The 71,871-nt window shown below is 38.0% G+C and overlaps 5 protein-coding genes across 8 annotated transcripts; 2 read left to right on the forward strand and 3 right to left on the reverse strand.

The window, feature by feature from the left end:
* Positions 1–25,866: 25,866 nt before the first annotated feature.
* LOC110919499 lies at positions 25,867–26,481 on the reverse strand. Its single transcript, XM_022163767.1, has one exon. It carries the CDS (start codon positions 26,479–26,481, stop codon positions 25,867–25,869), a length of 615 nt encoding a protein of 204 aa, XP_022019459.1.
* Positions 26,482–46,781: 20,300 nt separating this feature from the next.
* LOC110916987 (F-actin-capping protein subunit alpha) lies at positions 46,782–50,924 on the forward strand. 3 transcript variants are annotated; one of them, XM_022161618.2, is made up of 10 exons: positions 46,782–46,997; positions 47,093–47,208; positions 48,168–48,257; positions 48,496–48,569; positions 48,822–48,983; positions 49,182–49,260; positions 49,341–49,418; positions 49,783–49,857; positions 49,937–49,972; positions 50,653–50,924. In XM_022161618.2, the coding sequence occupies exons 1-10, from the start codon at positions 46,883–46,885 to the stop codon at positions 50,758–50,760; spliced, it is 933 nt and encodes a 310-aa protein (XP_022017310.1). In that variant the 5' UTR covers positions 46,782–46,882; the 3' UTR covers positions 50,761–50,924. The 3 variants fall into 3 exon arrangements, with proteins under 3 accessions (XP_022017310.1, XP_022017311.1, XP_022017312.1); XM_022161619.2 differs by having other exon boundaries at positions 46,784–46,997; positions 48,505–48,569; XM_022161620.2 differs by having other exon boundaries at positions 46,808–46,997; positions 47,082–47,208.
* Positions 50,925–52,236: 1,312 nt separating this feature from the next.
* On the reverse strand, positions 52,237–56,812 carry LOC110918239 (DEAD-box ATP-dependent RNA helicase 3, chloroplastic). Its single transcript, XM_022162581.2, has 10 exons — positions 56,325–56,812; positions 55,912–56,048; positions 55,389–55,803; positions 55,210–55,308; positions 54,891–55,115; positions 53,641–54,018; positions 53,428–53,571; positions 53,257–53,352; positions 52,901–53,193; positions 52,237–52,677 (listed from the first exon to the last, which is right to left on the reverse strand). The coding sequence occupies exons 1-10, from the start codon at positions 56,718–56,720 to the stop codon at positions 52,599–52,601; spliced, it is 2,262 nt and encodes a 753-aa protein (XP_022018273.1). The 5' UTR covers positions 56,721–56,812; the 3' UTR covers positions 52,237–52,598.
* A 5,194-nt stretch (positions 56,813–62,006) lies between these two features.
* On the forward strand, positions 62,007–66,921 carry LOC110918476 (glycine-rich domain-containing protein 1). Of its 2 annotated transcripts, none has more exons than XM_022162782.2 (6): positions 62,007–62,241; positions 62,302–62,419; positions 64,117–64,509; positions 64,593–65,377; positions 65,466–65,590; positions 66,129–66,869. In XM_022162782.2, the coding sequence occupies exons 1-6, from the start codon at positions 62,081–62,083 to the stop codon at positions 66,734–66,736; spliced, it is 2,190 nt and encodes a 729-aa protein (XP_022018474.1). In that variant the 5' UTR covers positions 62,007–62,080; the 3' UTR covers positions 66,737–66,869. The 2 variants fall into 2 exon arrangements, with proteins under 2 accessions (XP_022018474.1, XP_022018475.1); XM_022162783.2 differs by having other exon boundaries at positions 62,072–62,237; positions 66,129–66,921.
* A 3,152-nt stretch (positions 66,922–70,073) lies between these two features.
* On the reverse strand, positions 70,074–71,563 carry LOC110919498 (bidirectional sugar transporter SWEET16). The gene is made up of 4 exons (XM_035985598.1): positions 71,186–71,563; positions 70,776–70,934; positions 70,555–70,674; positions 70,074–70,450 (listed from the first exon to the last, which is right to left on the reverse strand). The coding sequence occupies exons 1-4, from the start codon at positions 71,237–71,239 to the stop codon at positions 70,148–70,150; spliced, it is 636 nt and encodes a 211-aa protein (XP_035841491.1). The 5' UTR covers positions 71,240–71,563; the 3' UTR covers positions 70,074–70,147.
* Positions 71,564–71,871: the final 308 nt, after the last annotated feature.

A 71,871-nucleotide genomic window follows, 5' to 3' on the forward strand; every position in this document is an offset into this window, starting at 1 on the left:
AGTACCTTATGAATATCCTACTACGAATCCCTCATATGAAGATATGAAAGGTTCTACGAGGATTTGGATATCGAATATCCAGAGTATAAAAACACAAAATATGCATAAAAGAAAATGCAAAATGCATAAACACATAGTCACATAACCACAAAATTGCTTATCTTGATGTTAAATTTGTCATGATTTAATTTGTTCTGTTAACTGAGCACATGCCTTTAAAGCACACCAGGTATCCAATCAGTGGATTTTGATTGATGCTTTAAACATTATCAAGAATCCAACTATGAAGATAGAAAGATCTTAAATAGGAAATTCGATTTCGATTGTAAAGAACCGAAATGTTCAAATTAAGGTACACAAAGAATCCAATTAAGGACTCTGATTTGAATGATAATTATGCACAAGGATCTAATTGTAATGATAAGAAGATCCCATATGGATTTTAGAAGTTAAAGATGTTTTGAAACCTTGCACTGGATGTGCTTAAGTCAAAACATGAAGTAAAAATGCTTATGAAGTTGAGATGCTAGATATGCCAAGGCGACACATGAAGCAGAATATTGAAGGTTAAGTCAATGTATGAGGAAAATATTTTGAAAACTATGCATGGGGTTCTAAAATGTGTTTAATGTTTTTGGAAACCTTATATATAATACTTTTTGAAATCATAAAGTATGTGTATTAGGTAGGTATATTTATAAAAATGTTTTAAAATCATGCAAGATGAATTTTAAAATTATGTATAAGGTTTTTGAAAACATGAATGGTGCTTTTGAAATCATGCACTTGATATAAGTAATTATACTGTATTAATAACATTTTGAAATCATGAAGGTTGTTTTGAAAACTTATGTTATGCATGTTGAAAAAAAATCAGAACGTAATGGGTATGAAATTTGAAAATACCCTTAGTTATCTAACCAAGGATTCAAAGGCACAGATGTGCAAAAAGCACGATTACTCAAAATTTTGCTTTATTTCTTGTACTTCGTCTCCTAGAATGAAACGAGTACTTAAAATTTTCGAGGAAATCATGAGCGATCACTTGAAAGGGAGAATCACAAGAGTAGTTTGTAAAGAACATAGTTCCTTAATGTAGGTACCATAGGGAAATGCCATACACACATGTAACTACACTTGTACATCAGAATTGCTAACAACGACTTTTATTTATGAACAAAACAGATTGTTTCACAATATAAGAAAACAGAAGAAACAAAAGCACAAGACAGCAACATCTTTTGCTCGGCCATAAGCTTATCCAAGGGTTGGATTTGCATCGACAACCTTCGGGCAATTCCTTCAGAAATGGCCCATCTCGCCACAGTTATAGCAAGAACGAGCTTGTGTAGGATTGTTGCCAGCTTGATTTGGTGCTGCTGCAGCTGAGCAAACTCTTGTTGTATGGCCAATAAGTCCACAAATTAGGCATTTGCGACACTTTACACTGGCATGATGATGAAGGGTACATCGGTTGCACAAGGGTGCAGTTCCGTTGTAGGGCTTCTTAGCTAGTGGCGTTGCCACTTGGCTAGGTCCTGCTTGATTTGATGTGACAGCAGCGGGTTTCCTTGAAGCTTTACGCTTCTTTGATTTTGGTGCAAGCTCGACTTCTGCTTTCCGCGGTGACTCTTGAGTGGCTCTATTTTTGAGACGAGACATGGCAATGCCTAGATCCACAGACTTCAAAATAACTTCGCCTATTTACTGGGCAAATTTAGCTGTTTGCTCGGACATCTGACCGTTGCTGAGATAAAGAGACATTCTAGAAGAAAATGAAAGACATAGGAAGAAACAAGTGAAAGGTTATCGGGTGATCAAAACAAAATGACAACGCATAGAAATTGCGATCATTTGTTTGTTACCTAAGGCAAACAAATGAGATGGTGAAGAATCAAAGTAAGCGGGTCATAATAATGCATTGCTGAAGACATGCTCGCCTATAAGTGAACACTCACCCCAAGAGTTCCCAGGTAAGAGTGACTGGTCCGATACTGCGGATTTATACGAACACTCTAGCCTTAGACAGAAAACTCAGAGTACAGGCATTCACTCTTCCAGTTTGCATGTGTTCACATTATTTAGACCCAAACTTTGACGAGTTTTGAAAACTTAGAGGGTTGAAAACCTGGTAATCAATCATCCTAGAACAGATGATTAGTTTTCAAAGCGGATCAAATTTATGTTCTTGTTGTGGTTGTCACCTAAGGATAAGTGACGGTATTGTTTTATGACTAAACGCAAGTAAACTCGCGTTAGGGTCCTAGGAAGGTTATAGACTAGGTCAAAGCATCACTAATAACCTAATTCCATATAACCATGGCTCTGATACCAACTTTTCTGTCACACCCCGACCACGTAAAACAACAAAACGTGGCGGAATCGTCGGGGAGTGTTGTAACAGAATCATTGTTTCATAACACATGGAAAAATTGAAATGTTGTTTTATTGATATAAAGAGTTACAATGTCTTAACAAACAAGAAATAAAACAAAATTTAACTAGTCTTGCATCTTTTATGGTCACTAAGGCCTTGTCCAATCCTATGTGAGCATTTGTCAATATCATCATCAAATTTCTTCAACTATTGTACCTGAAACACATGTGAAAATACATCAGCATAAAAATGCCGGCGAGTACATAGGTTTTGTGAAAATAGGATTCATGACTTAGGTTTAAGAAAATGTTTAATGAAAACTTGTCATGAATCTAGTTTAGGTGTTTTGCTTATAAAATGTTTGAAAAGTGATAACAAATCAGTTAATATGTACGTATAAAAGAATGATGTATGGTTAAAAGAATAACCAAGTAAAAATAAGTTGTATGAAATAAATTGTTTTGTAAAACAAAGTCTTATGAAAATTATGTCATTTGCAAAAATGTATAAGTCCAAATTGAATGATTTAAATAACGGTATGTCATGTAATACAATACAAGCACTTATATATAGGAAGTACCAGCGGCGTATCCACCATGCTTGTAGCATACTACACACATATCGTTACTTAAGTCACTTAAACAAATCACCAAAGCATATAGTTCATGTTCAAACCAATCATCAAATGTTCTTGTCTAAACCATTGTCAATGTTTAAAACCCAAAATGTAGTCATGTAGTTAAAACAAAAGTTATGTATGGTAAGTAACAAAATGAGAATACTTAACCATAAAAAAAGGAACAAAACAAAGTATTTTGAATAAATCAAAAAGTTATGTTTTGCCAAGTAAAAGCTTGTTTTATTGATACAAACATTTATGTGGTAAGTTAACGCATTACATTCAAGCCTTGAGACAGCAGGATAACCTTAGAGTAAAGGTTATCAAAGTAAAATGTTTTCGGATTCAGTCATTCCTTTCATCCAAACCAACCCAGGATGTCAGGAACGGGATTTGTCAAGTCCTATGGTACCATTACTTACTACCGAGCGGCGTAGCTAATGTTAATGAATGTAGTAAAGAACCGTTTATGCAAACCAAATGTTATACCAAATGTAAACAAGTTATGTGAAAACAATGTACTAAGTATGCCAAGTAAACATACAAAGCAGAAAAGTCATGAAAAACAATGTGCTAATATGCCATGTAAACATATATCGCAAAGTAATGTAATGTAAATCAATGTGCTAGCATGTTAAGTAAACATACATAGCAAAACATAATGAAATCATGTACTAATGGTGTACTAATGAACATAGCAAGTATAAGTTGTGAAAACATGGAAAGCATGAAAGTAACAAGTAGGCACATGTGTTTCACCCCAAAACGTTTGAAAAACAGTAAAAGAGGGGTCTATGTACTCACTTGAGGGTGCTTAGAAGTCTTGAACAACAACCAAGCAAAGCTAGAGGGATCACGGAATCAAACGGCACCCTATATAGATAACTACATAAATAACCGGACCTAAATCGGGGGATTGGATAGTATGAGGTTTCGTAAACCAAATGAGTATTGGAACTCATATGATATGGTTAAACAAAGCCCACATACTAAAATGAAACCTAACCTAAGTGCTTACGACGCATTACGACCCGTTTAGGTAGCTTATGCTATTTTAACGCGTCGTTTGCGTAAAACGCGTTCGGAATGCCTAACTAGTCCTATGACAAGCAAGATATGCCTTAACATGTTTAATATTGTTGCCAAAACAGTTTATATGTCAAAAGTTATGTTACATAGGCTTAAAATGAATTTTAACGCAAAAAGGGCATTTTGGTAATTTACCTAAGGCATAAGAACTACTTATCATAAAACTACTTAAATGACGTGACCGTAAGGTATAACCTCGGAAGGTTATTCCCTATACAACTATGGTCACCTAAAGTGTTTGGTCGGATCCTAAAGATCGACCAAATGGGTCGGGTTCGTAAGCATAAGCGATTGATTAGATCGCTTACCTTTACGACCCTAAACAAGCACAAATCTAAAAGCGACGAGCTAAACATGCTAGAACATGTTTAGAAATGTTTAGAAAATAGGTTTGGTATTAAAACAAACGGTTTTAATACCCTAGAGTAGTTTGGTTACAAAATACGCGAGAAAACGCATTTTGGCCGAAACTACGACTCATCACTGAGCCTAGATAACGTGGTAATCAGTAGGTATAGTCACTAGGGACTATAACCATCGTGATTACGCTCACGTGATGAAGTTCAAACGAACTTCGCGTTGACCATAAACTGGTCAATGCAGAAAGTCAAACACAGTTTGACTTTAACGCTAAAACGAACGAAAAACGCGAAAGAATACTTACAGAAGGTCCCCGCAAGATTGATTTCCGAGTATTTCTCAGGTATGAAGTGTTTATAACTCCAACTTAGAGAAAATCTCAGAATCAAGTGGGTTTGAATGAAGTTGGGGTTGGGTATTTATAGGAAACATGGAACCGTTAAGATCGTTTCTTGTTCCCCAAGCGTTAAATCTGAGCCGTACAACACATACCCACTGAATTACAAACCCATGGGAGCCCCTAGGATTGATAAAAACCATTTGCAAGTGGTTTTGAAGTGCTAAACAGCTGCAAACAGCTGTTTGCAACATTTTTGCATATCTGGGGAGGCGATGCGGCCCGCATCAGGATCCACACAAACTCAGGCGGGCCGCCTGAGGTTGTCTGATCAGCATAACTTTTCAAAAATGACAGTTTTAGCCCCTGCATGCTTTTAAGTCCATTTTCGACATGTTTAAGGCCCGTTAACCTCATTTCAAGCCTCTAAAATGAAGTTAAAGTATAGGGAACTCAAAACATGCTCAAAAATATCTCGGATGTCGGTTCGTTTGGTCGTACGATCGCGATGTTCGCTTAATTACGACGGAATGCGCATAAGCGCGAAAGACGATCCAAATTGCGCGACGAATGGATTTTTCTCAAGCCAAACATTAAAACATAATATTTTAATGCTTACATAAATTTTTGGATGTCCGGATGTATTCAGAACGTAAGTTATGCGCGAAAATGCAAACTTATGCACTTTTTGACGCTTTTAGTCCCTGAATGAGCATAAAGTTTATTTTAGCACACCGAACCCCTCAAAGCCTATTTTTAAGCTATGTAAAGGATATTTAAGGTGTGTTTAACTTATGATCACGTTCTGGAATGTTCGTTACAGTTCAGATTGGCATACTTTCGCAGTTTGTCATATTTAGTCCCTGTAAGCGAATAAACTTGATTTCGGCATACCAAACCTTCCAAAACTTATTTCTAAGTTATGTAAAGGTTATTTTAGGTATGTTAAGCCTATGTCACTATCCCGGGGTGTTTGTTGCATTAAACTGGTTATATTTACGCATCAGTGCGCGTATAACCCTCTAGAAAGCGATCTAAAGCCCGAAATCGAACAAGAGTTGATATGTGCAAATGATACATATGTTTATACAAATCCCAAGTATGAAATACAATATTTCATTGGTTTGGTATTTGTTTGATGGCTGAAGTGACACATGTGTCACACTATTTTTATATCCTTACCCAAAAATTATCCCCTAGTAGCCACTTTAAGCCTAAACCTTTCGTTTGACAACCCATTTAGCCCATAACCATAAACCTTTTCTTTTTTAAACCCGTGTGATGAAAATTCGATTATAGGAGTTTAAGTGGTATAGTTGTAATTTATAAAAAAAAAATCAGAAAATGTTGCGAAAAAGAATGAAAAACCATTGAGAAAAATCCAAAAATATGTGTTTCTAGTTATTGAATAAAAGGCGAAAATCATTGCCTTGGAGTTGATGTTTATAGTTTACTTGAGTTTAGGATAGTTGCGTTGTAATAAAGATCGAATTTTCATCACCTTAGCCACTTTAAAATATCTTATTCCCTACCCTTAGCCTAGCCCCGTTACAACCCTTACAAAGACGTTATGACTTGTGCTTAGTATTCGTGATCAATGGTGGAGAATGATTGAGTTGCAAGCCTATGCGGGTACGTGTTCTAACCGGTTTTGAGCGATTAATTGATTGAAGTGCTAATACATTATACACATTAGCCAAATTATAAACCGAGTGGAGAGAACATTGTGAGGGATATGCATGACTTGTTAGTTTTACGGGCGAGTTAATCTTGGATAACCATTATTATAGGTGATTATTCACTTTACCGATAAATATGTGGAAATTGTAAAGAATGTAAACTGTTGTATGACAATAGACCTTAACCTGTGTCTCGGGAATGGGATGTGTATTCGTTGTTCGACCCACGTGAAAGTGAAAAACAGATTTGCTTGAGGGCAAGCAAAAGACAAGTGCGGGGATGTGATACGTGGTTGAAAACCGGTGTTCGTTATTGCGTAACTTTATGTTTTTACATAAGTTTCAATCTTGAATGTCCTACTTTTAATAAGATTTGTGTTTATGCAGGTTTAACGAAGTTTAAGGAGCTTTTCGGGAGCTTTACGAGTCACCGGGTCACAAACCGGAGCATCGGGACGCGTTACGGATCAATCGGAAGTGCGAAACGAAGAAAATAGAGAAGGAGGCTGGAGAGCCCGTCGCCGACAGGTCCCAAGCCGTCGGCGACGGCCCTTAGAAACCCCATCGGCCGAAATCAACCGTAACCAGTTAAATAGGCCGTCGGCCACTTTCATTCTTTTGGCAGCCCGTCGGCGACGGAGTCATGCCCGTCGGCGACGGGTAACGGAATGCTGAAATGTGAATTGTGATGATTTGGGGGTTAAACTCGATTCTGATTGGTCTTTCAGCATGGAATTCGTAAGTTACACTTCTTTTTGGAGTTTGAAATCAGTTTTGGGAGCCATCTAACATCATCTATCACCTACCATTCCATCATCTACCATCACTACATCATCCGAATCAAGATCATCACCATCAAGCATCCTTAATCACCAATTCCTCCATAAACCCTAATTCTCCATACTTCACCATTACCAATCATTCCACAAACCCTAATCACCCACCATTCAGCCATCCATCAAGCTTCAAGATGCTTTCATTCACGTTCCAAACATCCGGTGATCAAGCTTCTTCAAGCATGAGTGGCTAATCATCTCGGTTTCACCCCGGTGTAGGTAGTTGTTAATTCTAGGGTTTCGAATTGTTCTTGTTTCAACTTAGTGACAATTTGTGTTTGATTTTTGAAACTTTTGACAATAGTGTTACATTTGTTGCGAATTCGTAAATTGTCGAACGATGTTAAAAGTTATGACTTTGCAAAATGGTGATATGTAATTGTGCATTGTCGTGGTTAGGATTTACTTGTGTTGATTAGAAAGTGTATTCTTGTCCGTTCTTCGAGACGTTGATAGTTATTAGCACCTAAGTCACGGTACACTAAATCCGTTAATCGAGTGCATTTGAGTTGAATCTAAAACTTGTAGAAATCCTAGGTTAGCAATTACCGAAACCGGGTGTGATTCCTTTTTATTATTATTGTTCTAGCAACCAATTTTCTCGCAAGCGTTAATCATTAGTTATTAACCAATTTAATCAATTCACTTAGTTTAACTTCACTTCTCTCAATTAAACAAAAACATAAAGATATTCTAGCAAGCTTCATAACACGTGACAATTGTTTTAATTCAATCGAATCCACACACAAACCACATACTCTTCGTGGTTCGACCCCTTGCTACCACTAACACATAGTTAAAGGTAAATTGGGCTTATAAATATTATCTTTGACCGGAGCGCGACACTCCGATTAGAGTCTAGACATGAACTAGGAATAATCTCATCCCTAATAGGTATACTTTGTTTTCGATATTTATGCATATCAGGAACATGTCACCGAGTAAAGCTGTCATTTGTGGAAGCTCTCCAAACCCGAAGCCTAAGAATGTTAAGCTTCGTACCACAGCTCGAATAAGCGTATGACCAGTATGGAGAAAGGACCTTTTTGGACCCATTCCCAAAACCAAACCAGTTGAAACCATTAACCATATTTCAGATTATGTACCTAAGACTTTTGAAACTTCAAATGAGAAGCCAACATCGGAGGAGTCCATACCAACAGTCCCTGAGGCTCCCACTCCGAAGATGATACCTATGGACCCAAATGATCCACATTTCTTACCTCCAAATCTTGGAGTTTCAAACTTGGACTATACCAGTCCTAACCCTATTCATGATCCATATTATTCATTAACCATAGAATCCTTGAATTCTACTTTTGCAAAGGTTCCTAATATAGAAGATTTCGATTACCCGCCAAAACCTTCAGTATCCATACCACACACGGTGAACCAAGGAGAAAAATTTCAGAAATAAAATAAGGAAGAAACTCCTTTTGTTGTATTTCATTTCTTTAGTAGTCCCTATAAGGACATATTTATCTTTTAAGTCCCTGCGTGGACGAACTTGTTTGTTTAAGACCCGTTTAGGGCAATTATTGTAATTCTTAGGATCATTTATGAGAAGTTCCTTTTTGCAATTACTTTTGGCATTAAACATATATATATATATATATATATACACACACACATACACACAATATCCCAAAATCAAAGTATCATTTTTATAATTGATCTGTCGATAGAATATTAAAAGGAAATCTTAAAGGTATAACCTAGCCTATATGTCGTTTTAGACATGGCCATGATGGTAAGACCTTTTTAAGAAAATAGATCCTTGTTAACACCTAAGAATGTGTTAGCACTCTTGACAAATGTGTTTCGAGAAAATCACAATAGTCATCCTTATATTGGATTCGTTCAAATTCCTTATCTAGCCTAATGATCTAGAAATCATGGCTTAAATCATCAAATGAGATGATCATATTATAAACATCCATTAGTGATGAAGTGCCTACGGACTATATACATTGTCCGATAAGACAAACAACAGTTGTAGTCTATGGCTCCCTGTCAAGAGAGGGGATGAACTATGTTCAAACCTTAATGCCTCGATCCTAGAAGATCATGGCTTATAAATTAAAACTGTCCTTGTGACTAGGCCTTTTGTGCCGCCTTAATATACTTAATGATTTATAACTGGGATAAATTATAAAAAAAAATAAAATAAATATGATTAACAAATTAACCAATATGGTCTATGGTTACCATGGTTAATGAATCATCGAAAATGATGATTCCATAATAAACCTCTGAACAAACCATTGTCAATTTGTTTTATAGCAATCAAGCTTCAGCATGTCTGAATCAGAGGAGGTTAACAGTCATCCAAAGGAGAGAAATGATACCACCATAATAAATGTAGCTGGTGCAGATCTTCAAGCATTGATAGACAATGTTGTTACTAGAGCTATTGACAGACAGTTCAAGGAACCAAGTAATACTCATACAAAGACTCAATCTGTGGCTCATAGTAAGCCCCCTTCAAAAACACATGAGTCAAATAAAGACAATTCTCGTCACTCATCGAATCAGAAGAGTTTCCCATCCAAGCAGATTATGCTTAATCAAGAGCCACGTGTCAAGACTTGCTCTTACAAATACTTTGTCTGTTGCAAGCCAAGGGACTTTACAAGAGAAAAAGGAGCCATTGATTGTATGACATGGCTCGACAAGATGGATACTGTAGTTAATATCAGTGGTTGTGCGGAACAGGATATTGTGAAGTTTGTTTCACAATCATTTAAAGGTGAAGCTTTGGCTTGGTGGAGGTCGTTAATCCAAGCCACAGGGAAGATGCCATTGTATAACTTGTCTTGGGATCAGTTTGTTGCATTGATCAAGGAAAACTTCTGTCCTCAGCATGAGGTAGAGAAAATCGAGACTGACTTCTTGACTCTGGTCATGAAGAATTTAGACTGTCAGGCATATGTTACAAGCTTCAATACCATGTCCCGATTGGTTCCTTATTTGGTCACACCGGAACCAAAGCGCATAACACGTTTAATTGGAGGTCTAGCTCTAGAAATCAAGGGAAATGTGAAAGCATCCAGACCTACCACATACAGGTCAGTGGTGGATCTGTCTCTATCACTCACACTTGATGCAGTCAGAAACAAGTCTATCAAAGCTTTTGATGATGGAAAGCGGAAGAGGGAGGATGAGAGTTCTCATCGCTCCGACAAGAAAAGGAAGGGCAACCCTGATCATAAGAAAGGTAGTTATTAGCATAAAAAGAATTCTGGGTTTAAAAAGGGCTCCCAGTAGTCAGATGAAAGGATCAGGTGCAAAACCTGTAAGAAATACCACCTCGGGAAACACAGATTTGATTCTCAGCCTCTACCTTGTGGGATCTGCAAATCTAACGATCATAAAACATTGGATTGCTAGAAAATGAAGGATGCAACCTGTTATGGTTGCAACGAGAAGGGGCACATAAAGACTAACTGCCTGAAAAATCCAAAGAAGCCTGAGGAGGCTAAAAAGACCAATGCCCGAGTCTTCCAGATGAATGCGCAAGAGGCAGTTCAGAATGACAATGTTATAACAGGTACATTCCTTATCAATGACGTCTATGCTAGAGTTTTGTTTGATTCGGGTGCAGACAAGTGTTTTGTAGACAATAAATTTTGTAAATTGTTAAATCTACCTGTTAAAACTCTAAACATAAAGTATGAAGTAGAATTGGCCGATGGTACGATAGAGACTGCTTCAACAATATTAGATGGATGTTCCATATCCATTAGGAATCACTCTTTTCCTCTGTCTTTGCTTCCGTTGAAATTGGCAGGATTCGATATAGTGATAGGCATGGATTGGTTATCTTTTAACCATGCCCAAATTGTTTGTCATAAGAAGCAAGTGGTTATCAAGACTCCTCATGGTGAACCACTTACAATTCTAGGAGATACACAATATGGATTGCCTAAGCAAGTATCTATGCTTAAGGTGTCGAAGTGCTTGAAGAAAGGATGTGTCATTTACATGGCACAGGTAACCATTGATGAACTAAAGCCCAAGATCGAAGACATCCCTATTATTTCTGAATATCCAGACGTTTTTCCTGGAGAACTACCTGGTTTACCTCCAGATAGGCAAGTGGAGTTCAGGATCGATATTATTCCCGGGGCAGCACCAGTTGCAAGAGCACCTTATCGGTTGGCACCGACAGAAATGAAGGAATTAAGAATGCAGCTGAATGATTTGTTAGAAAAGGGGTTTATTCGACCTAGCTCGTCCCCTTGGGGAGCGCCGATTCTATTCGTAAAGAAGAAGGATGGATCGATGCGTCTATGTATCGATTATCGCGAGCTGAACAAAGTTACAATCAAGAATAGATATCCATTGCCCAGGATCGACGATTTGTTTGATCAGCTTCAAGGAGCAAGTTACTTTTCAAAGATCGATTTAAGGTCAGGTTATCACCAGTTGAAGGTCAGAAACGAAGATGTGCACAAAACCGCTTTCAGAACACGCTATGGCCACTATGAGTTCTCAGTAATGCCTTTTGGGCTCACTAATGCACCTGCAGCATTCATGGATCTCATGAATCGCGTCTGCAAGCCGTATCTAGACAAGTTTGTCATTGTCTTTATCGATGACATACTCATTTATTCAAAGAATCACACTGATTATGAAAGACATCTCCGGTGTATCCTTAAACTTTTGCAGCAAGAGAAGCTCTACGCCAAGTTCTCCAAATGTGAGTTTTGGCTCCGTGAAGTCCAATTTCTTGGACATGTGGTAAGCGAGCGTGGTATCAGGTGGATCCGCTAAGATAGAAGCGATCATGAATTGGTAAGCGCCTAAGACACCTACCGAAATTCGCAGCTTTTTGGGTCTAGCAGGATACTACAGACGTTTCATTGAAAACTTTTCAAGGATTGCTGCACCTCTAACTTCGTTAACTCGAAAGAATGTCAAGTTTGACTGGGGTCCCAAGCAACAAGAATCCTTTGAGATTCTTAAACAGAAATTAAGCAATGCTCCTGTGTTGACGTTGCTAGAAGGAATTGAAGAGTTTGTAGTTTATTGCGACGCATCGCACACAAGTATGGGTTATGTGCTTATGCAGAGAGGCAAGGTTATTGCCTATGCTTCACGTCAACTAAAACTGCACGAGAAGAATTACACCACCCATGATTTGGAATTGGGTGCCGTTGTATTTGCACTAAAGTTTTGGAGGCACTATCTTTATGGAACTAAGAGCGTGATCTATTCTGATCATAAGAGCCTTCAGCATCTGTTTAATCAGGAGGATCTTAACATGAGGCAACGCCGATGGATGGAAACGTTAAACGATTATGATTGTGAAATTCGATATCATCCAGGTAAAGCGAATGTAGTCGCTGATGCCTTGAGCAGGAAAGAAAGGATCAAACCTATAAGGATCAATGCCAAAAGCATTGAATTAAAGAACAGCTTGAATGAATGGTTGTTAGCTACTCAAAAGGAAGCTGTATTAGAAACTAACTATCCGAATGAGAAGTTAGGCGTAACTGCGGATCAATTATCATATGGCAGGGATGGAATCCTTAGATTAAATGGACGAATCCGGGACCCTATCCATGGAGGACTAAGCGATGTGATTCTTCAAGAAGCTCATAGTTCAAAATATTCAGTCCATCCAGGCAGTGATAAGATGTATCAGGATCTGAAGGCAAGTTACTGGTGGATAGGTTTGAAGAAATCTATAGCCACTTATGTGGCAAAATGTTTGACGTGCGCACGGATTAAAGCCGAGCATCAAAAGCCGTCAGGTTTGCTGCAACAGCCTGAACTTCCCACATGGAAATGGGAAATGGTAACTATGGATTTTATTACTAAGTTACCAAGGACGAAACGTGGGAATGATACGATTTGGGTTATAATCGACAGGTTGACCAAGTCAGCTCACTTCTTGCCTATTAAAGAAACACACAGCTCCGATAAGCTAGCTCAGCTGTACGTGGATGAGATAGTATCTCTCCACGGAGTGCCAATATCTATTATCTCTGATAGGGATACAAGATACACATCTCATTTTTGGAAAAGCTTCCAGCAATCTTTAGGCACTCGTTTAAATTTCAGCACTGCTTATCATCCTCAGACAGATGGACAAAGCGAGCGTACGATTCAAACGCTTGAGGATATGCTCAGGGCTTGTGTTATAGACTTGGGTGGAAGTTGGGATGACCATCTTCCTTTGGTTGAGTTTTCATACAATAATAGTTATCATTCAAGTATCCAGGCCACACCTTTTGAGGTTTTGTATGGAAGAAAGTGCAGAACGCCAGTTTGTTGGGCGAAAGTTGGAGAAGCCCAACTGTCAGGACCTAATATGGTCCTGGAGACGACGGACAAGATTGTTCAAATCCGTGATCGTCTGAAAGCCGCCAAGGATAGACAGAAAAGCTATGCAGATATGAGGCGTAAACCTCTAAAATTTGAAGTGGTGATAAAGTGCTACTCAAGGTGTCACCCTAGAAATGGGTGATGCGTTTTGGCAAAAAGGGCAAGCTGAGCCCAAGATACATAGGACCGTTCGAGATCATCGAATGTGTCAGGTTGGTGGCCTACAAGCTAAATCTACCTGAAGAGCTTAGTGGAATATATAATGTAATCCACATCTGCAATCTAAAGAAATGTCTAGCCGATGAATCGCTAGCAATGTCACATAAGGACGTACAGATTGACGAAAGCTTGAAGTTCGTCGAAAAACCTTTGTCGATTGAGGATCGACAGGTTAAGAAGCTTCGAAGAAAGCATGTACCGATTGTGAAGGTAAAGTGGGATGCCCGTAGAGGCCCAGAGTACACGTGGGAGGTTGAATCCATGATGAAACAAAAATACCCTCATTTATTCCAATAAATCTCAAGGTCGAGATTTCTTTTAAGGGGGTGAGGATCTAACACTTCGCAAAAACATGTCCAATGTAGTAACGACACATGTCATGAACTTTAAACGTGTGATGAATTGATTTCGAGGGACTAAAGTTGAAAAACAAAGAAAGTATGTATGTGAAAGGATCCGAAGTGTCAACATTTGAAAATTTTGCCCTACACGATGTTTATACCCTTAAACGAATAAATTGTGAACGTATGAAGCCGTTTATGGAAGAGAGTGAAAGTTTACAAGACGCGAGGGTTAAATGTGTCAACATGTTAAATTAAAACCTCTGAGTGACCTTTTAACGAACCCGGAGCTTTGTAACAATTAATTATACTCTCAAGAACAAGTGACCAAAAATTCACGAGGTTTCGATATCGTTTGATATTAAAAACGTTCACTTTCGTAAATAAAGGGTTAAAAGTGTCAACGAGGCAAAACTTGTGTTTTTGGTTGTCATTTAACGAAACCGGACCTAACAATGTTTGGTTATATTCTAAGGATCATAAAAATATAAACTTTATGGGTTAATAGTGCTTAAAATTGAAATTATGGGGTTTTAAAGGTCCAGGGACTGAATCTGCCAGGTTTGAAACTTGAATGACTGGCCCCCATAGGTGTGGCACTGCGACACAGCTAAACACCTCTGCCGTCGCGCGACGCGACGGCTTAAAATTCACAGAATCTCTACACAGATGTAGGTTTCAGCATGTTTTCTTCTCCAAACCACTTCCACACTCACATAACTCGATACCTAGGCTGTTTGATGGTTTTAAAAACCACTTAGACACTTGTCAGCATCAAATTTCACCTAGGGACACTTGTGATGATCCAAAGAAAGCTCCATGCACTATATAAAGGCCCTTGATGCAGCCACAATCTTTGCTCATTCAAGGTTTCTTTCACTCATTCTCTCTTGCTCTAGCTTTGGAGCATCTTTAAAGCATCCTGGATATCTAGGAAGCTTTCTCTAGTTGAATTTTCGTGTTAAGGACTATTGTAAGTGTTCTTAGCCTCTATAGTCAAGTTTTCATTAGTGTAATGACCGTAAGTCAAAGATATCGTAATTACGCTTTGACTTTGTGATTAATCACTAACGGTCCAGCCATTATTCGAATTGAAAGTGGCTATGTGTTGGTAATTACGTAGGTGTTAAACGCTTAAAAGGGCACCTTCTAATTATCACGTTATCTCAGTCAATTGTCAGGTCAAACTACTTAACAGAAAAGTCAAACGAGTCGGTTTTTGCAAAATAAATCACAACTGATAATGTAGAAGCTATAAATTACATTTTGTCACTTAAATAACTTGGTAAATAATATAAGAACATGTTTAGGCATGTTCAACCCGACAGTTCTGAGCATTAGGCTCGGTTCGCAACCGAAAGTCGCAAACGTAGACTTTTGCTTTGACTTTCAGTTCTAACCTGATTTAGCTTAGTTTAGTTATGCCTTAGGGTTCCTTTGGGACCACATTATATGTTAGTATAACCCTCTGAGGTTATGCTACATGGTTCCTTAGAAATCTGAATCATTTGCATGTTTCCGTTAAATGCTTAAAAATGGACCGTTATGCCCTTTTGTAATTAAAACAAGATTTTTGAAAATGTGAGAGGACAAAATGTTTTATTACTGATAGATAAGTATGTCCTAAAAATTTGACATCAGTTTATGGTCCAAAATGAAAGTTATGCAAGATATCGTAAAACAAGAACTTTTATTAATTAAATAGCATTTTTGGCATAAATCATATTTAAGCCCAATTTTTGGCACCAAACTTTCTACCCACTATTATAATATAATATTTTGGGATTTTTGGAAATTTTTTTTCAAATTTTATACTGACCATAACATAGAGTCCTAGCATAAATTCGGTAATTGACGATAAAGCCCTTTTTGTTAATAAAATGAGTTTAACATATGACTTGCATACCAAACCCTTTCCTACTCATTTCATATGTTAAATAAGATATTTTAAACACTTGGAACTGATCAAAATCTCAGATTTCCTTAAACAACCCGAATATCGTCAAATACCGACTTTTATGCGAAATAGGCGCATAGTATGGTTTAAAACTATATTTAGCACCTAAGACTTGTTACCTACTGATTTTAAAAATAATTTTTTATACTTTAATAGTAAGTATAAGTCTTGAACACAGATTTCCAAATTTTACCTTGAAAGCATGTGTGATATGACCAAAATGCCCCTACGGTGCATAGTTTTGGCCATAAACGATTAAACACACATATGTATGATATCTTGCTGATATAACAACATAAAATAAATATTTTCACAGAAGATTTTGGACCAGAACCTCAGTTAATGTTTAAGCCTCTTTTATAAACTTTAAAATGACCAAAATACCCTTACGGGGCTTAAATTGGTTTTAAATTCGTTTTGGGCATAATAGAAGATATCCTACTGATATCATAATATATATAAAGCATATTAACTTGTGGAACTTGTACATGACTCATTTGGCTACCCTTATGCATATACGCGTTCGGTACGGTTTATGTAACTAGTTTGCATAAATTAACCGAAATGGGTCAAACCTTATCATTTTTACTTCAAAATCCAGAATGTGTTTAGTTTACCCACTTTAAACAAGTCTTCATACTTGTTGGGTTTAAATCACATTCTAATCCGGTCTTCTCTTAATCTTGCGTTTTGAACCGTAAACCTTTCATTAAAACTAACCGGTCTAAGTTAAAACTTAAATGAGATCCGTTAGGAATCTAATAGGTTATTAAAACCTTTGTTCCAGATTAGGAGCCCAGTGAAAGCTACTTGTACTTGCTTATTTGAAATACGGCTGAGAATAAAAATTACATTTTAGCTCAGTTTTTAACTTATTTTCCCTTATACGGGCTTGGGATACGGTAAATTATTACCGCTTGGTCGGGTATTGAATATTTAATCAATTAGTGGTTAAATCATTGAGGCAACCCGTTTTAATATGTTTTGTTTGATACAAAGCCTTTGGGGGTTAATATGACCATGTCCTGGATATCCTCGGCTCATTCATTTGAAATGGCCACGTCTTAAGCACGGGGTGTAGGCATATATCTGACTGTTGCGTATGAAAAACGGTATCTCACTCGTAAGGAAACTTCTTGTGGGCCTATACTTGTGGTGTGTCTATTAATCTTGTCTCGGTTTCTATATCGGGTCCTGAACGTACGACAAACTTATAAATCTTTATACGAGATTATTTTAATAATTGTCCATAGTTATAAAAAAATTTTATGCCTTGTGCATCCAAACCAATTTTACAAATACTTTTTAAAAAGTGTCAGTTAATTGTATTTACCAGTGTAAACTGACGTATTTTTTTAAAAAGACTAAGTGCAGGTACTATGCGTAATGGGCTGGAAACTCCTGAGTATTAAATAAAGAGTCTTGCAAGCTTTTGATACTTAAAGTCTGTTGAACAATATTTTCGTTTTGTTTTAAGATCCGCCTGTGGATCCATTTACAACCATTGTGTAATATTTTATTATACTTTCAAATTCGGTTTGTATTATTATTTTAGACTTCCACTGTGCATTAAACTGTGATAATTTGACTATGATGATATCAACTACGTCACGATACTCCCCACCGGGCCCACTGGTAATACGTGGAAATATCGGGGTGTGACAAGCTTGGAATTTCTCGATCGTCTAAAGGAACGTGGAATAGTTTCACAACCCACTCCACCAGGCACACCCCAACTTAATGGTGTGTGTGAAAGGAGAAATCGAACCCTACTAAATATGATTCGATCGATGATGTGTAGAACAAATTTTCCTCACTCCTTTTGGGGTTTTGCTCTTATGACTGCTGCTCGACTCGTAAATCTAGCGTCGACCAAAAAGGTAAATAAAACTCCATATGAGATATGGCATGGGCATAAGCCGAATTTGAGTTACCTAAGAGTATGGGGTTGTGATGCTTACATCACAAGTGATTCTGATGACAAACTCGACCTTCGAGGCGAAAAGGTTGTTTTCGTCGGATACTATTACCAATGCGGTTATTACTTCTACCATCCTGATGCAAATACGATCATCATTAAAATGAAGGCTAAAAGATTCCTTGAAGATGAACTTCTTAGTCGAGGAACTAGAATTAACTTAGTGGATCTTGAAGAAGTTCAAGGACTACAAACAACCGTTGGGGAGGTCGAAACGTCTGAACCACAACAGATTGTTGATACTGAATCAGACTTGAACACAAGCCTTCACAGAAGCATCAGGACTTGTAAAGAACCCGATAGATACCTTTGGCATGTTGAGGGTTCTGAAATCCTGACAGTAGCCGAGTCTGATGATGAGCCTACAAGTTACAAATCTGCTATTTCTAATCCAGATTATGTGAAATGGCTAGAGGCCATGGAAGCTGAGATGCAATCCATGCGTGACAATCAAGTCTGGGACTTGGTTGAGCTACCTCCCGAATCTCGGGCAGTAGGGAGCAAATGGGTTTTCAAGAGAAAAACCGACATGCATGGAAATATACAAACCTATAAAGCACGGCTAGTAGTGAAAGGTTTCACTCAAACTCAAGGTATTGACTATGATGAAACCTTCTCGCCCGTTGCTATGATTAAATCGATCAGGATATTACTTGCCATAGCTGCATACTATGATTACGAAATTTGGCAAATGGATGTTAAAACCGCCTTTCTTAATGGACATCTTTCCGAAGATGTTTATATGGTTCAACCTGACGGTTTTATCGATCCAAAATATCCTAATAGGGTATGTAAGCTAAACAAGTCCATTTATGGACTCAAGCAAGCGTCTTGGAGCTGGAATATTCGTTTTGACCAGAAAGTCAAAGAGTTTGGTTTTGTCAAGAACGAAGATCAACTTTGTGTTTACAGAAAGGCTAGTGGGAGTGCTATATCATTTTTCATCTTGTATGTAGATGATATATTGATAATTGGAAACAACATCCCCCTTCTTAAGGAAGTTAAACATTGGTTGGGATCTTGCTTCGCAATGAAGGATCTTGGAGAAGCCGCTTACATTCTAGGAATCAAGATCTATAGGAATAGATCTAAGCGACTTCTTGGGCTAACTCAGAGCACATACATAGATCAAGAAACGAGACGCTTCAAGATGGAAAACTCCAAGAAAGGAGGTGTTCCAATGACTAAAGGAACCGTCTTGGACAAATCACAAGATCCCTCTGAGGACCGTGAGATAAAGCAAATGGAAGCAGTTCCATATGCTTCAGCGATTAGTTCTATCATGTATGCTATGGTATGTACTCGACCAGACGTCTCGTATGCTTTGAGCATGACCAGCCGTTACCAGTAGAGCCCTGGGATTGCCCACTGGACTGCAGTTAAGAACATCCTTAAGTACTTAAGAAGGACAAAATATATGTTCTTGATATTTAGAGGAGTTAATGAGGAGCTCACTGTAAAATGTTACACTGATGCTAGTTTTCAAACTGATTGAGATACCTCTCGCTCACAAACGGGTTTCGTGTTCACTCTCAACGGAGGAGCTGTCTCATGGAAAAGCTCCAAGCAGAGTGTTGTGGTTGATTCCACCACGGAATCTGAGTACATTGCCACATCGGATGCCGCAAAGGAAGCTGCTTGGATGAAGAAGTTCATAACCGATCTCGATGTGGTTCCAAGTATCATGAAACACATCCAGATATTTTGTGATAACACAGGTGCTATTGCTCAAGCCAAGGAGCCTAGGTCACATTACAAAGCCAAGTACAATTTGAGAAAGTTTCACTACACACGTGAGATTGTGGACGTGGAGACATCGTTATAAGCAAAATTGACACAGATCAAAACCTAGCTGACCCATTTACTAAGCCAATGACTCAAGAGAAACATGACTGTCACATGGACGCTTGGTGCGTTTTTATGTACACATATTATTTATGTTGATTTTACACACACACACGTGGGTTTTAATATTTATAAAAGTGGTTTATACCTTAACATTAAAACACACACAACAAAGGACAAGTGTATACCGTCATATATGCAGCAAAGTATTGGTAAGAGCCAGATATCGATCCATGGAACACGGGCGTTATATATACTAAATCTTTGTCATTAATTTACCAGATAAACGGATAGGTGAATGGTTGTTTAACTAAGTTATCTAAATTATATTTAAAACATAAATATACTATTATCTTGTTTCACAAACAACCTAAACATGTTATCTATCGGATATGTCACAAAAGCACTTAATCAATTTTCCAATTTCGAGATAGTTAGTCATCCGCTAGGAGTTTTCTAACATGATGCTTCTTTGGAAAGTTAACGCGATAAACACACGTTAACCACCTAAAATCATTCTTTAGCGAGCTATTGATATTCATTCATGTAAACCTTTAAAGATAGATTAGTCATCCGCTAGGAGGTTTCTAACCTCACTTATTACAAGTCTTGAATACAAATCTACCATGTCAGCAATTTCAGACCAAAACTACTAAACAAGGATCATAAATCGCATGCAAGAACATGTAATCAACTCCATATAATTCTTTAGAACCCTTACGTGTAAGAAAGTATTCCTAATCAAAATAAGATATATCTTTGATAAAACCAATACCCCTCTCGAGTCTCATGATGTAAACAAGTTTACAAACAAGTGATTAATCAAGAAATAGTTACCATCCCACTAACCACAGATTTATTATCCAAAATAATCAAACATAATCAGGAACTCAACATCAATGAAACGTTCATTATATAATCATGAAGATTCAAACATGAAAAAGTACTAAAGTTTCATATAAACAAGATTACAACATAAAGATTATTCAAGAAACAAGTTTATAACTACTATTACATAAGCTACATTGAACATAAACTAACATCAGCTCAATACTTGCAAAATGATCAGAATACATGTTCAGAAACAAGGAATCGAACCATAAACAAGCAAGGAATTGACGGGTCGGATCGGTTATGCTTCCACTCGATCTTTAAGCTTTAAATGGGTCTGATCAGGACTGCTTCGGAACCCAGAAATCGCCCAGAAACATGGAGAAAAACCCAACATTCGAACCAATAACGAATGGCTGTATTTGTAGGAGATTTCTTCATCGGCACGGTCGTGCCGTTGGTGGCAAGGTCATGCGGCAGGTGTTGTAGGGTGATGTCAGATTCTCCAATCCCAAGTCAGCCAAGTGGACTAGTGGACAAGTTGCTGGGTCATCGGATCGGCACGGTAGTGCCGCTGGTGGCACGGTAGTGCCACGTCATCAAAAATGTTGGTCAGAAACCCTGGTCAAGCCTTGGCACGGTCATGCCTCGGGTGGCACGGTAGTGCGGTCCGAGAAAAAGTTAGCACCAGCCCTTGCACTGGCAGTGCTTCCGAGATCGGAGGATCGGCACGGTAGTGCCGATGGATGGCACGGTCGTGCCATACCTGGCAGTCATCAGATTTTTGCCATTTTCATCAGAAATGCATCAGATTTTGTCCGTTTTCATCAGAATTTTCCTTTATGCTCTGTTTAAGACCTGAAAATATAAAAGTACCGAATTTGGCACTTAACCGTCGTGTTTTCGGTCAAAAACGCTTAAAACGGAAGTGTTTTGGGGTATAAAAACATGTATAATTTAACGTATATCAAACATCCCCACACTTGAACTTTGCTTGTCCTCAAGCAAACTTTAAAATAAAATACGGAATAAAATCTGAATATTCACAAGGTTCACTAATTTGTTTGGTGGTCAAATTGGTTCTCAAAAAGTCATCATCAAGGATTCAAAACAAACAAGCTTTGTTAAATGTATGAAAGGATAATTATAAAGCAATGATTTAACTTTCGAATGACTTAGCATGCAAATCCTTATATTTCTCACAATGTTCACACACACTCGGCTAAATTTCTGAATCATACATACAATGTGTATGTTAAACACTCGATGCCTAGTCAATGAATCATGCAATATCATAAGCTTGTCAAAAGATCTAATCTCCACCAATTAATATGTGAAAAGCATAAATCAAGAGGTCTTTGATAGGTTGTAACCTAAGGCTAAGGTTTAGGGGTATGTAATGGATATTTGAAAGCAGCAAGAAAGGTTAAACTTGGCCAAAACTTGGTACTTTATTTTCTAGAATTCTGAACACGTTGCTAAGCTACTTGTGCAGGTCTTTAGAGTTTATTCTATTTATACATCAACTCTCTATTTTTCTTTCTTGATAGTCTTTCCTTAATTTCCTTAGAGAGTTTTTTTATAACACTGTGTACTAAAGTGAAACTTATATCAAACTAGAAAGCTTATGGCCAAATTTTTAACGAAAATAAGGGTAAATATGAAAAGGTTATATTTTGGGTGAGTAAGTTTGATATTTGGGTACGGTTTAAGAAAAATACGGAAAATAGGCTCAACATGGCGAACTAATGGATAGTGTTGGGTGCGGGATATAAACAAAGAAAAAGGCTGACAAAAAGGGGGTATCCTAAATGCCTCTATCATTTCTATGTAATTTTCACATATTCATGGTTTTGAAAAGTATATAAATGACAATTTCTAAATTACATAAAACATCCGGCTCACTCATTATTCCGCAAAAATAAAGAAGCATTTGACAAGAAAGCTTTAAAGGCTAAAAAATATGCTCACGTAAACTAAAGGAATGGGTATAAATATAAAGATAAACATGCAAGTCTTTCGTTTTGTTTTATCATGCTTTTTAGTTATCTTTTTCAAAAATTAATTTAGCTTGTCGATTTTTATCAAATTTGATGCTTTCTAAAGAACACAGATTGACCATTTTTTGTTTTATTTTTTAAAAGTATATATAGAAATGAGAACAATTAAGGACAAACAAAGTTTAAAACCTTTTAAACCCTTCCCCACACTTGAACTTCACATTGTCCTCAATGTGAAATACATATTAGTTAAGCAATTATTAAGAGCTAAACTAATATTGTGAAAAGGGAAAGATGTACTCCCTCGGAGTTGGAGTTGACTTGTTTGTGTAGACTTTGATTTGAAGTCATCTCAACTCTATGTGCATTTCTTTATGAATCTGCCAATTATGTCGCTCGCTAAAATAGCCAACATTACCATTGATCAAAATGTTAGATAATTCAACCAAATCCGTTATTCAAACAAAGCAAACATACTACTTGAATACTTAAATAGACATAAAGTTTAAAAATATCCCAAACAAAGTACTGAATAGAAATAACATAAACATTAGTTTCTGAACTGTTTTTCCCTACCTCCTCCTCCTACTCCTCATCATCATCACCATCATGGTGGCTTGTTCCAGATGAACCCGCCCCATAGGTACCTGTGTCTCCAAATGGAAACTGTGGAGGGTTGCCGAAATGGCCTGGATATACATTTTGTAGCCCTTCGAAGATGTAGGAAAATCCTGCATACATTTCCTCCCGCATGGTGTGTTGAGATGCCGGCATAGCTAACTGGTCGGCTCTCATAACGTCTTGAGTTGCTCTGATAGCATCTTGAGAAACCTGCATATGTTGGAATTGCTGGTATAACTCAGGGTAGGAAGGTATACCTGGAGGCCAGTTTTGCTGGTGTTGATACTGATGCTGGTGCTCTTCATGATGTGGCTGATCATGTGGTGGCTGGCCATGTGGTGGTGGCTCTAGTACCTGATGCTCCTCCAGGTTGACGTCTTCGTCCTGTGGTGGTTGTGGTAGTGGATCCCATATTTCCCCATTTAGACCCCTCAGTCGCAGGCCATTATCTGTATCTACTACCAAACCCATTGCTCTCAAAGACCTCATATCCACATCTCCTCCTGCGTGAACCATCGTGAGACCGTTGACTACATCATCTGTCATAATACCCCAATTATATGCTAATTGAGTCACATATTCACCGCCATGGATTTCACTGCTTGTAGTCCTCCCGGCGTTGTTTACAAAGAATTCAGCCATTCTAGCTGCGAGGTTGACATGCACTCCAGTTACTAAGGAATATAAGAAAAGAAGATCCGGAGTGGGACAGTTTCCTGCACTGTCCATGCGCCTACAGATGGTGTGACTCATGGCCTAATGAATACCCTAAGAAGCGGGTCTCGTAGTCGTGAAGCTTTAGCTTTTCTAGCTTCATAAGGTGGTTCAACTGCTACTTGTGCCCAAAAGTTGGCCCGTTGCTGATCATTATCAAACTTGTAGATATTGGTGAAAAGTTCTGAATTGATGTATTCAGCTGAGTATATGCCCAATCTTCTTCCAAGTCTAGCAACTGTCCACTTATGCCACTTTTCCCCAATCTGAACTGTATTGTCTCCCTGTTTTTAAAGTCTGGATTCTCGCTTCTTGGTTTTTCATAAGTGTATGAAGCGAAGAATTCCAATGTTAGCTCAAGATAAACAGGTCGTGCAATGTTGAACAACCTTGATCGGATGTGACATCATGTCGGATAGCCTCTCTTCTTGGTTCAGGGTTGTTAAAGTCTCCCAGTTGATCCTTCTTGGTTCACCGATTTATCCCCGTCTATTCCATAAGGCTTGTAGTCTTGCAATACAGGGCTGTTCTTTCGCTTTGTTCTCGTTGAATTGGAGGAATCTGTGATTCATCTGCACACAAGAATACAAGAGCAGAATATAAAAACTTTATCGCCGCCACCGGAACAGGCTGTTTACGAGCTTCTGTTTCTGTTTCAGCAGTCACACGGTCGTGCGGCTAGTGGCACTACCGTGCCATTCCGTGATCGGTAAACAGGTTGTTCCCGAAAACTCATGTTGCACAACCGTGCCAAATTGGCACTGCCGTGCGACTCGGCGTCGCAGCTATGAATCGGTGTTCTGTACTTGATTTCCGACCGGCACTGTCATTTCGTTTCAATGGCGTGACCGTGCAACAGCAATTTTCACCAGAAAATAGTTTATTTCACTGATTTTAACATGTATCTTTCAAAATTTGACTTGTAATCAGTTAATAGACTTCGAATCAAGCACCAGAACTACCGATTTAACACTAATCACCCAAGAACAAGGGTTTATTTGATTTTTATGAAGAAAACCCCAAAATTTCTTGGTTCAAACATCAGATCTACATCAGAAACTAAGTTTAATTTACAAAACAGGTAGGAAACATACCTTGGAAGATGATCAAAGTGAAATCTAGGCAAAAATTAGATGATTTGTGGGTGGAGGCGACCTGGAACTCCCGTGCGGCGACTAGGGTTTCGTAAAAATGAGATGTTTTTACTGCAGAATCGCTTAAATACCCTGGTTTTTATTGTTCGGTTTTCGAGCTGCACGGTCGTGCCTTTCCGGATCGCTTTCCTGGTTTGACCTTTGTTATCGGGTTGCATGGTAGTGTAACATTTGCACGGTAGTGCGATCCGATGACCGTCCGGTGCATGAGTTATTGATCAGTTTTGACTAAGGATTGCATGACCGTGCCGATTTGGCACGACCGTGCCGATTTGGCACGACCGTGCAACGCCTGGGCCTTTTTGTGTAACTTTTCACAGTAAGCTCATAACTCTGAATTTTTACCCAAATTTTCCATTTTTGCACTATTTCATATATTTCAACAATTAATTGACTTCAATCCTCCAAAAATTTTGGATCAAGATTGTATGTACCTACGGTTAAAACCGAAAAAATAATAAATCACGAATTAAATATTAAAAACACATATATACAAAATTATCCTTGGTGTGTGAAAACACGCTCGCTAAATTTGTCAGCGAGTCGATAGCTAGACTCATTTTCCCCATACTTGTTTTAAGTGTGCGGGACGTGGAGTTCGAGAATTTCCTCCACCGGGTCAATCGGTCCATTGATGTAACTTTTGAGTCTATGGCCGTTGACCTTGAATGTTTCCCCGCTTAGATTTTCGATGACGACGGCTCCGTATGGAAATACTTCTTTGATCGTATAAGGACCCGTCCATCGAGATCTTAACTTCCCAGGGAATAAACGCAGTCGTGAAGAGTATAACAAAACAAGATCTCCAACGCGGAAATCTTTATGTTCTCTCAATCTTTTGTCATGAAACCTCTTGACTCGTTCTTTGTACCTGCTAGAACTTTCATAGGCCTGGTTTCTTAGTTCCTCGAGCTCGTGGATTTGCAGAAAACGGGCTTCACCTCTGCTCTTCAAATCCATATTCGCCGTTTTCAAGGCCCAATATGCCCTGTGTTCTAGCTCGATAGGTAGATGACAAGCTTTTCCATAAACCACCCTGAAGGGAGTGGTTCCAATAGGCGTCTTGAATGCTGTTCTAAAAGCCCACAAAGCGTCATCTAACTTGTCTGACCAATCCTTGCGGTTGTTATTAATGGACCGCTCAAGGATTCTTTTCAAACCCCGATTCGTGACCTCCACTTGTCCGCTCATTGAGGGTGATATGGCGTAGCCAATCAATGATGAACACCATAACGGGATAAGGCTCGTTCTAACTGTGCATTACAAAAATGTGTTCCACGATCACTGATTAGTGCTTTTGGAGCACCAAATCGGGCAAATAAACTTTTTAAGAACCTCACAACCACCCTAGCATCGTTTGTGGGCAAAACTTGACCTTTGGCCCATTTTGAGACGTAGTCTACAGCAACTAGGATGTATTTGTTACCTCGTGAGGCTGGAAATGGTCCCATGAAGTTGATACCCCATATATTAAAGACTTCATAGACTTGCATTGGATGTTGAGGCATCTCACTGCATGCGGAGATATTCGTTGCCCTCTGGCAAGCATCACATGCTCTAACCCATTCATGCGCATCACGAAAGATTGTGGGCCAGTAAACCCAGAGTCTAAAACTTTCTTTGCAGTGTAGTTTGCTCCATGATGACCTCCAGTCGGCCCTTCGTGACAATGACGCAGAATGCTAGCTGCCTCTTCTCCGAATACACATTTTCGGATCACCTGATCGGCTCCGATTCTAAACAAGTAAGGTTCATCCCAAATGTAATATTTCAGATTTGCAAAGAACTTCCTCTTATGCTGATATGACAATCCTTTGATAAGGATTCCACATACAAGGTAGTTTGCAAAGTCGGAGAACCAAGGTGACTCGTCATTCATCTTGATACTTAAGAGAAATTTGTGGGGGAAATTGTCATTTATTGGTTCCTCCACCGAATTTTCAGAACTGCCCTGCTCAAGTCTCGAGAGATGGTCGGCTGCAACATTTAAAGCTCCCTTTTTGTCTTGGATCTCAATGTCAAATTCTTGTAACAACAAGATCCATCTGATAAGATGCGGTTTTGCGTCCTGTTTGCTAAAAAGGTATTTTATTGCTGCATGATCCGTATACACAATTGTTTTGGACAACACAAGGTACGACCTGAATTTGTCGAAAGCATAAACTACTGCCAAAAGCTCTTACTCTGTAGTCGTATAATTTTCTTGAGCATCATGTAGAGTTTTGCTGGCATAGTAAATAGGATGAAAATTCTTCTCCCTTCGCTGTCCTAAGACTGCTCCTATTGCGTAATCACTGGCGTCGCAGATTATCTCAAATGGCAATGCCCAATCTGGTGCAACTAAAATAGGGGCTTCGATAAGCCTTTGCTTCAGTTGTTTGAACGCTTTCATGCATTTGTCTGAAAACACAAATGGAGCATCTTTTTCTAACAAACGGGTCATAGGTCTTGTGATTTTTGAAAAGTCTTTTATGAATCGCCTATAGAACCCTGCATGACCCAGGAAACTTCTAATTGCTCTGACCGAGGTTGGGGGAGGAAGTTTAGAAATAATATCCACTTTTGCTGGATCGACTTCCAACCCGGCTTCAGAGATTTTGTGCCTAAGAACTACCCCTTCTTTCACCATGAAGTGGCATTTCCCCCAGTTAAGCACAAGAATAGTTTCCTTACATCTCATTAACATTCTTTTCAGATTTCCAAGACATTGATCGAAAGAACTCCCGAAAACAGAGAAATCATCCATGAATACTTCCATGGAGTCTTCAATCATATCATGGAAAATAGCTACCATGCAACGCTGAAATGTGGCTGGTGCTTTACACAATCCAAAAGGCATACGCCGGTAGGCGAATGTGCCAAAAGGACATGTGAAAGTAGTCTTTTCCTGGTCCTCAAGAGCAATAGGAATTTGAAAGTATCCAGAGAACCCATCCAGAAAACAGAAAAATGACTTCCCCGACAGACGTTCCAACATTTGGTCGATGAATGGAAGCGGGAAGTGGTCCTTACGAGTGGCATCGTTGAGTTTGCGGTAATCGATGCAAACTCGCCATCCGGTGATGGTACGGATAGGAATAAGTTCATTCCTATCATTTGGAACTACAGTAATACCACTTTTCTTGGGTACTACTTGCACTGGACTTACCCAAACAGAATCAGATATAGGATAAATCAGCCCTGCATCTAACAACTTAATTACTTCTTTCTTCACCACGTCTTGCATATTAGGATTCAAACGCCTTTGATGTTGTGCACTAAGCTTGTAATTGTCTTCCATTAGAATCTTATGAGTACAAAAAGAAGGATTAATGCCCTTGATATCCATCAAACAAGTTGTACTCTTGTATTCATTTTGATTTGCTAGTTAAATGCAATTCTTGAGTCCTACAACTGTGTTCGAATTTGATACATTTAATCCATGAATCTTGTATTCTAAATTATCCGTAGTTGGTCAAACTCTTGGGAACGACTCTGAACTAAGACTATTCTGATTTTGGACTCAAGGATTTGACTTCCAAATTCACAGGCCTCATTGTGAATGATGCTGGATGTAACTCGCATCAAATCATCTTCATGGATCTTAGTCATAAGATGTTTTTGATTTAGGCATACTCATTTAGTATCCTCTGACCTGAGATACATTCTAGAACTTTCGTTTACTAAAGATTATTCTTTGATTAGTGTCAACCGCTATTGCGTAACTGCCAGTCATAAAGGCATTGGTTGGGAGTAACTCTGAAGTTCAGTGGGAGTTGTATGTAGTCAAGATGGAATTCTGTACTCTTACATTATATGTAACAGTTAGACGTCGGGGTGCCCTCGTTGATCAAATTGGTGAAGTGTAAGGCCTTGCCCAAACTTACTGTGTGTTTGATTGGACCACTTTGATTCTTGAACGAGAACGATAATGATTGAACGTCATATGAGATTGAATCTGATCCATGTTTCGTTGTTCAATTGATGTCTTTTACAGAAAGGATAGATGACAACGATTGCCATAAGTCTATTGTCTTCATGTAGCAAGCCGTTGCTAAAGGGAAGATGCCTTGGTTAGTGACTTTAAAGTGTCATGACCTGTTGGGGGCAGCTATGTGTAGCTAGAGCACCGTTGGCTGTCTGCGTTGAGATCTTATCAAAGCAGTACACTGATGAAGCTTATGAAAGGCTTAAGAAAAGGAAGATAACTGTCCTAGACACTTCAAAGAAGCCTGACTACAAAAAGCTAGAACAGCAGATTGATGCTCTTAAAACACAGCTCACATCAGCAGATAACCCTATCCCCGTGGCAAACCAAGAAAAAGGAAAACTGCTGACCAGTGAAAAAGAAAAAGAGAAAGAAGCTGAGTACTTCACGGATGCCATCAAGAAAATGGATCTAAAAGAAGATAGATCAGCAAAGCTTCAAGACCTTTCCAAAAAGGTATTAACCAAACCTGCATCACTAAATGACTCAGCAGAAATATCAGACTTTGAGCTAGAACAACAAAAGAGACAGGAGCAAATAGAAAAAGAGACTGCAGAAGACATAGCTGTAGCAAATGATGTCATTGAAATGGCCTTCAAACAAATGTCTGATAGCTTACAACTTTTCACAAGGCCAACATCTCCAAACTCATCTGGAAATAAATCTCTCCCAAGAAACCCATTAGGATTAAAAGTACTAAAGTGGATGTCTGATCAAAAGACCCACATATTGACTCTAGTCAGATCCAATGGTGAAGTGAAGTACATATCAAGGAAAGAAGCACTAGGCCTTGGTGTTGAAGATTTGCAGGATCTCCTTGAACTTACACCGTGTAGGGATGAGGATGACTTGAGTTCCAAGGATTTTGAAGTGGAATTTAAAAGACAAGCTAAGGAACTTCTGATGAGAAATAAAAATCCAGAATAATGAAGGGTTTTGGCATTATCTGTTCCAGGGGGAGATTGTTGGGATTGAACCCTACCAGAGGAATAGATAATGAAAGCCAAAACCTGATCACGACAGTGGATTCAAAATAAGCAGCTGTTTACATTAAGCTTTCTCCTTGACAGTGGTTATCTAACAGCTGATAGACCTCAAGTACTACTCAATAGAACAACTTATGAACCAAACACTGATGAAACTCTAAAGACTGCTGAAGACAAACACTGACGCTCTATCTACTGATGCCTCCTAAGTACTGCTGAAGACACAAGCACTGCCCATTCAAGGACTAATCACCTTTGAAGAAAGCACTGATGCTCAACATCAGTGCTCAGGCTACATCAGTGGAAAGTGAAGCAGTAGTTTTACTATGTTTTGTATTTTACTGATAATCAGTTGTTAGACATCAGTAGTTTGTATAGAATAGTGTTTACAGGTTGTTAGATGTCACTTTCATGGTGACGTCAGCTTAGATGCTTTAGTGGTTTGGTTTGCCTATAAATGGAGCAGTACCCTGTACTGTTACATTTGATTTGACTGAGCAAGTTCTTCTTCTCATGTCTAATCCTTTCATCTTGTGCAACCAACCTTGGAGCATCAGGCTGAGGGGGAGTTTAGTATTGTAAGCATGCTTGTAATCATTTGCTCTGTAATTCAATCATTCAACTTAATGTGAAGCATTTGTTTATCAAACTATTCTCTTCCTTGATTGTGTTTACAAAGTTTGTATTCATTTCCGTTGCACTTTACATTATTTCATATTCTCTTAATGTACAAATTATACAAACAAACACAATCATGAGAGCCTCCGATCCTAACAATTGGTATCAGAGCTTGGACAGTCAAATTCGATCTAACAATCAATTTGACAGAACAGTTCAGCTCAAAATTCATTGATACTAAGGTTGATTGTATTCAGTTGAAAAACAGAGCAACGAGAAATCATGTTCAAAATGACTATTCCAAAGCTCTGTAAAACAACCAAGATGTCATAAGATTCACAAATTTCAAACAATAAGTGATGTCATGGACAAATCACCCATAGTTTTCAGATCTGAAAACATGTATGGTAACTATGGTATGATTATCTTCATTCAAAATTGATCTCAACTGTTGTTATGAAATTTGTGATGATTTCATCATATTTTATACTAAAGTATGAACCTCAGATTAACAAAACCTATGTTCATATAAACATTAGTGTTTTGTTAACATAGAAAGAGGGAAATAAAACTTTAGTCATGAAATCTTATGTGTTAAAAAGCAGGTTGAGAATCCTCAAAAGGACCAAATCAACCCTGTCAAAACACATTAAGAAAATCAGAGGTCAAAACAGTCCAAATCATACGTAATGTGAGATTTGGTAATAAAACATGTACAAATGTGGCCAGATCTCTCAAAACATTACTGCAAAATGATTCTGGATTAAGTTTTTCCTCAATAAAATCTCCCAGTAAGTATTTTTGTACTTATGAATGGGAAGGGTAAAAAGGGAAGAAGAAAATGAACAAAACTCAAAAGTGTGTTTATCTCAAAACTTTTGAAGTCAAAAGAAAAGAGTATAAACGTAAAACACTTATGAGTCCAAAGTTGGGTAAACAATGGTCATCATGCAACTGTGTGCATTCATTAATTCAAGAAAAGTTTAGGTAACAATGGTATCTCCAGTGATTGACCTTAAAAGAAGAATTTGTAATCAATTGACAAGAAAATGATCCTAAACAGTGGTCATAATAACTTGAGAATGATGTGATCATGAGCCTTTTTGGAAAGTTACCAAGATCCTTTTGATGTACCTTCAATATAGCCTTTAATTTTAGAAAGGTGTCCTTCTCCAACAAAACCGGATATATTATTCATTTTTTTTCTAAATAATATATTTTGTACTTTTACTCATTTTTGATAGTAAAAGATTTCTCATCGGTCAGGATGTAATTTCCTTATTTTTGTGTGAAGTTATTATCCCTAAAATAGATCAAAAGGAAATGGTACATATGTTAAGGTCATATCAAACTCAAGTTTGTTTATCACAGATCAAAAATTGATTGCAAATGGATTTTTAAACTACTAAGATACTCATGTTCTAATTCAAATAATTAGACATAAAATGAAGTAGCCTTAGTAAAGAAGCTTTCATCATCTGGGATGCTGAACCACTATCAGGAATAATGAAAATGTGATAAAATCTTGAACAAAAAGTTCTGGGGTAACTGCTGACAATTTAAACTTGATAATCTGCATCTAAAATGTATTTTGTTAAGCACAGCATTTCTGTAGCTCAACAGGTGTTGGCAATGATATTGTGTTTACACAAGACAAAATCAATTCCCTTATCTGAACAAGCAGATGCTAAAATTATTTGTCAAAAGTTCAACCACTGCTGCACTAACAGTTGTTGATGAAATAGCCTTTCAAAAACTCACCATTTTTCCTACCACTGTTGTGATCAAACCTCTGGTTCTTAAACACTGTCCACTGCGGAAAGTCAACCTCTGTTCTCTCATTTTCATGATATGCACTGTTGTTCAAAATCAGTGTTTTATCCATTGATATGCTATCCACTGATGTAGTAAAAAGCATCCACTGATGGTAAAAATCACCCACTGCTTCATTTATTACCGTTGTAACTAATGATGTTTGACTTATCAGTGGCTCTCAAAACAACTGTCCTCCATTATTTAATCTTTCATCAGGGGTTGACACGTGGTCAGTTTTTAGCCATCAGATCGTTGTAACCGCTGCCACATCAGCACTCACTTTTTCCCTAAATAAAACCCTGATTAAACCCAAACAGGGGCTCACACTGTCGAATTGAATTCCAAAATTCTCTTCTCAAAGCAGTTTCCCACTCTTCTTCACAAAAACATTCTTCGATCTTCCTCATCAAAATGACGAAATCAAAATCAAAATCATCTTCTTCATCCGCTCCTAAAGACGCCACTCAAATGGCCGCTGAACCGAACGAAATACCATACAAATCTGCTCACAACTACTTGGGTATACTCACAAAACCCACCTCCAACAACACTTTTGACTCCATCATCAACACTTTATCTGCATCAAAGTATAAAACTTTGCTAACAGCAGATGCTCCTATTTACCTACAAACCCAGAGAGAGTTCTGGAAAAAGGCTACCCTTGAGAAACAAGGTGACATTATCACAGCTATCAACTCCTTGATACAGGGTAAAAAGATTCAAATATCTCCACAATCAATTTAAGAAGTCTTTAAACTCGACGATCTGAAAGGTAAAACTTCTTTTTCTAAAACCGAGCTGCAAAAGGATTTCATGAATAGGGGATATGCAGAGCAACCAAAAAGGGATACCTTACAAAAAGGTTTCTTCCCTTCTGCACCAAGGTTTTTATTTCACACTCTTTTGATGTGTGTCTCTAATAAAACAACTGCTTTTAACGAAATACCATCAAAGATTCAATGCCTGGGATATGCGATTTTAAATAATGAAAATTTTAATTACTCCCAGGAGATTTTTGATGATTTGGTGAAAAATGTTGACAGCAAAGCATTTTTGCTTTTTCCAAGATTTTTAAGCTACTATTTTGAAGAAAAAATTTGAAAAAGAAAATGCAGATTTGCTCAAACAAGGTGCTCACTTTAAAATAAATGGTTTAACTCCTGAAACATTCTCTAGAATGTTGGCACCAATAAAAACAAAGGCAGAGGTACCTGAGCAGAATTTAGCAGATGACACTGCTCCTCAGGTATCGGTTGCTGAGCCCACTGCTCCAAGTGATCAAAGCAGCACACCCACTGTTTTGAAACCCACACCTGCCACCACCAAAAAGACCAAAAAGAAAACATCCAGAAAGCCCCCCAAACCCAAAACAAAGGCACCTCTGGAAGATGAGATCCCAGAGACACTGCCAGTGACAACACAAATGTCACCAATAACCACTGCTGCTACTTCCTCACAGCAGATGGAAGAAAGATCTCCACCTTTGCCTCAAACTTCTCCTGCATCCTCACAAAAGGATCAGGTTGTAAACACAGGGACCCCACATTATGAAGCTCTGGACCCACTCGGATCCATCTTCCTCAGTGCTGATCCCAAGGACATGTCTCTTTTAACTCCTTTATTTTCACCCCTCACATTACCACAATCCATGCTACCTTTGTTGCATGCAGTTAATATAGCTCAGACACAAACCAGCTCCTCTCAATCACCTATCACTGAGAGTGTACTCCCACAAGTGACTGGGTCTGATGTCTATACCTCTGCTATCCCAGCAACAACTGAGGAGGTTACACTGCAGGAGTTACAAGTAATTTCTGTCAGTAGTTCAAGTGGAGCAGCCACTACAAATGTTGAACCCACTGGTTTACATTTGGACAGTGGTTACATTCATAAGACTCCATTAAAGGCAATTTCTTCAATAGCACCTCTAAGAACCACCAGTGAGATTGTTATGCCCACTGGTACCCTCAAAAGGCTATCAAGTGCTGAAGAAAGAAGTCCCCAGTACCAAGAACAAGGGGCATCAATGAATGACTTCTGAGATTCAGTTCCTAAGTCACACATTGGTACAACCACTGCTGGTGGGGATTCAGATGATCCCATTAACTTGGGTGATGACTCAAAAAATCAGGAATTGACGGGCAGAGTTGAAAACCTTGAAAACTCAGTTGCTGAAATAAAGGATATGGTGCAACAGCTGTTAAAAGCTCAAAAAGCACAATCCACTGCTGCTCCAGCTCAAGCACCTGCACAACCTGCACCTGCTGCAAATGAGCTATGGTACATGTTCCAACCACTGCTGGAAAAACAAAAACAGATGGCTGAACAACAGCATGCTATACATGTAAAAATGCTGACAAACATGGTGGAATCAAGGTTTAAAAATACTCAGTCAGACATCAAAGCTATCAAGGCTCATATCCAAAGTACCACTGGAAAAGTTCCTCCCACTATCCTCTTCATGAATGAACCCTTTCCAGATAATGCCAAAAAGGGGGAGAAGATCAAGTGGAAGAAAAAGGGAATTGAAGATGGTATATACATTGAACCTGAAAAAGATAGCCAAACCAAAGCTGCTGTATCAACACACACCACATCACCACACACCACCACAACCACTGCTCTACCATCATTATCATCCGTGGTTACATCACCATCACCAAAACCAAATTCACCACCGAAAACAGCCACCCCACCATCTCCTCCTGCCAAAAAGCAGAAGACAACAGATGTTACAACATCTGTTGTAATGACAACAGTGGTTGAAACACCAGTTGTTTCAACTACTGTTAGTCAACCATCAACCACTGCTCTCACTATTCCTACATCACAACCAAAATCCCTTTCATCCATAAAGCTTTACACCAGAAAGAGAAAAATTACTCAGGCAAATGAGGACAAATATGATCCAAATGCTGCAAAATATCCGATGGAACTGGAAGCTGTGAAAAATGAGATAAGACAATTTTACACTGAAGATGATCCATCAACAAGGAGATTCCCTTCTCTCATAGGCTTCATAGTTCCAGAAAGTGTGGATGAATACCTTGAGCTCAAAGCAAGGCAGGCTAAGATAAGAGCCAAAATTGAATGTGAAGGTCAAAGTGACGAAGCCATTGCTGAAAAATTGGAATTCTTGCTCACAAAAGTCAAGCAGATGGAAGATTATGCACAAGATTTAGACAAAGAAAAGAAAGAAAAATGAAATAAACTGAGAAAAGAATATCTTGAGTATATCATGAAAGAAAAATTCTATCCTGCTGAAGAAAACCAATTTGAAGAATGGCCAATAGTTGCTTTAAAGCATGAGGCAGACAGAATTGAAAGGATTAAAAATGATCCAAGAAAGAAGAAGACTGCTCCAAATTGGAACAAATACAAAAAGCTCATTGCTGACCTAACATCTGAGTACAAAAGAAAGAAACAGGAGCTGGTGGATGCAAAGGTGGACACTGCCACTGCCATAGCAAAATGGACAAAGCAGTACACTGATGAAGCTTATGAAAGGCTTAAGAAAAGGAAGATAACTGTCCCAGACACTTCAAAGAAGCCTGACTACAAAAAGCTAGAACAGCAGATTGATGCTCTTAAAACACAGCTCACATCAGCAGATAACCGTATCCCCGTGGCAAACCAAGAAAAAGGAAAACTGCTGACCAGTGAAAAAGAAAAAGAGAAAGAAGCTGAGTACTTCACGGATGCCATCAAGAAAATGGATCTAAAAGAAGATAGATCAGCAAAGCTTCAAGACCTTGCCAAAAAGGTATTAACCAAACCTGCATCACCAAATGACTCAGTAGAAATATCAGACTTTGAGCTAGAACAACAAAAGAGATAGGAGCAGATAGAAAAAGAGACTGCAGAAGACATAGCTGTAGCAAATGATGTCATTGAAATGGCCTTCAAACAAATGTCTGATAGCTTACAACTTTTCTCAAGGCCAACATCTCCAAACTCATCTGGAAATAAATCTCTCCCAAGAAACCCATTAGGATTAAAAGTACTAAAGTGGATGTCTGATCAAAAGACCCACATATTGACTCTGGTCAGATCCAATGGTGAAGTGAAGTACATATCAAGGAAAGAAGCACTAGGCCTTGGTGTTAAGATTTGCAGGATCTCCTTGAACTTACACTGTGTAGGGATGACGATGACTTGAGTTCCAAGGATTTTGAAGTGGAATTTAAAAGACAAGCTAAGGAACTTCTGATGAGAAATAAAAATCCAGAATAATGAAGGGTTTTAGCATTATCTGTTCCAGGGGGAGATTGTTGGGATTGAACCCTACCAGAGGAATAGATAATGAAAGCCAAAACCTGATCACGACAGAGGATTCAAAATAAGCAGCTGTTTACATTAAGCTTTCCCCTTAACAGTGGTTATCTAACAGCTGATACATCTCAAGTACTGCTCAATAGAACAACTGATGAACCAAACACTGATGAAACTCTAAAGACTGCTGAAGACAAACACTGACGCTCTATCTACTGATGCCTCCTAAGTACTGCTGAAGACACAAGCACTACCAATTCAAGTACTGATCACCTTTGAAGAAAGCACTGATGCTCAACATCAGTGCTCAGGCTACATCAGTGGAAAGTGAAGCAGTAGTTTTACTATGTTTTGTATTTTACTGATAATCAGTTGTTAGACATCAGTAGTTTGTATAGAACAGTGTTTACAGGTTGTTAGATGTCACTTTCATGGTGACGTCAGCTTAGATGCTTCAGTGATTTGGTCTGCCTATAAATGGAGCAGTACCCTGTACTGTTACATTTGATTTGACTGAGCAAGTTCTTCTTCTCATGTCTAATCCTTTCATCTTGTGCAACCAACCTTGGAGCATCAGGCTGAGGGGGAGTTTAGTATTGTAAGCATGCTTGTAATCATTTGCTCTGTAATTCAATCATTCAACTTAATGTGAAGCATTTGTTTATCAAACTATTCTCTTCCTTGATTGTGTTTACAAAGTTTGTATTCATTTCCGATGCACTTTACATTATTTCATATTCTCTTAATGTATAAATTATACAAACAAACACAATCATGAGAGCCTCTGATCCTAGCACTTGCAAAATGATCAGAATACATGTTCAAGAACAAGGAATCGAACCATAAACAAGCAAGGAATTGACGGGTCGGATCGGTTATGCTTCCACTCGATCTTTAAGCTTCAAATGGGTCTGACCAGGACTGCTTCGGAACCCAGAAATCGCCCAGAAACATGGAGAAAAACCCAACATTCGAACCAGTAGTGAATGGCTGTATTTATAGGAGATTTCTTCATCAGCACGGTCGTGCCGTTGGTGGCACGGTCGTGCGGCAGGTGTTGTCGGGTGACGTCAGATTCTCCGATCCCAAGTCAGCCAAATGGACTAGTGGACAAGTTGTTGGGTCATCAGATCAGCACGGTAGTGCCGCCACCCGTCATCAGAAATGTTGGTCAGAAACCCTGGTCAAGCCTTGGCACGGTCATGCCTCGGGTGGCACGGTAGTGCGGTCCGAGAAAAAGTTGGCACCAGCCCTTGCACTGGCAGTGCTTCCGAGATCGGAGGATCGGCACGACAGTGCCGATGGATGGCACGGTCGTGCCATACCTGGCAGTCATCAGATTTTTGCCATTTTCATCAGAAATGCATCAGATTTTGTCCGTTTTCATCAGAATTTTCCTTTATGCTCTGTTTAAGACCTGAAAATATAAAAGTACCGAATTTGACACCTAACCGTCGTGTTTTCGGTCAAAAACGCTTAAAACGGAAGTGTTTTGGGGTATAAAAACATGAATAATTTAACATATATCAACGCTATTGGGCTTAGATTAGCTAGTGAAATGTTTTGTTTTAGTATTTGGATGTACGAACATCAAACAAGTTGTACTCTTGTATTCATTTTGATTTACTAGTTAAATGCAATTCTTGAGTCCTACAACTGTGTTCGAATTTGATACGTTTAATCCATGAATCTTGTATTCTAAATTATCCGTAGTCGGTCAAACTCTTGGGAACGACTCTGAACTAAGACTATTATGATTTTGGACTCAAGGAGTTGACTTCCAAATTCACAGGCCTCATTGTGAATGATGCTGGATGTAACTCGCATCAAATCATCTTCATGGATCTTAGTCATAAGATGTTTTTGATTTAGGCATACTCATTTAGTATCCTCTGACCTGAGATACATACTAGAACTTTCGTTTACTAAAGATTATTCTTTGATTAGTGTCAACCGCTATTGCGTAACTGCAAGTCATAAAGGCATTGGTTGGGAGTAGCTCTGAAGTTCAGTGGGAGTTGTATGTAGTCAAGATGGAATTCTGTACTCTTACATTATATGTAACAGTTAGACGTCGGGGCGCCCTCATTGATCAAACTAGTAAAGTGTAAGGCCTTGCCCAAACTTACTGTGTGTTTGATTGGACCACTTTGATTCTTGAACGAGAACGATAATGATTGAACGCCATATGAGATTGAATCTGATCCATGTCTCGTTGTTCAATTGATGTCTTTTACAGAAAGGATAGATGACAACGATTGCCATAAGTCTATTGTCTTCAAGTAGCAAGCCGTTGCTAAAGGGAAGATGCCTTGGTTAGTGACTTTAAAGTGTCATGACCTGTTGGGGGCAGCTATGTGTAGCTAGAGCACCGCTGGCTGTCTGCGTTGAGATCTTATCAGAGACCGTCCAAGTGGGAGCTGTTGGATATTTATGTCCGGTTCGATAAGTCAACGCTGCCGACCAGGTCTTGACCCGTAAGAGTTACACCGTGGGCAACGAACTAAAATCCACTTAACTAATTTAACTGGTAATTACGAATGACACACGGTATTGAACTGAGAGACGGGTACATGGACCGGGTGAGACAAGAACACTCCTCTACGCCACTTGTCGTGCATGCACTCTTGCATCGCCACTTGTCGCGCACCTAAATTTCGGCCAATGGCATTACATGAAAGGAATCTCCACCACTTGGCCTACATGCAAAGAAGCTCCAACACTTGGCATGCATGCAAGGATCTCCAAGTCCTATATAATGGAGTGTTGGGTCTTGCATTTGAGGGTTGGAAAAACAAGCAAATTCTCACCACACACACACCACCGGCCAGAACCGCCGGGTGTCGCCGCCACAAGACCGTCGGCCACCTCCGCCGCTACCCGACCCATTCCCGTGTTCCGATAGTTCGTATAACTAGCACTTGTTCGTTGAACCTCGGTGTCTCAACCGGTTTATTACTAACCGAAGGTATATCTAAACCTCCTATGGTTTGAGTTTTTATTTTGTGTTTGCATATCTAAACAAACTAGTTTAGGGGGATGTTAATCATTGTTGATGCATTACAAGAGTAATTAATCTATTTAATGATGATAAAAATGATAACACTTTAGTTGAATGAAAGCTAATAATATATGTTTACAATTCAATCCTCTGAATATTTACATCAAAAAATTTCAACCATGGGGTATAATTTCAAAAACAAATTCTAAGAAGAATATGAGTCAACTTCAACAACGGTATGAATCTATACCCAAGCCTTGGAGATGTTGAAGAGATAAAATAGTCACAATCAACTCACGTAATTTATATATACAAATCATCAATTTCTTACCGGTCTAAGGTTTTATAAAAAGAGAAAGATATAACTTGCTTTCCAGGAGGCTTCGTCGATCTTAGTCTTATCGTTGGTCTTATTCGACACAAGTTGGGCTATACGAGTTGTATAATGTACATGTTATTTTTTTGAGTTTAAAGTTGGGTGTTTTGATTGTGGTTGGTCTTATTCGACACGTGTTGAGCTATTCGAGTTGTATAACGAACATGTTATTTTTTTGAGTTTAAAGTTGGGTGTTTTCATTGTGGTTGTTGGTGTTTATTGTGGTTTTTTTAAATATTGTTTTTATGTGTTTTGTATTTGTATTATATTTTTATCATGACGTATCATATCATATCGTATCGTGACGTATCGTATCGTATCGTATTTGTATTTTGGAATATATTTTATTGTGATGTATCTTATTTGTATTTTGTATTAAATTTTATCGTGACGTATCGTATTTTTATTTAGTATTATATTTTATTGTGACGTATCTTATCTTTATATTTTATCGTGTCGTATCGTGACGTGTCGTGTCGTATCGTGACGTGTCATATCGTATCGCATTTTATAATATAAGGAACCAAGCAACCAATCTAAACATTGTAAATAAACATCACATATATAAATAAATTGAAACTGCAAATTTAACTAGATAATAAATTTGTTTATACATGACATAATCCAAAATACATAAAAATACAAAAAGGATAACAAATTGTACTAAACCGCCCGAGCCTGACGGCCCCGGATCCTGAGCGGTGCCAGACGGTTGCGGATCCTTACCAGGGTATGGCGGCATCGACGATATCGATACAACGGTCTGATGTAATGCAAATTGCATCTGTTTCCGTGTATAGTTTGTATTATATTTCCAGTCATTTTATGTCGTTTTATCATTGGATTTTTATATAATCGAGTCTTGTGTGTTTTGCAGGGTTTCGGAGGAGAAAAGAGCTAAAAACGAGTTAGTATGAAAGAAATCGAACCTTCGGACGAGTCATATGTGATCGGGAGGATCACGAGAGCGGAAAACGAAGAAAAAGGCCTTGTCACACCCTGCAACAAGGAGAACGTCTACCCGTCGCGTGATGCGACGAGCTGAAGTCAACGAGCAATCAAAGAACATGCTCGTGTCGCACGAGCAAGAAGAAAATACCAGCCGCATGACGCAATGGGGTTAAATGTCACGAATGTGTAGATTAGGGTTCTAGCTTGTTCGGGAATGTTATAAATACGAATTTGTATCTTAAAAATCACAATTTTGAAAGCCTTAAACGAATTAGAGCTAAAAGAAGGTGATTTCCAAAGCAGGGAAGCATAAAGTTAAAGACTTTAAGGCTAGAACTTTCGGTTTTTACCATTTTGTGTCTTCATCCTCTGTTTCTTATCATGCTTTGTGAATCAAGTTTGATCCTTTTTTATGATTTCATGACTATGTTATGCTAGATTTCTTATCACTACCTAGGTCATATGATGATTATATCTGTTTGATTTTGTTCTTTTTGGTTTTGGACAAATTATGTGGATTTGATTAATAAATTTTATAACTTTGGTTTCAATGTTCTAATGTATATGCATGCTTAATCTTGTTTGTATCTTTATCATATGTATCACTTGCATTCTTGTGGATGTCTTCTATGTATGAATGCTTGTTAGGTCGTGGATTGTGTGTTAGCGGCTAGTTTACGGTTAATAGTATACGATTTCACGTAGAAACTGTGATTAGGATTTGATTAGGATCGAGTGTTCTACCAATCTTCAGTAGCCGAGAGGTGTAGGATTTGACTAGGATCGAGTGTTCTACCAATCTTCAGTAGCCGAGAGGTGAGAGGTTGTTAGCTAGTCTCGAGTGATCAGGTTTCTAGGTTAGATTCTTCGTGAGAATATCCCCTAGTTCACGGTCTCTGTCTGCTAGCTGAATTAGATCATAAACCTTAGTTTCCCTAGATTTCCACGCTGTGAGGTTGAGTGCCCAGGGGTGCTTTATTATTACACTAGAATAGCCAGTGAAGGAGTCCTATAAACCGGTAATAGAACAGCTTAATAAGTTGCCATAGGTGTCTTCTCGGGAAGGGTCGAGGGTCCTGTTCGGTCATCCTTTGAGTTTAGTATCTCAAGATCCCGGTTTCCACATTAGTTCCAATATCGATAAAAGGTGTCATGTGAGTGTAGGATTTAGACCTAGATAGTGTGTTTTCCATCATCTGATCACATCTTAGTCTTAGTTCGCGTGTCCAGTCAGTTCTAGTTAATTTAGTTAATTTTAGTAGTTGGTTAGAAAACCCCTCCAAACAACAAAAAAAATTAGTCGAGTCAGTCTAGTAATTAGTTAATCTAGTCTAGTAAACTTGATTAGAGAGTCTCGTGGGTTTGATACTCGGACTTACTTTAGTTGTACTATATTGACCGCTACACTTGTTGGTTGTGTAGTCTAGATTTAGAGTCTTAGTTTATTAATTTAAAACTTAGTGTGTCTATTTTAGGTTAAAATTAGTTAGTGATTTTTCATGTTGCTGGTTCCGCGCGTATGTGTGTGCGTGCGCTTGTTGCAGAATTTGGGTGTTTGGTGGCCTTTGAGATGGGTTAACAAAGGCAGATGGAGCAGCTTGTGCCTGGAGCAATGTTTGTTGTGCGCTTAACTGCGCATAGACCATGTTTAGTGATGTTGTCTGTTTGGCGTGCCAGGAGGCCAGAGTTTCTCTTTCAGGTAGCCCTAATAAAGCTGAGACGTTTAGTTGATCCTGAGCCGATGGTGCTGAAGGACCTGCACCATGGTTTGGCATTTGAACTCCAGTAGTTGTTTGATTTGTGACTCCAGGCGCTGTTTGATTGATAGCTCCAGGTGTGGTTTGGTTGATAACTCTGGAAGCACTTCCAAAAAAATCAGGATTGCCATTGTTCACTGGTTCTTCTCTGATGGTCCCGTTCCTTTGGTGCCCTTGGACGTGGATGGTGTCCGTAGGCAGCACAAAAGAAGAGCTTTCTCCCATGAAGAGAAGGGTTTTGTTCAGCCATTCAAAGAGTGTTTTTGAAGAGAAAAGATATGAAAATGGTTGTAAAAAATGCGGTGGGCGCCAATGATGAAACACTAGTTAACACTAGGTTAACCAGCAGGGTTGTCTCGTGTGCATGAGTTCAATCTCTTCATCCGCTCGCCAACTGCTGGATTCCTACAAAACAGAACACTGGTGACTCGCCACAAGGAGGGGAATAGGGGGTTCTCCTTGTGACCACTCTCCGGCGTGAGAATAACTATTGTTCTGAGGAGAATAGTGTGTGTTGTAGGTGAAATAGAGAGAGAGGAGAATGTTAAACCTGAAGGAGGAGTTCTCTATTTATAGCCGAAGGATGGAGGAGGGAAGGAGGGCCTTGCCAGCTGCCGTTGAGTGCCAGTTGTCCGACCAAGAGGAATATCCTCTTGGTCTCCTCTGTCATTCCTAGAGTAGTGGATGACGTGGCGCATCTCTATTCGTCCAGTTAGGAGAAATCTGGCTGTGGTTGTCGGCCTGTCCTAGGAATATCTTGCAGGTCCAGTTGGCGTCCGTCTACCGGTGACACGTGTTGTCTTTTTTGTCTGGGAGAGCATCTTTGGTGTCACCTGCGATTTCTTCCAGAAGCTTCTATAAGTTTCTGGATATGCTCTGCTGATGTAAGCGCCATGCTGGATAAAAGGTGGTGTGGTCCTTGCCATGTGTGCATGGACTTGGGACCATACTTCTTCACTTTTAATTCTTTTGTAATCAATCCTTAAGCGTTACTTAATTTTATCTACGTTTCTAAAATGTCGTGGACCACGGGTAATTACCTACTACTAATTTACTTTGTAACCTCTAATTTTCCTAATAAGATTATGAAGAACTCCAAATCCTAACCCTTCCTTTTAATATGAAAGATGAAACTAATTATACTCATTAGGGCTGTAAACGAACCGAACGAACACGAACAAGGCTTTGTTCGTGTTCGTTCGTTAAGGAAATAAATGTGTTCACGAACGGTTCATGAACACTTACCGAACTAGATTTTATGTTCGTGTTCGTTCATTAAGGAAATGAGCGTGTTCGCGAACGGTTCACGAACACAAATAAATTTGGCGAACGCGACGAAGGATAAAGATAGATGGCCCAGAGAGTAGCACTCGAACTTGAATCCCTTATTGTGGAACGGAGGTCGATCGTATTCGTCAATGTAAGTAACGAGAAATGAAAGGGAAATGATGCGTAACAAGGTGAAAATGAGTTTCCTAGTTTAATTGTTAGGGTAATAAAATAAATAGAGTTTAATAATATAAAAATTACAAATAAAATATAAGAAAGTACAAAGATCTTCAATTAAAACACAAACATACGAACATAAACGAACGCAAATCAACGAATGTTCACGAACACGTTCACGAACACCTTACCGAACGTTCACGAACACAATCGAACGAACGAGACCTTTGTTCATGTTCGTTCATTTAACTAATCGAACGAAATTTCTTGTTTATGTTCGTTCGTTTATTAAACGAATGAACATAAACGAACTTCCCGCCGAACGGTTCACGAACTGTTCGCTGAACGTTCGGTTCATTTACAGCCCTAATACTCATGGTTAATGCATAGTTCGGATTAGTTTTCATTTTTCTTTATTTTATAATTCTCATTTTAACTTATATACGAGGAATCATTTCAAACAAGGGTATGCATATAGTTCCCAACCCCTTTGATGTAAAGATACGAGACATTAACAAATTAGCACTTGATGAGCAAGATATGGCTAAAAATGTATTAAATTATTAAAATTACGACGGTAAAAAATGTTTAACTTAAGATAGTACTGTTTGACTTTCAAAGTCAAAGTCAAAGCATACTACCTACAACTTTATAAGGTGTTTAAAACAATAAGTACATAAACAACAAGGACAAATGCAAAGAATACCAAAAAGTAAGAAAATGAACTCCCCTAAAAGTGATTCCTTGCAACAATATGATCACAATGGGGCATAAACTTGAATCGTAGATGACACATTATTGGCTACATTTAATTGATGTGATTTAGAATGACACTATTGCTTTGTGACAAAAATGTCGACTCGCAACTCGCAACGCAAGAAATCAATTCTAGTTATATTAACAATAGTAAAATATTTTTTTGGTATTTTTCTAGAGAAATAACAAAGTTTTAAATCAACTTTCAGTGTGGTCCTTATGGTTTCTTCATTCATACCTTTTCACCTCATGTTTGTAGAATTTTTAATACTAACCCAAAGCCTAAATTATCTTATTTAAATCCTTGGTGGATTTTTTCATATAATTCTTTGAGTATTTTCTGTTTTTCGCTTGTACTTTGTAAGATATGATATTTTGTAAATTCTAAGTTCATATAATTCTTTGAGTATTTTCTGTTTTTCGCTTGTACTTTGTAATATATGATGTTTTGTAAATTCTAAGTATATTGTTGTAACACGTTTACTTTATTTACGTCTAGACTTTTTTTATTTTACATATAACCAAGTTGTGAATAGTAATATACAAATCAGAAAAGTTACGTCTGGTTTAGTTTTTTTTTAATAAAGTGACGTGTTTACCATTTCTGTTATTTTAGCAATATAACATAATGTTTTACAAATTTCAAATATACGCTACGTCGTGCTTTTTATATTTAAAATTAAAGTTTTATTCGAACAGGTAAAATATAGCTAATTTTTCTTTTGTTATTTGCGGTAAAAATTGTTTTTATTCCATTCGAACAAATTGATACCGTTTTTAATGGTTTTATGAACGTGCCAAACAACATTGTATGATAACAGTATCATAACAAAACACCCTGATGCCTGCCAAACAATAATGATACCATTACTGATACCGGCATTCGTTTCATGATTTCTCAATCGATGTAAAACACGTGCCAATATCCCTGCACCAATTATCAATGTTTTAAATATCGGTATGAACCGGTCGGTTATACCGGTTAAACCGGATATCAGACACGAGTTCGGTACGATAAAGGCCGGTAAAACCCGGATACGGTATGTCTTATGTACCGGCGATAAATCCCGTTCTACCGGTTCAAACCATTGAACCGGTTTGCATCATCTTAAGATTTGATTTCTTAATTTTAATAAAATACAATATTAAGGTAATATTGATCTTCCATATTTCCGGTAATTAACCTAGTGTCTTCTGTTTCAATATTTCGTCATCGTTGAAATTGTTACTCACCTCGTATAATGCAATATTGTTTTAACTAATAAAAATATTCTTAAAATGCTTAATAGTTTACAATAAAAATAGTTGTTTTTGGATAAAACTATGATTAGTTACATAAATCCTAGTTGAGATTTGATTGTTTTTTGAGATAAATTTGTATTTTATGGAATTTATAGGGTTAACTAGTAACCCGGTTCAATCGTCTTATACAACCCGGTTCAACCGGTTGAACCATTTTAGAGCACAACCCGGCATGAGTTAAAAACCCGTTTTTAAAACATTGCCAATTATTATTATCTTGAATTGAATTGAATGTTGTAATTTGGTTGTGAAGAAAGCGTCTTTGATTACTACATATGTAACAAACCCACTGTCTCCATCCCCAAATTTCAAATCCCAACCACCATCCTGGACACCTATCTCTCAATGGCGGATGCAGAAGAAAATGAAGAAATTGCCCTCACAGACGACCAGAAATTCGACATTGCCAAATGGTTTCTTCTCAACTCTCCACCTGGCGAAATTCAATACGTCGCCAAAGGTCTCACATCCCTCCCTCCCTCCAATTCATTTCTTCTTCTTCTTCATATGCATTTGATTCCGTACTGTTTCTCATACCTTATAGGGGTTTTACAGACCTGCAATCGGTTCTCAACGACGACAATGTGTATCGAAGAGCGGCTTCTGAAGCGTTTCCTCTCTACAACAAATCACACGTTGTTTGTTTACAGTTTCCTAATCGAAGCGGTGAGGTATGATTGTATCATAATCTGTTTAAGTTTATGTTATGTTTCAGCTGTGATTTTAATTGATTGTGTGTTAATGTTTATGGAACATTACTGTAATTGTGCTGATTTTAATTGATTGTGTGTTAGTGTTTATGGAACATTACTGTAATTGTGTTATCATTTATCCTTTATGTTTGTTGGTAGGTCATTATTCTATTTTATAGTTTGAATATTAGGATAGTTATTAACATTTTGTTGATATCATTAGTTGATTAGCTTTATCAGTACGAAAAAATATTTTTCACCGATAAAGTTTGGTTAGCTTTATGCCTTTATCATTAACATAGTTGTAAAAATCGCTAGGCGGTAGACAAGGCACTAGTCGCCGACTGACTAGCGAAATATCGGGATTAATAAGTATTGGAATTTTATATGTAATTATTCAAACTTATATACGTATATCAAAATTTTGTGTGGAGTTTTTTCAAGCTTATTAATCGGATTGGATTGATAAGTATAATTGTTCAAATACTTGAAAGATTTTGACCGATTATCGATTTTAGGATCCCGATTTCAACAACACTGATCATCAACGATTTTATCAATATCATTAGTTGGTTCGCTTTATCGTTATTTGGTTAGCTATATCATTAGTGAAAATATTATTCACCAATACAATTTTTCAGATTCTACTATATTAGAACCCTGCATAGTCAGTTTCATGGTCTGTTTTCTTTTCTTGTTTGTGTTTCCAACCCTGCAACATATACATTAGCAAATCTATGCTCCCTTGTGGTTGCATAATTTACTAAATCATCTTTTTGCACTGACCGGCTTGTGATTTCTAAGGCAAAATAGTGGTATGTGCAAATTTGCTATATGTTATTTTTGGGTAGGTAGGTCGTAGGTGTCCGATATTTAGTCTTTTATACATTACAAGGGACGTCAACCGTTTTTAATTCTCTGTGGGATCGTTTTTGCAGGTTCTTGTATCATCATATAGTGAGCTTAGTGAGGATGAGTATCTTGATCCAAGGACCGCACAAGTGGGAAAGGTTGACCATGTTCGACAAGTAAGTTCAATAAGCTAGTGATTGGTCTCTCTATGTGAACATATGTGTGAGCAATGTTAAACAGTAAAGGTAAAGAATACTACAGCTATATTAAATAATACCTATAAGCCATTAAATTATATATGTGTATTGCTTAGTTATCTGGTATTAGTTTGAGTTCAATCTTCTTGCTTCGGTCATTGACTCATTGTTAATATGGGCTCTTTGTATTTACTTGTGATTTATATGACATGCTAAGTTGGCTCAGATTTGTACACAAATAAGACCAGCTATAGACGAGGAGCTTCCATCCCCTTACATAGAAGAGTATCGGTAATCTTTTTTTTTTTTTTTAATTTTTTAACAATCTTTGACGAATGTGAATTTCGTAGCATTGTGTGATTAACTTTACTGGTTAAGATCTGACACCTTTTCATCACATCATAAAATATGGGATGATTAAATTAACACAGAAAGTGATACAATTACTAATATAACTATATAAGCTATATTCAGTACTTAACGATTTGTATTTAAAGTTCATCCAGAAAGTGGAAATTTATATATTCTGTCGCATTGCTACAGAAGTGCCCTAGATGTGGAAATCTCCAAGTATGTCGGAGAGGCTTATCCAAAAGGTGTCTGCTCGGTTTACTGTACCAGTGGAAAAGACGTTGAAGACTACGGTTCAGATTTTGAGCTTGTTGTGGTCATTACAGCTACTCGACACAGCCCACAAAACTTTTGGTTAGTCTGATTGTTTTCTTTACTACCTTTTCATCATCATCATCATACTCAGTAAATCCCACCAATAGGAAAGCTAAGGTAGGGTCTGTGGAGGGTAAGATGTAGACAGCCTTACCTCTACCCCATAGGAATAGAGAGGCCCGTATAATAATATAATATATGTCACATGACAAAATTGTGTATGTTGATGTTTATCAGTAATGGTAGTTGGGGCTCAATATGGAACATTGAGTTCAAGGATGAACTACAAACTGTCGAAGTCAGAGGAAAAGTGCAGGCACATGCTGAAACTCAAAGATCATCTTTTTATTGGGTATATAATTAAGATAGCTTATTGTTTATATCTTGAATATCCAGGTGAGTGCTCACTATTTTGAAGAAGGGAATGTACAGCTAGATGCAAAGCATGAATGCAGGGATTCAACTATCTTTCAGGTTACCTTTTTTTTTGAACGGCAAATTTGGATCACTGACGGACCACTAGAGTATCATCGTGCCACCAGCGGATCCACCCGATCATATCCAACTCCACTAGGCATAATGCCTATACACCAATTCAGGAGGAAACCCAATAAATATGGGAAAACCCCCTTGTGGGAATCGAACCCAGGACCTATTGGTCCCAAAGCTTTATCCCACCCCCAAAATGCCACTAGGCTATAAAGCCATGGACTAGGCTGACAAGTAGAACTTTTCAGTCTATTATGACACACTGTAAAGTGTAAACCTAGGCTGACAAATTTTAAATTTTGTTCAATAAAATCCTGTGATGTGGCTGATATGTGTTGCATACTTGCAGTCACCAGAGGATTCTGCTGATTCATTGATGAACATCATTCGCCATCATGAGACAGAGTACCTGACGTCTCTGCAGGTTTGTGTTTCACTCTCCCTTTTTCGAATCATAAAACGTTTTGATGTTGAGTTATTTGCTAATATTTGTTCAATGGCAGGCATCTTATTCCAATTTGCCAGATTCTACATTCAAGGTACTTTGTTTTGTCTCTAACGATTGGTACAACCCTTTTAATTTCGTGTGTCTTGAGTCCAAAGTACAAGTGCCAATGTCGATCGATTACTTACAAAGAGAGACGATTTGGGCTATATTGTGGTTCTGGTTCTTTTTGTTATGCAATTATGGATTTGTCTCGGTGTTTGCTTAACCGTAACATGTTTGGGTCCCTGTCACAACGTGATATCGAAAAATCTTTTAAATCGATGTGAAATGACCATTTTATAACATATGTTTTAGCATCGGTTCGTGAAAAGGACCTAAGTTACGGTATGGCGAACAATGGGGACCGAATGTGTAATATCTGAAAAGAAAGGACCAAAACCGCAATATTGGCATACCAAAGGGACCATCTATTGATCCATGCAATTAACTCTTCGATCTATAATGAATCAAGTGTGTTAAGCTTAAAACAAAACCGGTTGAAAGTCATCTTAAATGTATTCAAGTGCATAAAACCTATTAAACTGCATTATACCCAACACATTAACGTTTATAAATTTATCAAGAAATGAAATCATGATTCATAATTTTTTTTTTATTAAAATGAACAAAAACGTGTTTGCTGGTTTGGCCAACCTGACAGCCGGTATGACTCAGACCCAACCTGCCATTTTGCCATTCCTAACACATGGGGATTGTCGGTTGTGACTGCAGGAGCTGCGAAGAAAGCTTCCAGTTACTCGTACATTGTTCCCGTGGCACAACACAGTGCAATTTAGTCTCACAAGAGATCTTACAAAAGAACTTGGAATTGAAAAATAGACATGTATAGGAAATGGTCCTCCTCAGAATCCACATTCTTTAAGCCTGAATCCAATAGTGTGAGGGAAAGCTGCTGCTGATTGGTCCAAATTGTATCCCTGAATTCAATATTTTGTTATGTGTTATTGATCATTTGCCTTTATTCATATGATCTGCTCCACCTATTTTGGTATTTCTATAGTATTGGGTAAGAATGATGATGTTTCATGCCACATAGGTAATCACTAGTTTCGGATTTTAATTTCGGTTCACGGCTAACGATTCAAAAACAAGGTTTAAGATCTGGAAGTTTGGCTTATAGTTTGTCTTAGAATAAACAGAGGACAACAATTAGAAAGACTCGAGAGCAACAAAAATAATGATAAATACTTAAAAATCTATACATGAAAATCCGATATTTGTACCTTATAGTATATATAAACCTGTAAGCCTTCTTAAAGAAAATTCACTCCTAAAAGACATAAGGCCCACTCGTGTATTAATTTATTGATTTATAAAATTCACTGGGTAACCCTTTAAAAAAAAAAAAAGATGATATCTCAGATAGGAGAGCAATATAATGAAAAAGATTATTTTGGTGGTTTTCTGGTTTGGCCACAAAACTTTACATAACGTTCCACTAAAGTTTTCCTTTTCATAAAGTGGCCACCATGAATTTCTTAGTGTCTTTTTTTTTTTTTAATTTATTAGTTATTTGGATTTTACTTTTATTATTTTACAAATGTTTTTTTTTATTTTTTTTACTTTTGAAGTTTTTTCATTCCTTTTTTAATTTTTTAATAACCAGTTTTTTTACCCGCCGGGCGTTACGGCAGGCCATATGCGACATGATAACGCATAGGCTACAATCTACCAAACCCGTTTCCGAAATAAATTTACGTCGAAACATACACTAACTCAAATTTATACCTTCGAATCGAGACATATTACATTTGACCTGATTTGTTTCCAAACAACATAAAAAGAAAACATTTATAATTGATCCGAATCGTTTTCAAACAAAAAGTAAGTTAAAGCGTAAACAAACTCGAATTTATGTCAAAGGTTTGAGGGTTAAAGAAAAGTTAGAAAGTATGGGGGCCTTTTTGTCAAGTTGGAAAGTAAGGGGGTCATTCTTGCCAAGTTACAAAAGTTATTTATGTCAATTTAGAGACTTGAGGAGTTAATGGTGATTTCAAAAGTCGACACTGACCTTTGAATTTAAGGTATGGTATGGTATGGTATGGTATGGTATGATATGATATGATATAATATAATATAATATAATGTGTAGAGGACAACGATCATTCGCCAGCTAGTTAGAAATGAGATTTGTAGAAGCGTCGCTCCTGACCATTGTGTCTTTCGAGTTGGTTGTAATGAACGACATTTAAGGCAGGTCGCATAAGTGCAACAATGCCTCTTTATATTGATTGTTCTGAACATGAAAATATGCCAATCATGATTTTTGGCAACTAAAAATACTTGGACAATATGTAAGCACAATCAACTTTATCATCATCCGCAAAAATCTGTATACTACTAGTTGCTTCGTTTTGTTATGGGAAGCGACGCGCAATAAACGCAAATCTTAACTTCCAATTTCTAAAAAGAGAGACTACTCACACTCGAGCAATAAATAAATGTTATAATTAAGTTGGACAAATCATGATATCAAAAATGCTGCTAAAATATCAGGTAAAAGAGGGCTGCTGCCACCTAAAGACCTTACTTTCAGCATCCACCACGCGTACCATTTTTGTTTCTTGTCAGTCAGCCTTCGTACCTCTTTTAAACGAGCAGCGATGGCTAAGACAGATCTATGAACGTTTGGGCTCTAAATAGGAAAAAGGGGCAAACTAGTAATCTTGCTTACTGGGACATTCAGATGCCCTGTGCCCAGACCGTCCACAGTGGAAACATGCCCCATCGAAGTTTCTGTCATTCAATGAAATGATTCGATATTAGTATATTGTGATTGTACACACAAATTATCTATAATAAAAAAAATGTTCAGGTCAAATGTGCCAAAAAGTTGCATATTTTGACACAAACCCGTCTTGGCCCGTTACCCATCCCGCCCATTTTGCAACCTCTAGTCACAAGAAACTGATTTAGCAGAAAATAAGATTAACAATAACTACCCAACAGAATTTAGTACCTGTCTCTAGTCCGAGATGAAGAGCCAGAGCCCCTAGTCCCAAAGGAAGGAGAGCGTGAAGATCGTCTTTCACCAATTAACCAATCACTTCCTCCACCACTTCTAGAGCCGCCTCTGCCGCCACTCCTACCACCTCGCCTGAAGCTATCCCCTTCATCATTTGAAGAGAACCGACTGCCGCCACTGCTACCCCAACCACCCCTTCTAGAACCTCCCCCTCGTGAACTTCTCTCCTTGTTAGAAAACCTACCGTAAAAGTCACCCGCCGGACCATCATCTTGCAATGCAGGCAACTGCAAATACCATCCAATAAATCAGAATACACGCATCATTTATAAAAAAAGAAATGAGTTGACCTTTGTGATTTTTGTAACAGTGTTGCCAGGTGGCAAGTCCTTGTTTAGTAGCTCTTTCGCAATCTCTTCCGGAAGATCAAAGACCGCTCCCTGAACCTGATAAAACAGATACATGATTACTCTTGTGAAGTTACATTATTTAGCTCACGTGTATAGATTATAGATACACACCATTTCATCTGCAATTATATGTATTTTTCCGAGTTCATCAGCAGCGGTTTTATAAACATCAGCCAAGAATCCAGTAACCGTTCTAGCTGACATGAATCCTCTTGATAAAGCAGGATCCCGAGTCAGTTGCAACGTAGTCCATCCCTACAATGCAAGCATTCACAGTTCGACACAGCACGACGGTACAAAATCAGAAACGTCAAAACAAATTACCTGATCGTGTGAGATAAGAGAACGGGATGACGGAGGCTTTGAGAAACCGCTCAACTGTGCCAGGGCTGCAGCAAGAGCGCTTGCACCCTGTTCTTCAATAAGTTTTTGTGCGGTTGGAGTGAAGAACTGTATGGACTCTTGATGGACACCTGATAGGGTAGCAACAACTTGCTGAGCGGAAGATTCCAATACGTCTTCCACAGCTGGCGGATTTATGAAGTCGAACTTGCATCCTACGTCACGCTCAAGAGATCTAATTGTTCTCCTCTGACTATTTGTGAACATCAAAATGACTGTGCCTTCCTTCCCTGCACGCCCCGTTCTACCAGATCGGTGCACAAAAGTTTCGGGATCGTTTGGTAGTTCATAGTGGATAACCTATAGTAAAAACCAAGTAGAGGAACGATATATGTCACAACTGAATTGGGATAGCTCTTTAAGGGTGCGTTTTGAAAGGGGCTATATGATATTCGAGGATCAGAATCAGGTAGTTGTATAAAACAGCTATAGAAGATAGTGTTTGGATGTGATTTCGTTGTTTAGGCGAATATAGTATTTTCTTTCTCCTAAAAATACTTTAACTTTTCAAAACGAGTAAAATGCCATTTTCGTCCCTGAGGTTTGACCAGTTTTGCGACTTTCGTCCAAAGGTTTGTTTTTTCGCACCTGGATCCAAAAGATTTGAAATCTTGCCATTTTCATCTGGCTTGTTAACGCCATCCATTTTTCTCTGTTAAGTCAGGGGTATTTTTCGTCTTTTTTGTTAACTTAAAGGGCAATTCAGGGGAGTCGGTCTTTTTAGTGAAAAAGACCAAATTGCCCTTTACGTTAACAAAAAACACAGAAATACCCCCTAACTTAACGGAGAAAAATGGACGTAACGAACCACATGAAAATGGCAAGATTTCAAACCTTTTAGATCCAAATGCAAAAAAAACAAACCTTTGGATGAAAGTTGCAAAACTGGCCAAACCTCAGGGACGAAAATGGCATTTTACTCTTTCAAAACCTTCCATATTGGAATATCTTGCAGGTTAACCACTTTTCATGTGCCACGTCAGCAAGATAAACCAACATGGTTAAGGTTAACGACAGTTCAACTGCCATGTCACCAGTTTGACCCGGTTAACCAGGTCAGACTCTGCTAAACAAAAATTTTCAAAAGTTTAATCCTTTTTATTAGAAACTTTTTGAAGTTAAGTCATCTGGGATCTGAGAAGCGAGATGTTTAAAACATTGGTCAAACTTACTAAATCAACGTTGGGTATATCAAGGCCACGAGAAGCAACATCGGTAGCAACAAGCACAGTAAACTTTCCTTGTCGAAATCCATTCAAGGTTCTTTCCCTTTGATGTTGCGATATGTCACCGTGTAACGCCTCAGAAGTAATACTATTAGTCAACGCCATAGATACCTCATCGGCATCCCTTTTTGTTTGAGTGAAAACAATGGTCTTCCCACCCTTTGCATACACCTGCAAACAACATTATAATTGTAAATTCGCCGTTCGCTACATAATTCAAACTTTGACCTTTACATATAAGAAAATGTTATAATAAGTCTTGTACCGTGACAAGATCACCAAGTATCGTCCGTTTTGACGTTGTGGTCGTTGGTATAGCATACAGCTTGATACCCTCTGCTAGCTTTTCATCTTGATCGCCAACCTTGTTAGGTTCAACAAGACAAATTTTATCAATTCATATGAATATATGCTATAATAATTCCAATATTACAATAAACTTACTAGATCAATTGTCAACGGATTATTCAAATATTTCCTCGAGAGTTTCTTGACCCAACCGGGCATAGTTGCTGAGAAAAGCATGCTTTGCCTCTCTGACGGAAGCTTCTCTAAAATATGTTCAACGTCTTCCTCAAAACCAACAGCGAGCATTTGATCAGCTTCATCAAGAACCAAGAACTGAACCTCCCCTAACTTTAGGCTATTACTTCCGATCAAATCGATAAGTCTTCCGGGCGTGCCAACCACAACATCGACCCCACGAGACAATGCATTTTGTTGTGAAGTATACGACACACCACCATACACACAAACGGTGCTCAAATACGGGGCAGACTCTTTAATCTCTGTTTCTACTTGCCTTGCTAATTCCCTTGTAGGTGCAAGTACTAAAACTCTCGGAAGTCGTTGAGTGCGCCTATACATGAAATATATATGTTTGTAATGATTACATCCAACATAATTTAAACTATAAGTACCAAATGTTACAGAATAAAGTTGAAAAGGAAACTTGATTCATGGGTACCTTGGAGAAATTCTTGCTTCATCGTCTTCGGTAAGTCTTTTGATTATAGGAATACCGAAAGCTAATGTCTTCCCTGTTCCAGTTTTGGCACGTGCGATTATATCTCTACCTTCTAGTGCAGGGACCAATACGGCTCGCTACATGATTGAAACAAAAGCAAGTTAACACCATTTTTCATTCGTCACGTCGCCGGATTATCATCAGGCAATGCCTATATTTTGAATTATTAAAGTTCAATTCCCTAAACTTTTAAATTGTTACAACTACACTCAATTTAAATACATCTATAAAAGTAACACCATTGACATTAACATGTTTAAAGTATCCAGATTTCAAATTATACACACATTATACACACAGTAACAAAACATAATGATATATAAAAAAGGGTATAAATTTAACAAAGCAAGCACCTGAATTGGAAACAGACTAGTAATCCCTCTTTTCTCAAGACTCTGAACTAGCCTTTGAGGCAAACCCAATTTACTAACAGCAAGCTCACCATCACCACCACCATCTTCATCAAATTTAACCTCAGACTCATCATCATCATCATCATACAAATTGTCTTCGTCAAACACACCGAAGGCCTTCTCAGTTAGAATATTATTGGGGGTGGCAGTCGCCGCCGTAACGAACCCAGAACCACCAGTTGCGCCGGCGGTGTTATGGTGGGGTCTAGAGGCAGATTTTAGGGAAGTGAAATGGGGAAGATGTAAAGTGGAGAATTTTGTTGTGGAGAGTATTTCTAGGGATGGGTTTTTGTGGAATATGGAGGAGATGCCTATGAATGAAGAAGAACAGGCCATTGTTATGATGGTGAAGATTGAAGAAGGTGAGTGAGGATGAAGAGGATGGGGATAAGGTGAGAGGTTTACGGTCGGTATAATAAAAATGAAAAACCTCTTGGAATGTTTATATTTTTGAAAAATATTTAGGTGGTGTTTGGTACGTAGGAATGAGAGGTTGAATGGAATGTATTATTACGTGTTAACGAAGAAAATAATGTTTGGTTGGTTAATAAAATGAAATCACTCGTTATATAAGGCATTTAGGGTCTGTTTGGTATAGGGTAATGGAATGGACGGGTGAATGAAATGGACGAGTTAATGGAATAGATGAGGTAATGGAATTAATTTTTACCATTCCATGTCTTGTTTGGTTACCATGTGAGAATGGAATGAATCATTACTTTTTTGTTGTTTGGTATGCGAGAAAATACGAAGGAATAAAATCGGATGGCGATCGTCAATGATGCGTGGTGATTGTGGGTGGTTAATTCACTCAAAATCATTTCATCAACCACATGTTTTTTCATTGCATCCCGTCTTTACACCCTTCATTGACAACACCACAACCCATCACTTTCCCCATCACCTACCACCAACGCCCATCGCCGCCGACACCCACTAGTCCCCGCCACCCCCACTGATGCCCACCGTTGTCGTCGCCCGCAACCCGCAGCCACCTGCCACCGCCTCCACTGCCACTAACCACCACCAAAAGCCACCGTCGCCGCCACCCACCCGCTATCGTTGCCAGCCACCGCCGCCACCAACTAGGGGTGTTCAAAAATATCCATATCTGAAAATCCAATCCGAATTATTCGATATCCAAATTTACGGATTCGGATAGTGATTTTACATTTTTTTTTAATATTTCGGATATCCGAAAATTTGGATTTTTTTTGGATATCCGAAAATCCGAAGTATCCGAAAATATCTAAAATATATGAAAAATATCCGAAATATCTAAAAAATATCCGAAAATTTAAATTTTATTTTTTTGGATATCCGAAGTATCCGAAAATATCTGAAATATACGAAAAATATCCGAAATATCTGAAAAATATCCGAAAACTTATATTCGAATATCTGGTTCCGGATATCAAAAAATAATAAAATAAATAAATAAAAAATTGGATATTTGGATATCCGATTCACTATCTGGATTTCGGATACTGAAATCCGGTATCCGAAAATTTCAGATATCCGAAATTCGGATATCTGGTTTTGAACACCCCTACCACCAATCACCACTGATGGCCACCGCCGCCGCCACCCACCCGTTACCGCCACCCATCGTCGCCGCCACCATCGCTACCGCCACCACCCATCCCCGCCACCTATCACCACCATCGACCACCACTACTCACCGCCGATTTTATTCATTAGTTTTTGGGAAAATTACTTTTTGAATCCCTGTGTTTTAGGAGTTTTAACAATTTGAGTCCAAAATCAAAATGTTTAAAGCCCTGAGTCCCTACAACCACTTTTCTTAACCATTTGAGTCCAAATTTTTAAAACTGTTAGAATTTTTTGGTTATTTGTTGTTAAATGACCAAATTAACCGTATAGTTAAAAAAAGAAAAAACTAATTTTTTATTAGATTTTTTTCTTTCTCTTAAATCTCTATCTTTCTCTAAATTGTGCATCTCTCTCATCTTTCTTTCTCTCTCTAAACCACCTCTATCCCCCACCACAAAACACCATCACCACCACCACTGTACCTCCACCGTCACCCCATACCACCGTCTCACCACCACTACTGAAAAGCAACAACAAGCAGTGAAATTATAAAATCAGTTGCAATAGATCAAACAACTGAAATCATATTACAAATTTACAAAAAAAAAGTGAAGGGTATTAAGGCATATGTAACTTGGATTTTCTTCCGGAAATGTCGTGAATATCGTTTTGCTTGATCGTATAGGATTATGAAATCGTAACTAAAATATATAGAATTTTATAAAATACGAAACGATCGAAAGTTTACAGTTTTTATAATCTTGCAAATGTTACAAATGTCCCCCGATGCACCCAACGCTCGTCAGGGCCGGCTTTTGGGCCGGCCAACCCGTACCGTCGCTCGAGACTCAAATTTTTAAAGGGCCCAAAAGGTTTCTATGAGCTTTTATATATATACTTAATTATATATATTTAATATATGCATCTAATCATTATGCAAAAAGTGTTGGTGGTGGAGTAGAAAAAGCATCTCAAGATAATAATGTTAAGGTTTCAAGTTTAAGTCCTGACTACGTGACCAAGGGTTTGTTTTTTTTAATTCATCTCCCCAACCATAATTTTGGGCCCAAATTTTTTTTGTCACCTGAGGTCTAATTTTTTTTTGAGAGCTCTCGGGGACGGCTCTGACGTTCGTTGTCTGCCTCATGAGACCCTCCTTCGCCTCTCGCTCATAGAATTGTGGTGCAGTGTTACGCGGGCATGGTGCTAATGTGGTTGAGCCCCTCTCACACTTATAAGACTATGGTGTATGGGGCTTGGGTTGGGGCGTGGCCCTTGGGGCTTGGGTTTCAAGCCAGGCATGGGGCGGTCTTGACATCCTAGCTGACGACCTCCTATTCGCTGACCCCGCCATGTCATTGCGGGCCATTTGAAAGTTTGAATTTTAAATTCAAACCGTTTGGCCAAGCCAAGTGGTCACCCCAACCCCAACATCCCCTATAAATGTAACCCCCAACCTCACCGGCTACCCCATTCCAAACCCGTCACTATCCACCGGCTACCCACTTCCAAACCCGTCACTATCCACCGCTACCCCACCGGCTGACCACCCCAACCCGAAGAAGATGGCATCTTGGACCCACGAGGAAGAATTGGCTCTCGTCACAAGCGTCGTTGACGCTATGAAGGCTCGGCAACCCGGCCAAACACGATATTGGCCGGAAGCATTCGCAACCTACAAACATAACGTCCGACACGACCGCCACAACCTCAACGCGTGCCAACATAAATGGCGTGAGCTACGGCCCAAGCTCGATCGTTTCAAGGCTTACTACGAAGCCGTTCCGAGCGGCGATTTACGCCACGAGGATCGGGTGGCGGTGGCGAATATTGAATTTCTAGGCAAGGAGCGAAAGACGTTCGACAAGATCGCCCTTTTTGAAATTTACCTAATACTCTAGGTTTTTTATTTTGTAATTTTTAGGTATTATGTAATTTTTAGGATTATGTAATTTTTAAAAATCTAATGAAATTTTAGGTTTTTTTTTTTATAAATGTTGTGTGAATTTTATAAATTTTTTGTAATTTTTTTTAAATAATCTGCCAAGCGGTGCACTCAACCCAAGCCCAACCCACGCCCCGCCATACCCCACGGACACGTCACCAGGCGGTGGGGGGCTCCAATTCTAGGTGTCAACTCATGCTCCAACCCAAGCCCCATTATACCCCACGGTCTAAACCCATTACATATTACACACAGGGGCGAACTTAGAGTGGTAATAGGGGTAGCACGGGCTACCCCTCAACCCCGTCTTCGTAGTATAAAAATACCCCTTAACTTCATTTCCGAAGTGTGAAAATACCACTCAACTCCGCTTCTGTTATATTAAGGATATCCCTGATCCTAAAAAAAAATTAAAATACCTCTAATTTTTTTGGGCTAGTTCCGCCATTGATTACACATGGTGTAACCTCATGCATCACTCACTTTAAGGGATAAACAACACATACGAATTTTATTACTGTATACAACAACGCAATAAAATCAGCCTGGTGCTATCTGCTTCTTAATTTTGTTTCGGTGTAATATGAGATTCCTCAAACTTCATGTCACACACCATTCAATAAATCTTTCATTGAATAACTTGAATGTAAGAGTCTCACAAGAACCAAAAATAACAACTGAAAATGTATCATTAAACGTGTTTGAACGCTTGGTTTGCATAATATTTTTTGTCAAGTTATTCTACAAAGACTTCTAACTGTAAGAAGTGTAAGAAAGATTTATAGAGTGACAAGTGTCCAATAAACTAAAACTAAACTCATTACATCACCACCAAAAACCTAAACATCCACCCCCACCCCACCCCACCACCACCCAAAAAGCTAACCCCCCTCCCCCCCAACCAAAAACCTAACCCCCCCCCCCCCCCCGGCAAAAAAAAAAAAAAACAAAAAAAAAACTATACCTCACCAAAAAAACACCCAAAAAACCTAACCCCCTCCCCCTCACCCCCACCCCCCAAAAAACCTACCCCCCCCCCCCCCCCCAAAAAAAAAAAAAAAAAAAAAACTAAAAAATAATCTAAAAAAAACTAAACGCCTACCCCCACCACCACCCAAAAACCTAAACCCCCACCCCCCACCCCCTCGGCAAAAAATAAAAATTTTTTTTTTTTTTTTGGGTGGGTGATGTGGGGGGGGGGGGGTTAGGTTTTTGGTGGTGGTGGATGTTTAAGGGTTTTTTTTTTTTTTTTTTTTTTTTTTTGTAGTGGGTTTTTTTAGGTTATTGGACACTTGTCACTCTATAAATCCTTCTTACACTTCTTACAATTAGGATCCTTTGTATTTGATCCTAATCCATATTTTTTTAAGGAACTTTTTTTTTGAACAACAAATCTCTTTATTCTTGTCGCCTGTGTGATTTGAACCCAAGACCTCTCCCTCCCAAAGGCTTTGTCTTTGCCAATAAACCACTACCCCATTTTTTAAGAAATTGAAATTGAATTATAGGAAAACACTGAATTAGTTCCAATTAAAAATTGTATATTTGATTAGTAAAATTATTAATGGAATTAAAATGTTAAAAGTAATAAAATGACTACATTCAGAGTCGTCGCCCACCTGGCACTCCCCCAAAGACGGCCCACCCTCCCCACAATTTACGGCGATAATTCTGCTAACCCTATTCTTTATCTTTGGTCAATTTACAAACTGGATCAGCTTCATCTACGTCTTGGTTCGAGTCATTTGGGTTCGACCAAGATTTGTCATCAGTCGTTATAAGATGCTAGGAGGGATATAACAGTCAATTATCATTTAATTACGTAAAGATATCACCGATGAACAAACACTTATATAACTAAAAAATAATTGGGAATGACCCGGGTTCGATCCCTGGTGTCTTCCTGTTTTATTTCCTTTGCCGTTCAAAAAAAAAAAAAAAAAACTTATATAACTAAAAAATAATAAATAAAATAAAGAAAACGTGAGGGGAGTGCCATTTGGTACCTTTCGTTTTCCATCTGCATCATCAATGTTGTCGTGTTACAATAATTATTGTAACTTCACTATCGCACTTCCTCAAAAACACATGACACACCCCACTTTCCCACCTTTTTCATTTTATTAATGTTAATAATACTATTACTCTTATCTTAATTTCTTCGTTCTGTTGTTTTTTCACGAGCGTTGAAACAAACATGTCTGCTTCCGACCACCCTTCTCCGTCAACGAGCGCGGAGCTTACGTCGCTGAGCTTAGATCTTGCTGCAGCCGCAGGACAAACCATCGGCTTCTTGAGAGACGTTGCAGAGTCACATTGGCTCCACCATACATCTGTTCTTGCTGAAGCTATTCGTAGGTAGGTGATATAACTTTAATCTATAAATTCATATCTTTTAATTGGTTTAATCTATCATAGGTATCATCAGTTGTGGATGCCCATGATGTTTGAGCTTACCGCGGAATCTGGCAAGCCACTCATGATCCTTCCTCCGCTTGATATCGAATGGGTTTGGTTCTGTCACACTCTAAATCCGGTATATATGTTTGTCTTTCTTTTCAAATCAATAGTTAAAAGTCAAACCCGGAAATTACCCTACATATACATACAAATACATACATACATACAAAGATACAAAACAAAAATATACAAAAAGGAGGTTAGGGAATAGTGTCAGGCAGCTTGTCTGGCACTTCCCTATCCTATTCGACCCACCAATTTTTACTTTAATTTTATTTCTAGCCTAAAATTACGGTTTCGGCCTTTGTTTAAAATTACGTTTTTGCCCCTAATTCAAAATAAAATTATGTTTTTGCCATGGCACAAAATCTACGCTTTTGCCCTCAGTTCAAAAACCCATTTCTAATTCTACTCTCAATTTAAATTTATGGTTTCGCCCATCCGTCTAAAATTACGCTTTTGCCCCCTTCAAAATAAAAATATGCTTTTGCCCCTAACTCGAAATTATGATTTTGCCCCCAACTCAAAATTACGATTTTGCCCAGAGTCCAAAATAAAATTATTTTTCCCCCATAACTCAAAATTATGATTTTGCACTCATTCAAAATATTTTTACGATTTTGACCTCTGTTCAAAATTATGATTTTGCTCCCATTTAAAAAATTACGATTTCTCACCCAGTTAAAAAATATGATCTTGCTATTGTTTTACTTTTTTTTTTTTTTTTTTGCAAAACATAGTACTGTTTTATTTTGCTTGGTTGACTCAATGTAACTTTTATTGTGTCAAGCAGTTGTCTAACACTCGCTCATTGGTCTTGCCAAATTAGTATTTTACCCCCAGCTCAAAATTACAGACCTGTATTGTTTTAATTTTTTTAGCAAAACTATGGTAGTGTTTTCGTTTAATTGGTTGTCTCGATGTATTTTTTTAGATTATGTTATAAGTAGTATGTACAAGTAACCTAAATATATGCATACATGTTATGAAACTAAAAAATATTTGATTTAACGCCCTACAATGCGGGCGGGCATAAGTGTAATTTTGATTCGTCCAGGCATGCCTGGTACATGCTCATTTGTCCTGAAAAATTACAATTTTGCTCCCAGTTTAAAATTATAGTTTTTCCATCGTTTTAGTTTTTTTAGTAAAAGTATGATAGTGTTTTTGTTTTAATTGGTTGACTCGATGTAATTTTTTTTTTTGATATCGTGTTATGAGTAGTATATACAAGTAACCGAAACACAGACATACATGTTATGAGAGAGAAATATTTGGCTTATTGCCCCGCAACGCGGGCAGGGTAAAAACTAGTTGTACACAAACCCAAAAAAAAAAAAAAAAAAAAAAAAAAAAACGCATCACCCTTATGAACCCCAACACAACAGGTGTATTCACAAGTTAACACTAACACATCTCGTTCAACGAAAAAACAATTACTTAATTCTTTTTACATGTTAATACTTTAAGATTGTAAATTTGTTTGAAGTAACTCGTAAATTTTGGCATTGAAAATAGTTAAATAGTTTAACTTAATACGTAAAACATATTTAAAATAAAGAGATAAACAGGTTAAACGGGTGAGCCCGTGAACTCTTCAGGTTGACAAGAACAAAACTTATTCAGCTAAACATGTATGTAGGTTTGATCTGAAAACTCAATCTGAAAACAATTTGAACTCGTTTAGACCAAACCCAAACCTATAATATATATTTGTGTTAGTTTGGTGTCACGTTTTTATATCATGTCAGAAATTCACAACCCTAGTTTCAGATATTTTACCGGCAATACTGTGATTCAAGATTCGCAAAACTCATCGGGAAACCAGCCATTTTTAACCAAGAAAACAAAGACTATGCTTTGGAAAGATGTGAAGAGATATGGATATCCAAATACCCATCCGAATCATTCGAAAACGAAGTCGATTCGGGCGATAATCATTATCACAACAAGAACATTCCTCAAATGGATTATCTTTTGGGAGAACTATCAAAGCAAAGATGTTTGTTTTCCGAATTCTCGAAACCTTATATGCTAGAACTTGTTTACTTAATCGCTGCCAGAAATCGATACAAAGGGTTTTTGTTTTCGTTGCAAAGATTCGCGGATAACAGCAAAACTTTTGTACCCACATTAGATGTTCTACTAATGTGGATCACTCATAAGGTATTCAAAAACATACCCAACTTTAGAATGTGTGTATATATATATATATATAAACTTGATCTGGTTGTGGTTCGATGAATCAGAGCTACCCGAATGCGTATGCTGTCGATGTAAAGGAAATGGAGCACAGTATGGAGAAAGTAATCGACGCTGGCGAATTGGTGAAGGAGGATCATTTGGAGGTGATGCGGAAACTTTGGGAGAGCGTGTTTGATCAGCCATATGAGAAAGCCGGCTGCCCTGTAATCGGTGGTTCTAACGGTGTAAAACCACCGATTCACTGGGAAGCTACAGATTCTGATGTTAATGTCAAGTACCGGCCTTTGCTGCCTCGATTCTTGCTTGAGGTTAACGTATTGGTAAAGCGAATCCCGACGATGAAGACACCGCAAAAGGATGAATCAAAAGAGTTTTTACGGTTCAAGCTTCTTAGATGCCACCGGGAGATGAAAATAAACAGCCCCATATCCACCATCCCTTCAGACTCATGGCAAAAAGTGGTGCAGCTTTACTGCGAATTCGGGACAAAAGGAATGGTGGTAGAACGAAGACGAAAAGGGGGTGTTGGTATCAACGGAAGTAAACTACTCGAATCTAACACTTTCCTATGGAACGAGTTGCTTCGGGCACCATCGATCACTTTATATGGAGTTGTTGGCCAAAGATTGAGAGTATTTGTGTCGATCACACCGCCTGCACAAGCACCATACTTGTTCAAGTCTGTTCCGGACCGAGTGACCGACAATTCAGGAGCTATGGTGTCCGAGGTGATCCTAAAAATGAACCAATATCGACCGCAAGAAGGCCGATGGTTGTCTCGTACGGTTCTTGATCATGCTGGAAGAGAATGTTTTGTTATTCGGATGAGGTTACATTTCTTCACAAATCACAATTGCTTAATGGGTTGGCCTCGAAATTTATAATATGTAACATGACTTGTTCGATTTCAATGGCAGGGTGGGAGGAGGGGTTTGGAGAAGAGGCAGTAACAAGCCGAATGTCGTAAACTGGGAGGATCGCTGCGTAGAAATACGCGAAGGCTCATGGTCTTACATCGCTGGTTCCATCGGCAAATCCCCAGGTATGTTTCTTGGTTTCAATCTTTCGCTTTCGTTTCAAGTCAACCTAACCGTTCATGTCTTCTACGGGTGTAAACGAACCGGGCCGAGACGAGCTCGAACTTGGCTAGTATTAATTGCAAGAGCTTGAGCTCGAGTTCGTCTGGTTGTGAGCTCTATTTCTAAAGTCAGAGCTCCAACATGATAGGTTTTTCAAGCTAGAGCTTAGCTCAACTTGTTTATTAATTAATTATTAATCAATTTGTGTATATTTATAATTGTTTTTATAGATATATATAGCTATGATTTTTATATTTAACATAATATATATATAGTTAAATTTATCTTAATCTTATACATGAAAATGATTATTTTATATATACACGTTTATATATTAAATAAAAGTTATAGATACTAGCTGGCTCGTTTATACTCCGAGAGCTCGATAAGCTCAGCTCGATTCGAGTCTTTAGCGACTTGGTCTCGAATAGCGAATAAGCGGCTTGTCTTGTTTACACCCCTACTGATGTCAAATTCTCATACTTACGTGATCTAGTACAGAGAAAGTGATAGCAACCGCAACACCAAATCCAACATCCCAAAACTGGCGAGCATCATGGCGCTTTTCAACCGGACACGACCTGTTTATATCACACGACATGCATTATGATCTCAAAACTAGCACGACGACAGATTCACACATTCGACTGCTAAAAGGGCGACAATTGCAATACGAAAACAAAGAAAATGAAGATGAAGAAGGAGAGTTTGTAACAATTGTTCGGTTCACAGAGGAAAATCCAAGCGGGAGAGCAACTGGGCTTATAAACTGGAAGCTGTCAGCGGTGGAATTTTCGCCCCAAGAAGACGCAGCATTTGTATTGCTTCTTAGCACGACGATATTGACAAGTGTTACCGCAATGAGGAATGAAGATGTGGGAGGTTTGTTGGTTCGAAGGAGGTTAAAGGAGGCGAAACACGGTGATCGTGATTGGGGGTCCGTGATCGTGATGGAGTCTTCGTTGAACTCGGTTTATGTTAAGCCGTGGTATTGGAATGCTAAGCTCGTCATGGCACGTGAAGGGGAGGATTATGTCACCAAAAGTTATACGCCTGAGGAATGTAGTGATGACTTTTATAAGGAAGCGTTGTTTCGTTGGAGTGGATGACGTGGCATGCTGTTTTATTTTAAAACTTACGAGTTTAAGTTCCCGTGTGTTACACATGTTGTATAAAGAAAATACTTTTTACAAATCTATTGATAATTGTCATGTTTTAAGTGATGAGCTTGAGGAAAGTTCACCAAGGATACTTTTTGCTGATAAAGAAAACGCGGAATAATCGTTATGTGGGACCGTTGCTTCCAAGGCTCGGAGTTGACCAGTCTGAGTATAACAGATTTACTTGCTCAATTTTCAATATTAGATCAATTTTATAACTTTGAATGATGTTTTAAGGGTCAAAAACTTTCAAAAGCTTGCTCAGATACATCATCCATTCTCTTGGCAAGTAGTATCTGAAAATGTTAAAATAATCTAAATACCATTATGTTTAACTTCAGTAGTCAAAATGTACGCTATTGAGTTTATAGGAGACACACTAACTTTTTAAGACATCATAATGCTATGTTGTGACCCAACAAGTCAATCTGTTGACATATTAAATATTTAATAAAATGTCGGACTTTTCAAGGCATCATTGCGCTATAATTGATCTCATAAGTCAAGTTATCCTTATATCAAGTGTGCAATAGAGTAATGGAAGTGATTTAAACTGTCACACTGTACCTATGTAACTATTTGTTTGACCCAAGTCAATAAGAAGATTAAAGTACAGATTTTTTATGAAGAAAATCAAAATATACATGGATAGTATCTACCTCCAGACTCTAGACATCACTAAAAATGTGATTAAGGTAAATGAATAAAGAAGAAGAAGATTCATTCTTTAATCAAAGTATAAACAGATACATCGTTAACTAATAAGTACAATTCTTTAATAATTTATTAGTATACGAAGATAAAACTACACATACTTAAAACAATAGAAAGAAATAATAAGAATATAGGAAGTAACTAACCCGCTTCTATGATTGAATCACAATCAATTCCGTACCAAAGAAGTATCTTCAAATTTTGCTTCTATTGAGCAGTATTCAGATCTCGACAGCATATCATTCGAAGAAGCAACTGGCAGGTTGAAGGCATATGAGGAAAGGATCAGAGAGCAAGACGAGATAGGTGATAATGATCAAAGTAAGTTGTTATCTAAAACAAATGGTCAAAGTTCTAAAACCGATGGACAAGACGCTAAAACCGATGGTCAAGAGAAGGTGGAAGAACACGGCTGTAAGTGTTGTGGACGAGGGTGGTCTAGTAAAAATGATCGCGGAAGAGGTCGTGGTCGTGGTCGAGGAGGACAATAACAAAGGGATAAAAGGTTTATCGTAAGTTATAATTGTCATGAACAAGGTCATTATGCAAGTGAGTGTCCTAAGAAGGAGTCAAAGGAAGAAGTAGCAAACTTGCCTAATAGCATGATCCGTCACTATTTTGAAGAATAAAACGTCCATATCAAGATTAAGGGGGTGAATAAAGGGTTATTAGTTTGAAGTATTATGTTTATCTAGTAATTGGTTTATTAAGTATTAGAGTTGGTATAGGTTTAGGATAACTTGTTTAGCAAATAACTAGTTTAGTATAAATAGATGGGTTGGCAAATATAATTATTTGGATGTTTTGCTTTGTTCTTTATTAATATATAAAAGACTCGTGCGGAGTTCTCACAAAATATTGTGTCTTTCGCGTTTGTGATCCAATTGATTCCAACAATCCGACCTAATTTATTCAACTTTTAGTCAAATTCGAACACAAATTTCAAAACTTCAAATTCAAATAACTTAATTTAAATAACCTGAAATTCGACTCGATAATCACCCCTAGATGTAGTGAGTTGAATTCTCTCTCAGTTAATCAATGAATAATGAGTTTGTTTATATATAGTAACATGCTTAATCTCCAAGCAATTCGATGTATACTTTGATATTATGTTGCTTTTTTTAATGGACGATTTATGTGAGGAGATTAAGGGGCTGTTTGGTAGTCTCTTAATGACCATTCAGATGCTACCTCTTAATGGTTTAAAACCTCTGAATGAATAAGAGGTAACCTCAAGTCTGAATGGTTAAGAGGTAATCTCTGAATGATAAATCATCACATGTCACATTCTTCTACCTTCTCATTGGTAAAATTCTTAATGGTTCCATTAAGAGGTAGCCTCTTAATGACCATTCAAAGGCTACCAAACAGCCCCTAACTTGGATAAAAAGATGAAACTATTCAAATCTTTATCATTATACATTGTTTAAATCTTTTGAGTATATGTGTCATCTTTTGAGTATATGTATGACACTTGTCACACATCGTATATGTGTTCACCATGCTTGATAGTGCGATGTTAGAGCATCCATAATAAGACCCTTAAAAACACCTAAAAACATGTCCAGTCAGCTGCCACATCAGAAAAACACTCACCCTTCAAAAACACCAAAAACCCACCCAATAAGAAAACACAAAAACACATAAAAACATTGCCACATCATCACCACCTTTTATATTTAAAGGTTTCTTTTTTAATTTATCACCCAACCCCCCACCCTTTGGCCCCACCCCCTGACAAAAAGCATCTCAAATATGCGTTCTTTATCAAATATGGATTTCAAATACATGGTGAAAAAATGAATCCCACAATAAGAACAAATGGATGAGGTGGAAAAATGGCAAAAAAAAAACAACCCATAAAAATAGCTATTGGGGATGGTCTTATTATAAAATCAGCAAAATCATAATGTTTTGCTTACTTACAACTTTGGAATATGTGACCCTTTACCCATTGGAAAATTTGGTTTGCTGAATTCTGTTTACTTACAACTTCAATTTCTGAACTAAAATGATAACATATAATCTACTTTTTAGTTTTTACATCCTCTGTTGTTTCTCAATTACAATGCTAAGTTCAATAAACAAATGTTTTCCTATCTACAAATCTATACAAAAATTTTGTACTTGACAGTTAGCAAAATATGCTTGCCTATATTCGGTAATATAGAGTATACTTGTGGATAGAACCAAATATATATAGCCACTAGCTAAGGATTGACAAAATAATTGGTCACCCAATCGACCTAGTAAAATTCCTCTTGATAGACATCCTAAAACTATACTGGTTAATAATATTTTGTGTCCGCCATTGACTATGTTACTTCCCAACTGTTGATGCAATTTTTGTAGTTTCAATGGACAAATACTATTGATGCATATTAATCAAAGGCATAGGTTGTGGCCATGTGGGTTTGTTCATGATTATGGGAAACTTTACATGACTGTTTGATAAGTGTTGATATAGAGATAGAGAATTACTATTGTCTATTAATGATTTAGACCAGAAGTTTACATTATGTATGCTCTTCAAATAATAATAACTTATTTTATCAAATACAATGGGTATATAACAATATCAACTTTTTACATTATGGCACAAGGCCATAGAAAAAAGAACCACAACTTGACAGAAAAAAAACACTAGACCTTTAATTCACACCACTGTTCAGTGTCATCTTCATGCTGTTGATTAGAGGGTGATCGATTCGGGCTAAGGGATGGTGACCTTATAACTGGGAATGCGTCTAGTCGAGTCAAGGTACGATTTTGGGTACTTACATTATTTGATTTCACATTCGAGTCTTGAATATCAATGACACTAGTTTCGATTTGCTTTTCATAAGAGCCTTTTCCCAACTCGCCTGCCTCAGGTGTTGAGTTTTTGAATTTTAAATAAACAAGGAATTGTATGGTTCCCAGTAATATCCCTAATGCATTTGGCACCTGCAATAATGTTTACATAAGGTATATATCAAGAAATCTTTGTACATATCACTTTATACTTTTTTAAAGATAGAAACAAGAGGATAACAATAAGACACACTTACAAGGACAAAAATATCTGTGACCAACAAAGCAAAAGTCAACCAAACACACCCATTGAGGAAGAGAGAGGACACAAGGAGAATTGGCATATACTCCACACTCTTGGTCTTGATTGTGGTTCTCTACATAAATTTGTTGCTTTAGGTTCACAAGCACTAGTAAAAATACATTCAAATGTGGAGAACAACCACCACACGATCAACAAGAACATAAAGGCGCGTACCAGTGCAGCGAGAGGTGCAACATACATAATTGTCGTGAAAGTTGCACACAAAACTCCTGTGAATGTACGTCGTGAGCTTTCTTTAAACGCAACGAGTGTGAAAGCCAAGACAATTCCAAAAAACACAATGTCCAATATCACGAATCCGAAGTATTGAACCTGAAAATATTAAGTTGTCAATGCAAATACTCCCAAGTGCCAATCTTGATGCTGAAATATGAATAGATTAATGGGGATGATGTTTTATTTAAAACGGTCTAACAAGACGAGAGTTGACCAAATTGTATTTTAAGGGCACACAACCTATAAAGTCGCTTTATTAAAGAAGTTACATTATTAATTAAATAACCTAAAGTTACAACCTAACTCAATATTTGTCATCTCTACCAAAAGCATATAATTTGCGTTACCCTTTTTTCCTTGGTGGTATAGATGAGTAATAAAACAAGGTAGAGGGCTTGCATGGTTGCGCCAGCGGTGTTAACTGTGACAATAAGGAGACCATCGTCGGGGTCAAGTGAGCCATACAAGATCCACAAAGAACAACTCAATAACGTTGCTACATATGGCGTTCCATTGTAGTTTTCCGCAGACTTTCTCTTCACAATCTGCCTAAACTGCGCTCTGTAACGTTAAAAGATCAGTATGTTAGTTAACTGGCTGAAACTTCATTCTGTTTTTCGATCATGTATAAGCAAGGTTACACTCACATGGGAGAAGTAAAGGTGAGTATAGAGATGATGTTTCCTGCATGGACAAACAAACATTTCAATATATTAAACTTTTGTCACAAGAAACTATTGCTTGCATGTCAAGCAAGCTACATTAAGGCTCACCTAAGATCCCAACCACAAAGTCAGGAGCAACCATTTTCTTAATGTATGAATTCTGATAACTGTTTAGTCAGATAAGAAGTGAAATGAATGCGTGACTTGTGATGGTTTTATGGTTTACTCATTGAATGCCAATTGTTGGATTTTAGCAAAGATTCTTGTTCTTAATCTTTTTGTATGTTTGACCGTAAATCTTTTATTAATTTACAAGAAGTCATGATAAGAAAGGTTCTTGGCTTCAATTTACATGGGTATCAATCATG

The sequence above is a fragment of the Helianthus annuus genome, chromosome 16 (genome assembly GCF_002127325.2).
Source record: "Helianthus annuus cultivar XRQ/B chromosome 16, HanXRQr2.0-SUNRISE, whole genome shotgun sequence".
Classification (NCBI taxonomy): domain Eukaryota; kingdom Viridiplantae; phylum Streptophyta; class Magnoliopsida; order Asterales; family Asteraceae; genus Helianthus; species Helianthus annuus.

Excerpts from the sequence above, each read along its gene's own strand:
- LOC110919499 (XM_022163767.1), bottom strand. The coding sequence starts at position 26,481 with ATGAGCGGACAAGTGGAGGTCACGAATCGGGGTTTGAAAAGAATCCTT.
- LOC110916987 (XM_022161618.2), top strand. The coding sequence starts at position 46,883 with ATGGCGGATGCAGAAGAAAATGAAGAAATTGCCCTCACAGACGACCAG. Across the intron at positions 46,998-47,092 it reads AATTCAATACGTCGCCAAAG|ACCTGCAATCGGTTCTCAAC; the intron begins GTCTCACATCCC and ends GGGGTTTTACAG. Across the intron at positions 49,973-50,652 it reads TGCCAGATTCTACATTCAAG|GAGCTGCGAAGAAAGCTTCC; the intron begins GTACTTTGTTTT and ends TTGTGACTGCAG.
- LOC110918239 (XM_022162581.2), bottom strand. The coding sequence starts at position 56,720 with ATGGCCTGTTCTTCTTCATTCATAGGCATCTCCTCCATATTCCACAAA. Across the intron at positions 53,353-53,427 it reads ATATAATTGCAGATGAAATG|GTTCAGGGAGCGGTCTTTGA; the intron begins GTGTGTATCTAT and ends CTGTTTTATCAG. Across the intron at positions 53,194-53,256 it reads CTGTTACAAAAATCACAAAG|TTGCCTGCATTGCAAGATGA; the intron begins GTCAACTCATTT and ends TGGTATTTGCAG.
- LOC110918476 (XM_022162782.2), top strand. The coding sequence starts at position 62,081 with ATGTCTGCTTCCGACCACCCTTCTCCGTCAACGAGCGCGGAGCTTACG. Across the intron at positions 64,510-64,592 it reads TAATGTGGATCACTCATAAG|AGCTACCCGAATGCGTATGC; the intron begins GTATTCAAAAAC and ends TCGATGAATCAG. Across the intron at positions 65,378-65,465 it reads TGTTTTGTTATTCGGATGAG|GGTGGGAGGAGGGGTTTGGA; the intron begins GTTACATTTCTT and ends TTTCAATGGCAG.
- LOC110919498 (XM_035985598.1), bottom strand. The coding sequence starts at position 71,239 with ATGCAAGCCCTCTACCTTGTTTTATTACTCATCTATACCACCAAGGAA. Across the intron at positions 70,675-70,775 it reads TTGCACCTCTCGCTGCACTG|AGAACCACAATCAAGACCAA; the intron begins GTACGCGCCTTT and ends AAATTTATGTAG. Across the intron at positions 70,451-70,554 it reads TCACAGATATTTTTGTCCTT|GTGCCAAATGCATTAGGGAT; the intron begins GTAAGTGTGTCT and ends ACATTATTGCAG.